The 72,089-nt window shown below is 31.5% G+C and overlaps 1 protein-coding gene and 1 long non-coding RNA gene across 4 annotated transcripts; one reads left to right on the top strand and one right to left on the bottom strand.

The window, feature by feature from the left end:
* Positions 1–20,008: 20,008 nt before the first annotated feature.
* On the top strand, positions 20,009–25,937 carry LOC132730747 (uncharacterized). Of its 3 annotated transcripts, XM_060716734.1 has the most exons (3): positions 20,009–20,100; positions 20,911–21,099; positions 21,586–25,937. In XM_060716734.1, the coding sequence occupies exons 1-3, from the start codon at positions 20,071–20,073 to the stop codon at positions 22,096–22,098; spliced, it is 732 nt and encodes a 243-aa protein (XP_060572717.1). In that variant the 5' UTR covers positions 20,009–20,070; the 3' UTR covers positions 22,099–25,937. The 3 variants fall into 3 exon arrangements, with proteins under 3 accessions (XP_060572717.1, XP_060572715.1, XP_060572716.1); XM_060716732.1 differs by having other exon boundaries at positions 20,911–25,937; XM_060716733.1 differs by lacking the exon at positions 20,009–20,100 and adding an exon at positions 20,121–20,274 and having other exon boundaries at positions 20,911–25,937.
* A 21,293-nt stretch (positions 25,938–47,230) lies between these two features.
* Positions 47,231–49,045, bottom strand: LOC132730748 (uncharacterized). The gene is made up of 2 exons (XR_009625790.1): positions 48,856–49,045; positions 47,231–48,695 (listed from the first exon to the last, which is right to left on the bottom strand). It is a non-coding gene; the product is annotated as an uncharacterized LOC132730748 (long non-coding RNA).
* Positions 49,046–72,089: the final 23,044 nt, after the last annotated feature.

Here is a 72,089-nt window from a genome sequence, read left to right as displayed (position 1 = left end):
GTTTATTTGCATGTTGATCATAAAGTCTTATATTTTATTTGGAACATTAAAAGAAAGCGTTTATTTCACCAAAATATACATTAAATGATATTCTTGATTTATCTAATTACAGGTGTGAGCGTAATGAATATGTTTTGAAGTTTGTATCAACTGTTGAAGTTTATTTTCATTTTTGTTTTAGTAGTTTGTTTGTTTGTTCTTTTTTATTTTTTATAGATTTTATTTGCAGAATATTGTTAAACTTGACGTTATACTTTTTGTTATTTTATTATGAACAGTATGCATGTACAAACATGTATATAAGGCAAACAAGCACATGGCAGTTATTTTCTAAGATCTTCCATCGACCGATTTTCAAGTTAAAAATATTTTTATCTTAAAAAAAAAATCGTCCGCGGTGGTATCGTGGAAAAAGCAAAACCCGCGGTGAGCGTACTGTATTTGTAAATGTCATAGTTTGTTTGTACCACCTGATACTCTGTAAACAAAGATATTGTACTGCACAGATTATGATGTTCGGGTATTTTCCCTCTTTATTCAGTAAAATGACCACTAGTCAAAAGACAGATGCAAATTGGTATAAACAGTCGCCTTTTACTACCGACAAATGATTATCTACTTATTATTTATGGGACAAATGACAGTAGTCAATATCTTTTATTATGGAAAATATGATTTCCTGAATTTCAGATGCACTCTTAATGTTAGAGAATTCACATTTTCACAAAATTTGTATTGCTTAGACAGTTTTAAAATATATTGCCATTCTTCTATATGATTAACTTATTATTAAATTGATAATATTATAAATTGAAATTCTAGGGCCACTTGAAGAGGAAAGCAATATTACACTATACAGTGAAGTACAGAAGGAGCCTTAAAATAGTGAAACTTACCTAAAAAGAAAGAGGTCCTTGTTCAAAATATTAACAAAAACGATATCACATCCAAAAACTTTAAATTGAGGAAGAATGTGTTACTGATGGCAGACAGCTGGGAACATTCCTTCACCTAGAAAAATTACCAGGAAAGTATGAAATTACAGAAGCACAAAAGAAGGAACCTATCCTCATGCTCAGGCCATGGACACAAAATACTGTATAAAAAACAAGAAATATCCATGAAAAGACAAAATGCCTTGATATTATGTTAATTAGCTATCTTACAGAAATGTTTTTAATGAAGGAAGTAATTTGTTGACTTTCTATTTTAAAGAAGTTTTGCATCATGCTTCTTTATCAGGTGAATGATCTGGAGCCATTTTCCCTCTTGTTTTATTTACGGAGAAGTTGTCTGTTATAATTTACATTTAAGTGTTAGTATTTCATGTATTTAAGACAATTCTTATATCATTATCGCATGGTGCAGCGATTTGTCTTTGAGGTTCCTCAGCTGTTATACGCCAGTAACATGCTTTATTTGTAATAAGGCACAGTGCAATATCTTAGATAAAGCATACTCCTTGAGAAAAAAGTGTGCGTTATTTCAAATAAACCAGTTATCTTATAAGTACACTTGGTTCAAGTATAACCATGACCGTAGATAAATACACAAGGGCCACTTGACCATACTAAAATTTAGACTGGAAAAACAAAAAACATCTGCTATCCCTTTTTTATTAAATATTTCTTTAAATAACAATTGCAACTGTTTGAATTCAATCAAATTTTATAGGACTGATAATTTTATAAGCATGTACAAAAGTTTTATAGATGCTTTAAGTCTGATAATTTTTTTTGTTCAATGTTATATTGTTTTATGCTGTGTAAAAGTTGTTAAATCAAACTGGATGTAATTTAGAACTGTTGTGAATTGTTTCATGCTGTAAACAATGTTTTTTAACTTTGATTTTAAGCCTATATATGATTGATATATTTATTATAGGAAACTTAAGAGTATTATCAGAGTTTTTGAGAGGTGTTTAAAGTAAACTGTTAACAGACTCCTCCTCATCTACATGCTTCATTTATTTAGTGATTGTATACTGTATGTAATGTTGTTAACCTTTCTCTGTATTTTCTTAAAACATGCAACTTGTCTTTTTATACCGTACTTTGCAGTAACCAAACCATTTAGAATTGTTCTCATGTCCAAAATTTTAATTAAAAATCAATGAAGTTTTTCACTCTTCAAAACATAATGAATTTTGGTTCTAAAAAAATCATGATGTCATTGATGAAAAATGTGCATTGTCTACATGTAGACAATATTTTTAAAAGGTAATCCGTACCGGAAGTATTCTCCGGCTTCTGTTTCGCATTCATTTACATAGAGCAGAACTGGGAACCACGCACCTGATGCGGAGAACACTTTCAATGAGGGACAGTAGTGAATAACCTCCCCTGAGTACTCCCTATAAATAAATAGGTCCTAAGCTATTGGATTACTCGGACTTTATCGCCTATTTCTTTGTAGCAGACTGAATTAATTAGGGCTAATTATGATCATTTGTAATATTCAGATTAGATGTTGCGATAAGATGTAGAATCTGTTGACATAAATTAAACATTTTTTTACATTTAAGGTTTACATATTTGTTGATGCATGTGTAAATAATTGATTAAGACATATCAACCTGTCTTATATAAAACTCAACGATAAAAGCAAAGGATTCCAAATATTTGGACCTACTTACATTTTGGTTAACCTCGGTTTTTATCAAGGGAAGATAATCCACTACTGTCCCCCATTAAGGAATTACCTTCTGCATGTAGAATCTTTCTTAAAATACAGGCACATAGGACTAAGTGCCACTCATGGAGCATAAAACAATTAAAAACATATGTAAGATCCAGTTATTTGCATATTTGTTAGACCCATTTGATCCCTCTGTTAATACATTTCAAGCGTAAATACCTGGCTACAATGTACATGTCATGACAGTGTTATCTTTCACCTGGGTGATTTTTTTCACTTTCAGGCCTAACTGCGTTAACTTTCGTGTAAATAATAATCTGTTCATAGTCAGTTTTGATAGAAAATATATATTGCATTGATTCCATGTGAAAAACTGACGATATTACCACCCGGGGAAATTTTTTACATCAAGAAAAGACATGCCCATAATTTTCATACTCAGATGTTGCGTACCTTGCCCATACCAATATAACAAAAATCTGTTTATACCCCCGCACAACGAAGTTTTAAGGAGGTATACTGGAATCAGCTTGTACGTCGGGCCGTCATCCCGCACTAGCCAATAGGGATAGGGGGTCATCTAACTGTAAACAGAACAAAAGAGAACAATATAATTAATTCCGTAACAATAGAACGAGGGGCCATGACCCTCTATTAAACAAAAGAAAATTACAATAGAAATGGCCCTGTATTTCTAAAAGGTCGAATGTCTGTCCGGCCATCCGTCGGTTTTTGCTTGTCCGCCCAATAAGATAAAATTCCTTTAACCCCTGGTCTTCATATTAGTAATTTAAATTGGTCATGATTAGTAGATGATCTCTTTTGATTTTGAGGCCACCAGGTCAAAGGTCAAGGTCACAGGAGGCCTTGAACAAAAAGAAACTTGCCGCTCAATTGCTTAAGAATGCTTTGGTCAACAGTCTTCATATCTGGTATTGAGGTTATTTATGACAAGTAGATGACTCCTTTTGATTTTAAGATGACTGTGTCAAAGGTCAAGGTCACATGGATTTTTTTTTACTTTAATAAGCCTGTCTGCTCAAATGCTTAAGAATGCCTGTCCACAGTGTATTGATATTGACATTTTCACATGTGAAGCGTGTATAACTTAACTTAGCAATGCACTGGCTTAGTAATTTCAGATTTGGCAGGGAGGTTGTCCTTGAGCTAAAAATGGCCACTGTTGATTCTGACAAAGTGGTATGCAGGGGTATTCACGCCATGACTGTGGCAGTTCTAGTTTCTTTCTATTTTTTTAATATATTGATATCATACTACATGAATTACAAGATTAAACATGTTTTAGGTCAGATCAATGCGACTAGCAACTTTGATTCCTTGAGCTAAGATATTCAGTGATTTTTTTCGCTGTGTTTTACAGCCGAATAAAGGCTGGTTCCCCTAGCCCAAAATAAGTATATATATTTTCCCCTAAAAATGCTAATATGTTTCCCTCAAATTCCTCGTGCTCTTCCTTACCAGAACCATGACTTAACAGCATCTGACTAATATATGCTAGAAGACGGAGAGCTATCTCTATAGATAGCCTCTGCTATGTACCATGCATGTTAAATTGAATTGATATTATTTTTTTTTTCATAAAATTGTAAAATGTGTGGGTAAATTTCATTTTAAGTTGATGCAATTTGATTTCAGGTTTTCCCCCTTTTTTGATTCATTGCACTTTATTGTCCCCTTCAGAAAGCCACAGGTTGTCTTGAAAATTGGGGAAAAATATCACTGATATTAATCATAAAACGTATTCTAGTGAGCTAGAGCTAGATCTTAGATATTTGATATGAAACATGTGTACCAAGTTTGTTCAAATATTATAAAAGCCTAGGGGTCAAAATTGGCCCGCCTATGTTGGCCATAGATTTTCCTATATGTATATATTAAAAACTTTAAAAACTTATTTTCAAAAAGCTAGAGCTAAGATATAAAGTATGACACATATTTTAGTCAGTGTTGAAATAAAAGCCCTTAGGTCAAAATTATAGGTCATTGATTTTCCCTACATGCACACATCTTTTGGAACTGTTGTTTTCCCTAATAGCAACAATAAATGCTTTAACACATGTATTATTTTAGATATAAATATGAGGTGTTTGTTTAGTGCCTTCTGGGTGCCCTATTTCGGGTTTTGTCATTGGGGGAAGGGGGGGGGGGTCCGCGTCCTGTAAATGTTGCCTTTCCTTTGTTGATCTTTATTCTTGTCATTTTTGTGATCAATGTAATATTTAATATCTCCTTTTGTTTATTGTTCACAATATAATATGATTACTTGTTCCTTGTATTTGAGAGTTTTTATATATTTAGCTGTGCGATTTTAGGGCAATCATTGCCCTCTTGTTAAAACTGGCCAGCATGTTTTTTTTTTTTTTATTTATTGTTTTTTTTTTAATAAAGGCTTATTTGGCCAGACATTCAAATTTAGCCTGGCAAAAATCCTGCTCTAGAGTAGACCTAGATAACCTGTTAGCTCATCTGTGCATTTTTGTTAAGCATGAGGGTTTGCTCTTTTCCGGTGAAGAGGGATTGAAGAGGTTCAGTAGTGAACCAGAAAATGTAGCGAGTTTCCTGTTTTTCTTTCGACACAAGGGACAAGAGTTTTGGTAAGTTTCTGCCGTTTACATATCCATGATCCAAAGTCCTATAACAAAGCATGTTTCCTTCTATAACAAAAGTCAATGTTCGGCCACTTCACAAATCCAAATTTCACTTTTTTCAACAAAGCGGCAGTAAAAAAAAGTTAAAAATAATTTCACGAAACATTAGGACTTTGTCTTCCAAACCCTTTTTTTACCTTCCAGTAAAACTTGATTTTCGCCAGTTGCAAACATGTAAATAGTTTTAATTGAATTAAATGTAAAATGATATTTGCGCATGATTATCGCGTTAAAGTACTGACTTCAAGCATATTTTATGCAGGCCAGAAATTTTAATCAATGTACATTGCACACTGTGTTATGTTTCAAAATGTCGCACATGGCAAAATAGTATGTCATATTAAGCTCGACTATTTTCAGATTAATCGAGCAAATACAGTCACCCATTTGTTGGCGTCCCTGTGGTTAAGTTATTTTGCGTGAAACACACTTGTGACAATTTTTTTGTATAGTCGGAGCGTCGCTGTCCTCCGACAGTTCTTGTTTCACAATTTGATGATATATCATGTTTTTTTCCCACAAAAGAAACAGACCCCTTTCATAATTTTGACAAAAAATATCCTGTATGGACACATTTTTAGTTTTAAAACACAAACCTTACCAAATTAGAATGGTCCTGGGATAAAATGCCCACTCTAGTACAAATCACAAAAGGTCAGTCATTTAAAGGTAGACATAATTTGTAGACATTAATCTTAAATTTGATAACAATTTTACTTTTTTCATTTATTTCACTTTTGCTATAATATTTATAACACATGTTTCAGTCATTCATGTTTAATACTTGTTGGAATTTTGAAGATTATTATACATCTGATTTCTTTACCTGACCTGCAGAACATTACAAGTATTTTACTAAGAAATTGTTTTCAATTAAATTAATGCACAAGTACTTCTTTAATAATTAATTCTGACCAAAATTCACTACTTGATCAACATTTTGGCCGCTTACATTTTTTTCCTTACATAGCAGGGGCCATTACTAAGGTTGCTTCCCCAAAGAAAATTATTCTTTGAATGCATACAGTTTTCCAAAAAATTGAATATACATCAAGTTTTTTTCTTCCCCAAAATTAAAGGGCTTGGCTGCTTCCCGAACATGTGTAAAAAGCCCTGTTGTTTAAAACTACTTCGTTGATGTCTTTGTTATTCAATTCACAATTACTGTGAAATTGCCAATATTTTCAACTAACTGCTAAATTTGGCTTATTTCTTAATTCAGGAATTACTGGGGAATAACACAAAGAAATCCCACCCTGTGAAATGCCATGCCAACTCTGTCAGCCAGCTGATTTCCTTTTCTTCTTACAGTATTGATGCAACTCACAGCGAGTGATATGGCAGACTGATAAACGATTCTTGCAAACCGAACTGTAAGGTGGTGGTCGAGCAGAAAGAATAAATTAAGCTGGCTTGTTATACCTTTAAAGACATCAAAAAGAGCAAGGAAGTTATATTTGATTATAATGGTAAAACTGTACATTGGCGCAAAGTAAGTACTTAAAATAAATTCATGAATGGTTAAAATACATTACAGGAATTTATTTGCTGATTTTATGGCCGGTATTAGGTCATTTTCTCGATTGGAAATAGTATATCAATTTCCTAATCCACAGGAAAAAAATCTTAATTGAAAGTAAACAAATCAAATTATTGAATAAAAAATTGTCAGTTAGACATTGATTTGAATTCATTGTTAGGATTTAGATATATATTTGTGTGGTCATGAACCAATACTTAGGTATGCTATAGTATATATACCATAGACCCAACAATAACATGTTTCATTTGTTAACCTCCCATTTACATACACTGAGAAAACTAGATATACACCATGGACCCAAAATGCTGTAGTATATACACCATGGACCCAAAAATAAAATGTTTTATTTGTTAACCTCCCATTATACAGACACGGAAAAAACTATAGATACCATGGACCCAACATTATAGTGTTTTATTTGTTAACCTCCCATTATACAGACACTGAGAAAACTGTCCGATTTTCCGATATGTTTGGCAAAAAATCAGTTTGTAAAATCCATTGGGTCAGACACACACCCTTGTATTTGTTTGAGGATGAAAACGATCATTATTGTCAAGCCCACTTGAGATGCATTAGACTTAGTTGCCACTTTGGCATATTGTTTTGTGTATGTGCGTCTTTGAGTCTGTCCGGATTCGTCCGCTCTATATCTTGCTCATTCCTTAAAGGATGACAGAACAAAATTGTTACAAATGTTTACAATAATAGGATAGTGTCTCCCACACAAAACCCAGGTCCGCCACTCAAAGGTCAAGGTCACACTTGTGGAGTCAGTGCTGCAATACTCATGTCTGAAGTGTAACGTCCACGTGCATGGAGGGATTGAAGTATTTTTAGGCTTATTTTATAGCCGTTATTTGGTCATATTACCAGTTGAAAATAGTATATTATTTTCCCAATCCACAGGAAAAAAATTCCCAATTGGAAGTGACAAAAAATAATATTGAATAAAAATTCTTAAATCTTTGAAAATAAAGGCTTTTTCACTGTATTATTGCTTAAATGTTTGAAGATGCCATCATAGACAGTAATATTTTGCATCCAATTAATCACTGCAAATTTGTAGTCATGATTTGTTTCCCAATTTTTAACAAAACACTGCTAAGATACCCAAACTCCATGGGTATAGGTCATGTTCCAAAAGCACTGGAAAAAATATGATTTTAATATAACTTGGGATATAGCAATTCGGGAATGTAGTGCTAAAAAATCATGTGTCTGTGTTAAAGTAAAGGTCACTTTTTGGCGTCAAAGGTGATGAAAAAACAAAATAAATCATTCATTTGAGAGTATAACTTCTATAATACATGAATGGATTTAAATATAAATTAGCACAAATATTCTCCACGTTGAGCTGAGTTGTCTCATTGTTAAATGAATTGGTCTTTCGGGCCTTTTGTGTTGCCTTTTCTCTTGAAACATGCCCCTGGGACGTCCATTATGAAAACCCAATACAACACATTGTTTCTAGGTCACAGTATTTATGTCTGTTGGGAAGGTGAAACGAACGTAATTTTATTTTGGCCCCATTTTCATTGCATATATTTGTCAAATTATTGTCAAAATTTGAAAAAAAAAAATCAGAATAGCTTAAATAGGTTACTAGGTACTAACTCAGATCGGAAAATATAGGGCCATTGTGGTCATCTTGTATAAGAGAAAATAATATGTATCCAAGTTGTAAGTTAGACAGATATTAAAAAACATTGCTAGGATTTTGATATACTTTTATTGGGATTTGTTGGGTCATGGCCAAATATTTAGGTGTGCTATCAGTGATCCAGATTGGGTTAGCCCAGGGCCAGTAAAAGTCACAGATAACCAGGACAATAAATTCAATATTGGTTTAATCATATTTTATTGCTAATATATTCAATACACACATCGAACCTAAACAATTACTGTAGCAACATTTTTTTGTAGTAAAATGTCATTATTCCATTGACTATTTTACTATCTGATGATAACTGACGCACTGCATACCAGCAGAAAACTTAAACGAGCTAAGAATTGTTGTTATTGCCAAAAAATGATAAATCCCAAGCAATTGTTGACAAGTGATGCCGTATTCACCCATATATAGGATTTAGAATGTCATTATCTAATCAGCATCCCTCTCATATAAGCACATGATCAGTCGACCGTCTGTCGTGGAATAAATTTTGTTTGTCTTTAACATAAATTGTTCTAATTGGTCGTTCTATATTTATAAAACCAATCAGAATCGTAATAAGAAATGCATTTCAGCCACTTTGCTTTGTTTGCAGTGTTATAAGATTCGCTGCCTTTGCAGAAAAATCTGGAAAAAAAGTGATCCCTTGGAAGCATTAATCACAACAAAATTACATAAGACTTGCAGACGAATCGGTTTGATTGAGTCTGTACATGAGGAATAATGGATAAATGCAACATCCCTTCCGCCCCCTAGCACTGGTCTGACAGTCTAAAGAATCGTGTCTGATATAATACTGACAGGTTAATAGCAGAAAAAGGTTAGCAGTGTCAGCAAAAGTTTTAGTATTGAATGGTTGTAAAAAACACTGACCATCTTAAATGTCATTGGGACACTTTGAGTCTTGTCTGGGAAGGTCTTATTTAAGCTTGTATAGAAGTTGGTGATTTGATTAAGCAAACTTAGTTTACTGTTGTCAGCTAGGTGGTTTCTGGATTTAAAGTATACATCATTTATTTGCAGAAAGGTGCTGTTAAAGAAAATCATTTATCAGGCCTCAGGTGAAACTGAAATGTTACTGTTTGTTGTTTTTATGCATCTGTTGAGACCCTAAGATAATCATGCTTATCTTTCAATATTAAAAAAGATTTTAAACAGATTTTAAAGCAGCACGCCTCCAGATTCATCTTAATTTTAATGAAAATTTTGAAAATGTATTTAAAAGTTAAATATTGTAAAGTGAACAAAGAAAGTAATTGACACATGACAGTCAGCATTTATAATCCATGTAAATTACAAAATATGCAAAATTAGCCCCTACTACATTAGTAACACAGTAGAAATATGGTGATAAATACTGCAAAAATCAGCCATAAATTGGTTGTACAGAAGATAAAATTTTCACTTGAATCTTTATTATTTCTACTTTTCTTAATATATTCCAAGTTTTTTTCCCTGCTCATCTGCAGCTTTAATCTTCTGTTTTTTCTTCTTTTTTTCTTTTTTTTATATGCCCGAAATAATCTATTTGGCCCATATTGTTGAAACGTCATTGGATGATTGTCCATTTTGGGTGGAATGCCCCTTTTGATTTTGTTTCACACGGTCAAAGTTCAAAGTCGCTATTACCTGAAAACAGTTTCCAGAGCATAACTTAAGTTCCATTTGGCCCACAATATCCAAACTTTATAGGAGGCTTACTTTTTGAAGGAGGTATTTTTTTTAATTTATGTAATGTCTTACAAATGCATCATCCTTACATAAAAACTCTTTCGGTCATATAATATTTCGCCTAGCGGTTCTCTTGTTTTTACAATAAATTATTCAAAAGTACATGTTAGAGGAGATTTTGCCCCATTGATGGTAATAGCCATGTTCTTCTATGTTCTTTATATTCGTTCAACAGTTCAGTATAGTTAATCTGCAGTTATCCGGGTGTACATTTTTAACCAGTTGTCATTTGAAATTGTCGATTTAAATCGTGTTTTTTGTTTGATTTCAAAAAAGTTTAGCCTAATTAAAAATTAGTAATATTTGTGTTACAGGTTTCATGACAAGGACTCCAGCCTAACCATGTGTTTTCTGATAATTGTTCATAGGAAATAGTGAACCAGACATTCTGAAAAGAGCCGGTCCCACCAGTAAAATTTAGCTCGGACACTTAACATCTAACGATTTAACATTCAGCTTTAACATTAAGTAACTATCTTCAAAGTAACATTTTAAATTAAAATGAATATAGTTTTTATCAGTATTATGCATTACAAATCAATAGTTTTCATAAAAAATATGCTGTTACAAACTAACTGGGATAAAAAAATTTTAGTTGTTATATTTCTATTATGGTTAGGCACTTCAACGAACACTTAATTCCGGTTGGAAATTATAAGTTTCTGTTTCTACAAGAAAGGAGTGTTTTACTTTATTTTGAAGGTACTCGGCTAGGTGCAAAATTTAACTAAAAAGAAATTTAAAACATTTACAGTGTCTTTATTCGGGGGTTTCAATTTGGTCTAGGGAAAGCTGGTTCAATCTAGTGATTCTTCAAAGGTTGCCGGACGGAATATCCAGTTATGTTAAAAAAATACTTCAGAATGTCTGAATGAACACCCTAAGTTATGTTTGTTGAAAATTATTTTTTATGACCCCAAAGGGCGACATATTAAAGCGTGTGTGTCCCCACTTTTTTCATGTCCAAAGACCACGTTCCAACCTCAGAGGTCAAGGTCTTACTAACATTTTGAAGTTTCACAGTTTTACAATTAGAGTTAAATAGGCATACACATTCGTGTCTGGACTGTAACTTTGTCATGCATTGACATATTTTAGAATAACAAAATATGTCGCTTCAAGAATCTAATCTTTACTGACATGATCAAATTATTAAATTTTGTTTAAGGTAGACCATGGGTAGTGGGCACTATAAGGAACTGTAAAATTGACAACATAGGACAGTTATATGTCTTCAAGGTCACCTGTATGCACAATTAAAGTAAAGTTATAAGTTAATGGGTTATGGATATGTTTCTGAACTAAGAACTTGCCATTAGAAAGGCTTTTTTTCAGAAATGAGGAAACTCTAAATAATCTATAACATCATTATGAAAAATGTTTTCCTATTGCTCATTGTTAAGAAACAAATAATAACATTCAGGTAACAAATGGCATGAGCAAATTTGGTGAAAGTTGACCATTGCCCTATATAAAAAATCTTATTTAAAATGTCCCTAAAATTTACGACAATGAGGGGTTGTTATCAAAGTTTGCCTAAATTTTCTTAAAGGTATATTGGTTAATCATGCGAAATATAAAATACTTTTACAGCGTAGTTTTTATTTCATTGCACATTGATGTCACAAAGTGAAAGTACGTTTGTAAAATCTTGCATTATATTTTCACGCCGAACCTCATTTTTACTCTATATTCATTGATGTGAGATTGCATCATCTTTTGTTCAATTTAGAGTTTTCGGGTGAAATTATTATTTAGAGTATTTTTATGGTTTGCATAAATTTCCATGTCTCAATTTAAACATATTGCCGTTTATTTCACAAAAATCCTTTCAGTAATAAGAAAGTTACATTTTTGTTTTATGAACCAGATATATGTATTATGTCTGTATTTGAAGGACGGGCCTTTATTTTACATAACTATTTTTCCCGCCGTCCCAGCTTTATTTCGTGCAAATCGATTTTTCATGTTTTGCCCGATCCGTTTTCCCGCTCAGTACTCAGTAGTTTGCTATATAAGGACTAAATTTTAAGTGATATATTGCAATGCACTGGACGTTATACAGGTCACTATGACGGTGACAGACAAATTATATTTGTCATAAAATTACAGCTTGTACAAGGTAAATTTAATTTTCTAGTGATTTTGTTTCATAAATTTTTGCTATTTCGTAAAATACTATTTTCTATTAGAATTATAGTTTATTTGATTCAGGTTTAGTTATTTGGCAGTAATTTATTGTTTTCTAAATTTTCTAAATTTTTGCAGATTAAATTTTAAAAGCTCTTTTTATTCTAGTGTTTCGCTGTTGCAAGTTTATACCGATACATGTTAATTGATGTATGCTAATTGAAGTTTTAATTATATTGTAATTGTATAGGAGCCATGAATATTTTATAGATATATATATATCTATTCATAAATAATTTATTATGGTTCTACCGTATTTGTGTAACTTTATGTAAAATGCTGCAGTATCGTAATGATTTGTTTCAATCAATTTAATTTACGTTATCATCTTACTTCATTTCATTTATCATCAGTTTTTGTTATAAGTAAATACAACGTATCAAAACTAACGTATCTCTAGAGAAGGATCTTCAGTGGCATGATTTTGGAAGACGTTTATTTATTGGTGGTTATTATGTGGCGTATATTTGAATATATTTGCAACGCAGTATTATGTTGATGTGATTGAATTTTTTTCCACGGAATGTATGGTGTACTATAGTGGACATTTTGTTTATTCAAAGAAGCACGTTATTTTATTGGAAACCGACAAAGGTCGAGTCTTTTCCAAGGGACTTTATTATACCCTTATGTTTGATTATCATGGAACTTACCATGTTTTATACTTTGTAGCTTCTTATTTGAGGACACACCCGAAGATGACACGGGCCCTCCACACGTATGTCCATTGCTAAAGGGTGACGCATGCCCTTGTTCAGGATCCTATCAACTGTGCCAACACTGTAGTAAGTACAGTTACGCTTGATAAGATTTTATACAAGACGCCCGCCATTGTGACGAATTTTGTTCAACAACGCCACCACTTTATTGATACATCATGACAGAAACTTTACGGGAGAAATAGACTGAGATACGTTGATAGTGTTTGGAGAAATAGACTGAGATACGTTGATAGTGTTTGTTTGCGCAGTGATTTTTCATATATAATCATTTTTCATTTGTAAATATTCGTTTCTTGTAAATAAATTTGTATATATTTTCTGTTCTGAGTTGTTGGTTGTTTTAGATAGCAATTGTGGTCGGCCTGGTATCCCATCGTAGACCCTATTGTGACAATTGAAAATATCATATTTGCTATACATTTTTAGCATTCTTTAGCAAATACATACCTACAATAATTATATAATTTAAATCAAACACTTTTTTCTTCCATAATGGATCAGAGAGATACATAAATAATGCTAAAAGGAAAAACAAAGAAAGGAAAATATAATGCCCCTTCTGGGGTTCGAACTCACACCTCTCAATTTCAATATAGTTGACAAATGATTCTAGCATATTTGAATACTTTCCAAAGGTGAGGTCATGTATTACCATGGTCTACCTTAAGTTGTCATATTTTTTTTTTATTTATGTACTTGATTTAAACTTGGACAAAACAAGATTTTCTGCCTAACAAACATATTGGGGACCTTGACCTTAAATTGACATTGACTGTTAAGGTCAAACTAATGAAATTATCTATTGTTTTGTTATTGGCTATAACTTCGTTATCTATTTATCAATTGATTAACTTAATTTTGAGATACAACATCTTAAAGGTCAGGACATTCATGTATATCATACTTAAATCGACCTTGACTCCTGTATCACCTTGACCTTGACGTTCAAATTGTTTTATTTTCACTGATTTTCGCTATGATGGGCTGTAACTTTGTATTAATCAATTGATTATTTTCAGGTGTAGGAAACCAAATGGAAAACGATGAGCGGAACCAGATGGAAGCTGGTGATGGAAATCAGATGAAGGCAATTGAGTGGAGTCAGATTGAGGCAGTTTTGGGGAACCAGATTGAGGCAAGTATGAAGATCCAAATAGAGGCAGGTGTGAGGAACCAGATATAGGCAGGTGAGAGGAAGATAGAAGATAAAACTTCCATCAAACAAGCACAAAGACAAGACAATATCTTATGATGCTAGGGTTCGACACTCTGTTTTTGATGTTTGAGACAGGGTCCTAATCAGTTTATGTGAACCCTAAAGGTAATTTAAATGGCAAGTTTGAGAAAGGGCCTAACGCCATATTAGGCAATTCCAATGAAGACATTCCTGTCTACAACTTGGAAAAGTGAACTGGCAAGGGACAAAAAAGTACCTATAGAGAAACCTCCTTCTTCCTCTGATATCTATACCGTACACTTCTAGAGACACAGATTGATGAGCTTGTTTCTAAGCCAAAGTCAGATCGGAGAATAGGGAATAGCCTATATATGCAGGAATTGTACCAGAGCAAGATTCTGACGCAGACTGCAGCACAGGCAGATACACTACTAGGTACATCCTTCCACATAGAAGACCATCATCTAAGCCCGTGTTCTAGACCGATGCAGCCAGCCAATAATTCACGTGTTGTTTGTGATCAATTTCCATCTACTGATTGAGAGATGTCACATAATTTAGGGAGTCAACATGTTTCTCCAAATTCACATTTTGGTGATATGTTAACAGTTTATAACATTAATTCTAATTTTATAGGTAGAAACCAATCACGTATTTCCCGTAATAATACTATTTTATCAAATAGTTATTCAAATGTTTCTAATGATAACATGTGTTCGGTTGATACATATGATCCAAGTATTGCTCGAAGGTAACCAAGGATTTGAAAACTACCATATTTATATGGTAAATAGGTTAGACCGATCACAGCAAATATTAATTCAAAAAAATATTGTGTTAATGTGTATTCTCATTTTTTTAGATCAAGGGAGAATGCCACATATAAGATATGACTTTTGTTTTTTCAAATAAATTATTTAAATATTATATTTCAGTTTTGACTTAAATTTTGTGTTTTACGTTACACAATAGTTATAAATAATCAGCTTAAACATGCAATCTATATCAAGAATAATTTTTATTTCTGTGTATGCAATTTGCATTTTATATTTTCGAAAGAAAAACAAATACACGAAAAGTAAATGTTTTTGTTTTAATAATTTATGCTAAATTCATTTTTTGTTTACATTTTATCTGACTATTTTGTGTTTCTGAAAATGTTATGCTTGAATATTTTTCCTTTAATGTTGACAAAAGTGCTGAACCTTTAACTTGCTAAATTCCGTTATGTGTCTTAACCATACCATTACTCCTGAAGTAAACTTTCAACTTCATGTAATTATTATATCTACTTCAGTATGCATAACTGGGATAGAGAATGTGTTTTAAAATGTGTTTTTGTAGGTATATGCTAATTGGAAAATTACTGTTGATATTTTCATTTTTAAAAAATGTATTGTGTTCGCAATTGTTAATTGATAGATAAAATTACGAATGTTCAGTATCTTAACTTCAGTAATTGTTTTGGAAAATTTTGTTTTTTAAATTTAAAATTTCTTTTCAGTTTTATTATTAAAAAACTGTTGCTGAAATCTATTTAAATAGCTAAGTTAGTATAAATTTAAATGTATTTTTAACATGCGATAGGATTTTGTTATTCAATTTGTAGGTATATGATAATTGGGAAATGACTGTTGATATTTTCATTTTTAGAAAATGTATTTTTTCGCAATTGTTAATTGATAGAAAATGTACAAATGTTCAGTATCTTAACTTCAGGAATTTTTTTGGAATATTTTGGTTTTTAAATTTGAAATTTCATTTCAGTTTAATTATTAAAAAACTATTGGTGAAATTTACTTAAATAGGTCAGTTATTCTAAATTTAAATGTATTTTTAACATGCGATAAGATTTCGGAAGGTAAGATAAGATGTAGCAAACTGTTATCTCCTAACAGGGGAGAATGTCACAGATTGAATTTATATATTAATGGCAGATGTGTTTTTCCATAGTTTTGTTTAGGCGGAAACATCGTGCACGCTCGTACATATTCGGTTGCGTTTAGTTTTAACCGTATATGTTTAACTTAAATCGGTGAATAAAGGACAATTTCCGTCACTGATGCACTTGTCGAGCTCACCCGTGCAATATCGTAAACACATGTCACTCTTTCTGTGTTGTACTTGGTCCAATTGTTTTGTTTGATGTGAGAAATATATCAATTGGTTATTTTGAATATCTTCAACTTTTGCGCACTGTTTGTTTTTCTGTCCCTCTCACTCTCAATTGTCATCTCTTACGAGTCGGACGTTCTTACGTTAAATATTATGTAATTGATCTATGTATACTACATTATAGTTTATTTAGCTTTTTTGGGGTTTACTTATTTCAATTTACATTAGAAGAATGTTTACTTTAACAGACGCGGTGGTAAGGAATCGTATTATTAAGATTTATTAACGGTTTTCTTGAGTTTAAATATATTGTTGTTTCATTGTATTTTGCTTTTTATGTATTGTATTTGTAAGATGTATAATCATTATATTATCCTTTCAGACAATTAACATGTATATTTGGATTATATTAAAACATCAAACATACACTCAGAATTTGTTTATATCCAGTGTAGAAAAATTATACCCTGCGACATATATTTTAAGTATAATCGCCACCAATCAACCGTAGTTTTCAATACAAAATCTAAATGCGTTTAATCCCAACAAACACATGTATAATACATTTTAAGGTATGATCCATCTAATGCATTGCTTCCACTTTGAAGAGTATTCAAATAAGCTAGAACAACTGCATTTTAACTCAGGGGCGCGGATTCAAGCCGCAGAAGAGGCAACTTTCTTTCTTTCTTTTTTTTTCTTTGAACAGTATTTGTGTCTTTCAGATAACTCTTGAGAGGAAAAAAGTTTTTCATTTCAATTATGAAATTATTATTGGTATTCATTGGCAAAATTGTGTCAAATTTATTATCAAATATAATACCTGATATTTCCAAAGTCTAATTAAATAAAATCTAGACGGTAAAGCATTTTATATATGACAAGCGCAACCAATATGCTTTTGAAAAAAAATGTATGCAAATTTTGAAAACAACCCCTGATTTGAGTAAATTTTAGGGATATTTTGAATAAGACTATCCCAGTAGAAGGAGTATCAAACAACTGCCTGAAATGGGTGGGTTAGGGTAACATTTATATACATATTTTAAAGATATTTGTTTCTTAAAAATGTTTTATAGTAAAACATTTTTTTCATAATGATTATACGAGGGTTGTCCCAAAAGTCCGTGACAAATTTTATAGACGATTCATTTTTAACGCCAATAGAAAATAATTCACACATATAACCGTTAAGTTTATTATTTAACATTACAACAAATCATTTACAAAATATTCACAATAGTTACATAGAAATTTTCAGTATGAAAGACATTAGGTTGAGTTGCCGGCGCACGTCAAATAAGTCAAATAATTTGCATTTTGTTATGAATAGGCTAAAATTAATTACGTATATTTCAAATATCTGTTGATGTGTCTGCACAATGTCACGTTGACTTCCTCTGCTGGTATGTTTACATCATCTCAGAAAATTTTAGTTAAATAAATTAAGAAATGAAAAAGATACGAATAAATGAAAATATCTCATATAAAATAGGAAGTTAAAATGACGACGTTCTAAGAATTTGCAGCGCAGTGAACAGGCACTCAGGTCTCGTGACTATTTCGAGATAACACATGTTACGATTTTTAACAAATATACCAAATAGAACAGTTGAGCAACATATCCTGAGCATTTGTTTACTAAAGGCATGAACGAAACCAGAGTTTTGCGCTACAAAAAGCGAAAATAAGGAAAACACGGATAGGAAGACTGATCTTCGTCGCTTATTTCGTATAGCTAAAAACAGGTGTAACGAGACCGGAAGTTCGCGTATAGCAAAAATTAATGTATGTCATTCAAACATGCAACAGACATTAACAACCACATAATTTAAGTCTGTAATGGACGATTTATGGGTATCATTATTGCGTTGAAAGCCATTGAGAGTATTTGAGAAAGGCGTCTGATATAGATTTAACGTCATCTTTGACGTTTGACGTGCGCCGCGATTCAGTTAGTTGCCATGGTGTTTATGGCATATTTTTGTTGTTTGTTGATAATTTTCTATGTAAATTTGTGAAAATTTGAAATTATATGGTTTTATAACATATTAAAATATCAAATTCGTACCTATATTATTTAGCTTTAAAACAATCTTGTCACAGAATATTGGGACAACCCTCGTAAAAGAGAATATCTAGAGTTTCTCATTTCTGAAAAAGACACTTTTTACTTAAGAAAACTTTCCATAACCCATAATCAATACGGTAAACTTTGTTTAAATTTTTCATTTTTATGTCTTTTAAGGTATATAACTGACCTATATTTTCAATTTTATAGTCTCTTATAGTGCCCATTAGGGGGCTCAAACCTCCAATGCAAATTATCATTTGTGTGAGTATAGTATGGGGATATAAAAAAACACAAGTTTTATGTAACAAATCCAAACATTTTTATTATCTTAAGGTTATGAAATACCTCTAAGTTTAAGACAGGTTTGTTTTGGTAAACAAACACTGTAAATATTATTATAAATTTGCTTAAAAATGTCATATACGATAAAATAAAATATGGCAAAATACACACGTTTTTGAAAACATAATGTCACTTTTCTCTTAAAGGATTAAAATTGAAAATAAAAAAATATCATAACAAGAAAATTTATACAATTTTGAAGAAAATGGTCAAATTAAAAAAAAAACTTATTTTTTACAGACCCGAAAAAACACAACCTTTAGATGTTTAATTGTTTTTCCCTTCAATTCATTTCTCGTATATAATTTACTAAAGATTAGCTTTGGAAATATCATTATAAATTAAATACTATCTCTAATGACTCACCCGAAGCTTTTCTTTCTTTTTGGATTTTTTCGTCTCTCATTCTTCATTTTTTTCCTTTTTCATGCATTTCTTTTCTCTCTCTTTCATACTTATTTGGCAGTGTATTGTACTATAAGCATTTCTTAACACTCTTTGTCTTCTTTGAAACTTGTTTAAAAGATATTAACCCTTTCACTGCCATAAGGACGGCATATTTCGGCGTATTTGCCATATAGACGGACGGCTTTTGCCGTTTCTATAATAATAATAATAATAATAATAATAATAATAATAATAATAATAATAATAATAATAATAATACTAAATATAAAGATAATTATACCATCGACAATAATTATTATTATACTAGCAGATTTCGAAGAATATATAATTATTATAATACTAATAATAAATAATAATAATTATATTAATTAATAATAAAGTAATGACTTAGAAAACATTCTGGCAAATAAGTGATCAATAAATAAATAAAACTCTGGCAGCGAAAGGTTTAAAATACACACACTGTTGTCATTATTTTATTCCATTAGTCTGAAATGTTCCTTTTATATATTTAATTACATTGCTTTTAATTTTTGTAAATTACGATTGAAGAATAACAGACAGAGAGAAAATATATCGTTTACAAACGTGAATTTAGGAAGATGCACTGGGGAATACATGAACATCGGTATTATACTAAGTCTGCGTTGCCCTTATCATTTGCTGGCAAATTAGCATTCCTTTTCGATAATTTTATATTTCATACTTCAGTGACTATGGCTCGTGACATATGCATATAGTAAACATAGCATATAACTGAATATAGAAAATACTTTTCACACACGCAATGGTTCTCAAAGCGAGGAGATATACATTAGTAAGCTAAGTATTGAACTGATCTCTATTTTCTTTTTTTTAGACAGGCGCATATCCTCAATGAAACATTTGCCGTTTTGGACTTTCTTAAGGGATCCTATTGTTGTTGTTTTTTAAATGTTCTAAAACATACGGTGAATTAAGGAATTTATATCAAAAGAAATTTGTTCAAAAGGTAATATTCAGTGTTTTTGTTTTTCTGTTGTTCATTTTTGTGGGTTTTTTTCTGGGTTTCTTTTTATCTGTTCATTCTTCTTGTTAATAAACTGATATTGTTATTATCATATTTTTTTTTGATGCATTTATATTCATTTATCTATATATTTATTGAAATTGCCGAATATCCTCATATATTCGATTAATATTATGACGAACGAAAATATTTTTCGTAAGCGTATACAAATAGAATACAAATATATAAATGTCTCTATTTAGCATATGTTTTGTTTATATTTGAACAACAAGAGCAATAAAAAAGATAGGACATTCGATTTTGAAGAAACCTTCAATGTAGTTCTTGCAGATTTAAAAACAAAATGATTTTTATATGTCAGTGTAACTTAAAGCAAATATTAAATTTAAGTAGACACTATTCAAATTATTAATTCATAAAGCATTTATTTGTATTTCATTTTCTTCATATTTTGTTTTTATACTTTCTTTTTTATTCCATGGTGACTAATATCAAATTTATAATGGCAAATATAAATAAAATGTTAAATTATGTTATATTTAGAAATGTTTCGACAACAAACAGAAATGTTTGCATGTATCGTTATGTTTTTGTTTTGTTTCAATATTCCCATTTCAGGTTGTTTTGTTGGTCATTTGTTCAGTATGGCTGGGACTGATGTATTATCAACCCCATAACATAAAGCACGGCAAGGAATTTTTGCAACCGTCTATAGATTTTGATGACAACAAAAGGACATCATATCTTAATTACACATACCGTCTCCGCAATATTAGAACGCGTTCGTCATCTATCTACACTGAACAAGTGAGTAAAATTCGCATGTCAAATACGTTTGTGACAGACCCAAGCAAATGTGCTGAACATACGTTTCTGGTATACAGCTGTGATTACTCGCGGTCGTGTGGTGGAATGGGCGATAGGCAGCGCGGGATTGTTTCATCATTTATACTCGCATTAATCACTGCTAGAGTATTTATTATTGATTTTGAGAAACCGTGTGAGCTTGATAACTTTCTTAAACCCACTGTCTATGATTGGACTATTTGTAAAAGGTTCATTAAAAATGAAAAAAACGCCCTTACAATTGATATGATGAATAAATCTTCGATGGGTATTGATATGAATAATCTTCGTTTCAACCTTTGGCATTGGAAAGTGGTATTTGTTAAGATTAATTCCAACTTAATATATCAACTCAGAAAAATTAAAGATATAAGAACAAATTACGGGTGGTTGTTAAACATGTCAATACCCAGTGCCTACAATATGATTCTGAATTTATTATTTCAGCCAAAAGATACTTTGATGAGTTTCCTCGATAATCTTATTGACCAGAATGTGAAAGAAAAATATCTTGTATGTTGTCATATAAGGGTAGGGAAAAACCCAAGCATTCCACAGGATAATGCCTTTGGTGAGTTTGAGAAGCCAAATGAAACAATCGTTTTTAAATATCTAAAAAGATATACTGACCCTGATAAGTATGTTATTTACCTAGCATCAGATTCATTGTATGTCCGTAGTGAATTTTGGAAAATTTTCAAAAATGGCATACATATTGATGTCCCTATTATTCATGTGGATCGGCTTGGTACACACAAACATAATGAGAAAGAAGCATGCGATGGACTGAAATATGTACTTATTGAGCAATACCTTCTTTCAACTTGTGACATTCTTATTCTGACAGCTGATAGTGGATTTGGTAAATATGCTGCTTATTTGCGAGGATCATCCGACAATTTATTTTTGATACAACTAAATGATAGCCAGGTTATAACTACAAAATTAAGATATATATAATATTTCAATTACAATGTATGTTTGCATAAGTGTTTGCGTGTGTGTGAATATTCCTATCGATAAAGAAAAACATTCTTCGTTATGGACACATTTGACAATGTGGACAGACCCCTTAACATGGTTAACTTTTAACAAAGAGAAAACGCATACATCTAACAAGTTATAAAATGGTTTACTTCCCTTTAAATGCGTTGTGAGCCAATAAAATACACACATTGTGTTAGATTAGCACATTTTGTTAAATTCAAATAATGCATTTCAAAGTTCAAATTGTAATATACAAACAAAAATTGAATTTTTTGTAATGCTACTCATAAGTACTACTGCTACTGCTGCTGCTGCTGCTACTACTACTACTACTACTACAATAAAGGGGGCGTCCGTGGCCGAGTGGTTAAGGTCGTTGACTTCAAACCACTTGCCCCTCACCTCTGTGGGTTCGAATCCCGACAGGGACTTTGGATTCTTTCATGTGAGGAAAAGCTATCCAGCTAGCTTACGGAACGTCGGTGGTTCTACTCAGGTACCCGTTCGTGCCTGAAATAATACACGGAAGGGCACCTGAGGTCTTCCTCCACCAGTAAAGCTGGAACGTCGCGATATGACCTATACTGTGTCGATGTGACGTAAAACCCAAAAAAACAAACGAACAATACTACAATAAATATGCATGTAGTTATTTTGTATCAAACATAAACATACAGTCATTGATAATTTAAAGGTATTTATTGATCATCAACACAGTCGCGTCACAAATATCATGTCAGGATGTTGAATTTGAGAAATGTTGTTTCATTTATATTTGCAAGTATTTAATACTTTTCAATACGCTTTATTACATGTATTAAGCGAGAATTGTTGTCAATGAACAATATTATTTCTTTCCTCGCAGCAATCATTCCATCTGCGCTGTGTACTATTTCTTAGTTAATATCTATTAAAATAACAGTATGACTGAAGCTTTTATAATGTTTTAATGGACTTTTAAACAATATTAATAAAACCAAATAGTTTATAAATACCTTATTATGGAGACCGACAGTTAAGAGTAACTGTTTAGCGAATAAAAACAACAATGATATAATTACTTAATAATTATGTTGATTGATAACTCCATCCAGCAATCAATACGGGGAACTAAAACTCAAGAGTTGAGTTAGATTCTAAGAGGTTTACATTAATTTAAGAATCCACATCGAAATCGTATATAAATATGTTTTCTTTGATTTTTATAAATTATTGTCTCACATCTCTCCTCTGTAAAGTAAACAGTATATAAAAGTTGATATACGTACAGTCCACTCTGCATAAATCGAGGACAACTGGATTTCGTGATGTTCCTCGTTCTGTGCTGTTATGACCGGGACAGATCAAATTGAGAAATGTGACACCGTCGGGATACAGATACATTTAGTTCACGTACATTCTACCTTGTGAAGAGAACATTAAGAGATGCAACTCATTTATCTTTATTATCACTACACGTTTGTGTTTTGATTATATATAACAGCTATCAAGCTATCATAGAATTTAAACAAAACATTTAAAGAACACAAACTTCTTCCTACCGCTGTGGTTTTTTTGTTTGTTTTTTTTTTGGTTTTTATTTATTTGTACATCCATCATAAATCTAATTAACACAATCTATGCAGGACATTTTTATGAACACCGAACAACATTGTAAATCACTCAAAAAATCACTTAATTATAGCAATGATCCAGAATTATTGTTAAATTCCATGGATTTTTTTTTCAAAATAATAAAATCACTGATGACCAATTACAAATTTAAAATTTAATATTTTTTTTTATTTTACACAGACTGATTAAATTTTTACAGTCAACTTTATCATTTTCCATTACAAGATTTTATTTTTGTACATATTTTTGTAAAATGATCTTTGAATATAATTTGTCTTTTTATAAGTAATAAACAATTATTTCAAACATTGTTTGCATGTTTTAAATGTAATGATAACATTATTTTCATCAGAAATATTTCGACTATATAAAAGTTTTACACAATTTATTTTCCGTGTATGTATAACACTTCACTTATTTCAAATGTTACTTATCAGAAATGTTACTTATCATTAATCTATGATTTTATTTAGACGGTTTAAACATACAAAAAAGAAAGAACAAAAAGATCTCCCAAAAGAAACATAAATATGTCCCCCTATTCTATTTCGTCATCATTTTAGAGCCGATACAAAAAGGATGTGAGCATTTGTACCGGAAGGTCATCGTCGACAATGCGATATCGCGATTGCAGTATCGTACTGTCGCAATCGCGATATCGCACAGTCGTCACTGATTAATCGCACTGTTTCATTGTCGTCATCACATTTTCTCACTGTCGCCGTCGCGATGTCGCACTGTCGTCATCGCATTATCGCATCGCACCGTCATCATTGAGTCATCGCATAGGTGCCATGCATTGTTACCATCGCTGTATCGCATTGTTACATTATCGTTATGTCGTCATCACGTTATCGCATTGTCGCCATCGCACTATCGCCGTTACGGAATTCCGTACATTACTGTATTTGTTTATACGAGTATATCAGCATGTGGATAATTGTTATTTTTTATTCTTAAGATGAAATATAGCTCCACGAAAAGTGGATATATTCTCTTATACTCGGCTTCATCTCAGGTATTTCTGGATTATTCATAACTACAAGGCAATTGAAACAATTCAATATTATCCGCAACTATCAGTTCATTTTCGTTATTGAAGTTTTGATGACTACTTATTGGAGATAGTGCAGATAGCAGTCGTACGTTATAATTATCCAGGACACCTAACTGCGTAATTGAGATTGTGGGAGATAATTGTAGGTACGACTTTGTATCAAAGCTGTTGTGGGAATTGGTGACATATATTTGCTAGTTTTGTCAAAGATAATTCTTATTGACGTTCCATTTCCACAATCTAATTTGGAGGTGGTCGCTTTCTTGGCAAACCCTGACGCGATTAACCAATCTGCCAATAATAAATAATAAATAAACATGATGTTTAACATATTATATTTAAAAACTTCCCTTATAGAATTTTCTGTGGGTTTTCGATTACAAATGTGTAGTAGAATAAAAGGTCACAAACAATTATTGCAACATCTGAAGTCATTTTGACTTCTATCGGTACACACATTATTAACAATTTGAATGTGTATGAAATTACATAAAGACCAAGATAAATGAATGATATCCTTACCAGTAGTTTACAGATGTCAAAATTGCACGTTCAATTTATACAAAACGGTTTTTCATAATCAAAATAGTTAAACTTTAGATAGAAGGCTTTTATATTTATTTTCATTCTCACTCTCAGGATAATCTCTTTAGGAAAAAGTCATTTCAGTTTGAAGCCAAACAAGTAATTATTTTATATTTTTTGATGTGTTCGAGTATATAACATTACGCTAATGTGCTAATAAAGGTAGTTGTTAGTTTTGGAACAATAAATTAATGGGAGGTTCTTTCGCGTTAGAAACACAATTAAACGATTTCTCAAAAATGTGTTCCCTTAGCAGCTAGTCAGTACTTTATCGTTTCACCACGTAATAAATGAACAACATTCGAATATTTTAACAGAAAATTGTTAAATCAATGGTACATTTAAGATGATGATGGAAATAAAGATGATGATTATTATTTTTGTTTGGATGATAATGATAATGACAAAAATTACGAGAGTAAAAGTCTATGTGTATTGAGATAGTAGCCATAATGGTGATTATGATGTCTATTGAGTCTTCATATTTATTCTATATATTAATGATATAAGTATGATGGAAATTGCAGAATACAGATAATTGTGCAATGATTTTGGATATGATTATAGTTTGTTTGTTTTCTTTCTTCACCATTTTTTAACACATTTTTGGTCTGTTCACCAGAGCGATTTTCGTAACTCGATAACCAGTATTACAAAATGCTGCACACCTGATTGATTACAAATTCAAAATAATTTCTGAATCAGCAAGTGATGAGTATTATAGTGATGATGGTGATGATAACGTCGACGACCTAATAAATATGATAGTTTTGGTCATAATGATAAAGTTGTGGACTTGGGTGATTAAAATGGCTTTTAGTTTAAAAAGTTGTGCAATTGTGTGTGTTTTCCCTATAGATTGCCATGGGAAATGTTTGAAATGTACTTGCCAGGGCCACCACTGGGTGTTAATACTATAATGATTTAAAATGCACATTCACATGATAAGAATGTTCAGTATGCGGAACATGCAAGTAATGTGCACAAAAGGGAATGGTATTGATCACTCCTGCAAAGTTTGGTTGAACTCCCGCCAGTGATTTGACCTGTAAAGATCGGACGAGATTTTTCTATTTTTAGCTCTTGCGGCCATGGTACTGATCACTACTGTAAAGTTTTGTTGAAATCACACCAGTAGTTTTTTTACACATGAATGCCGAACAATATTGTTCTTTTTTAGCTTTGGTTCCATTTTATGCAGCGAAGCGGAACTTGCAAGTGATTTCCACAACTAGGGATGGTATTGATCACTCCTGTAAAGTTTTGTTGAAATCCCTTAATAAGTAGTGTGACTTGTAAAGGCCGGACACAATTTTTATATTTTTAGCTCTAGTGGCCATTTTGTGCCGCAAAGTGGAACGTGCCTTTATTGTGTAATACAACTTATGGTACTTATCACTCCCTTAAAAGTGTGTTTGAAATCCCAACAGTAGTTTAACCTGTGAATATCAGACATATTTTTCTATTTTTAGCTCTGGTGGCCAGTTTGTGCAGCGAAACGAAGCGTGGCGGTAACGCGCACAACAAGGGATGGTACTGATTACTCCTGTAAAGATTGGTTGAAATCCCACTTAATAGTTGAAATTTCATCAGTTGTTTAACTTGTTAAGGACGGACAAACGGAATGCGTCCCAAAATTTTAAAGAGATATAGCAATAGTAGTATTGCATGTTTATACATAATTATGTTATAATAGGTCTTTTCTGATATAACTTTTCATGAAATGGCACTAACATTCATTATAGAATATTACATTTCTGATCCTTAAAGTTGTTTTCTTTCTTTTTGGCTATTTTTTGTTGGGTGGTTACAGTAATACTGTTGAATCACCCTTAGGATATATGTCATGCCTTTTAAATTGTGTGTTGACGTCATATTTGTGGATATACAGACTACATAACCTCTGATACCTCTGATACCCTTTCAAAATTCCACTTTATTTAGTTCCCAGTTTAGCATAAATAGTTATATTTGATCCTTGATCTAATATTTGTTGTCATTTTCAATTATTTTTTATTAATATGACCTGTGGTTGGAAAGAAAAGAAAATATATTCCTTGTGTAAACTATAAAACCTTAAAATATTCTTTTGTAATATGTCTTCTGACATGTAATAAATAATGAAACTTACTTAAAAGACAGAAACATCCTACATTTCAATGCATTATTTTTGTATTTATGATTAAATGCCATGGAGAACTTTTATGTAATTGCAATGGCAAATTTATGCTGAAAAAAAATCGAGATTGCAATACAAAGATAACAATAGCACAACTAACATATAAAATGATAAGTTGAAGAATGTTTCGAGATTTTTAAACAAACAATTGCCATGGCAAGATTTTTCTACGTTTGCCATGGCAATTTTTTGCCATGGGGAATTGCCGAAATGACATGGCAAAAACACACTTTGCAATGGCAAATGCTAACTTTAAATGCATTTTTATAAAAAAAAGTAGTAACGATAGGAAAACAAAGTATATAAATTTTTAAAACTTTTAGAATATATATCAATTAAAGATTTTAATGTAGATATGTTAGTACAGTTTATCAATCATTTTGAAACTCGAATTTTACGTTGAATAAACATATTGGGCTTTTATACGAGGATTAGCTGACCGATTTTGCAAACCTGTTTAAGAAGCTCATTAATTAATCAAAAATGTAGTTCTTTAGTTTTATTTTATTTTATTCATGAGCATTAAGTCATTTCTTACGATATCTACTTTTATTTAGCTGTGACAAGATATGGTGTGGATGAAATATTGTCCAAATCATTGGCAGTCTTTCGACATCCCTCGTTCCTGATGTCAAGTTGAATATCGAAGAGATTTGATCTAGGTAATGTTGTTTTAATATTTTATATTAGAATCTTATAGTCCCACGCATTGTTGAAATTATGTTAGTTTTTATGAATGCTTACATGTGCTGAACATGTCAGTCTTTTTAAGAAATGGGAGGTTACATTGTAGCTCAATGTATCGTTTCTTTACTTTAACCAACCAGCCTGTTTTCTGTTCATTAATAAAACAGTTGGAAACAAAGAGGTATGGCCCCTTTTAGTTTACTGATATATTGTCTGATAAAATGTATTTATATTAGCATAATATAGTGGTAGTGAACTGATTATGAAGTTATTAAAGGGAGCAAGGGATATATCCGAATGATTGCCCCGGTCAAATCTATAAACTCAGACATGGTGTTTTGAAGGTACTGGAAACTTTTGATATTTCTCTCTCGTTGTATTTTTTCCTGTTTGTGTGTAGGAAATTAGCAGTATTTTCGATTTTTACCTGAATCTAAGCATAATTTGGTAGCTAAACTGTATGTATTTGTGACTCTTTGAATGGAGGTGAAAAAGTTTGACAGTTGGTGCCAATCAAGTAAGAAATTTTGGATAACTTTTGTGAAAAATCTAAACGTATGACAGACACTTTATTGGTCATTTTCGAAAATTCAATAGCTTGCAATGCGTGTTAGTGATACTTTTAACGGAACAGACAAATTCTGGAGTATGCTAACCTTCATAAAATTTCCCAAAATTTTAAATTTTTTAGGGGGATTTTTTTGGGGTAAATAAAATTGCTGCGGTCTTTTATTTTAGGATAGATGCAAAAATTTTTTTTTTTCCCAAAAACTGTAATACTTTTGCCCTATATATTTGAATAATGCGTGAACTAGTTTCTGCCTGTGAAAAGATTTGAAATATTTGAATTGGTTTCGGCCACTTTTGAAAATACAAACTTTTTCATTTTAGGCCGCTGCCCCCAAGCACACTTTTTTGGAAACCTACCCCCAAAAAGGGATTGTAGAGAGAACACAAATAAAAAATATGCAGCAGTTTTTTAAAAATTTAAGCAACAAGGGTTGAATCGGTTCCACTTACTTATTTTTTTTTCATGAATAAAAGCTCTTTTCTGTAGCGCCTAGGCTAACAGACATAGATTATAATTATTATTGCTATTTGAAGTATATCCCTTTAAAAAAGAAGTTATGTTTAGAGTAAAAGATATATAGAATACTAAGGTTAAGGGGAGATAAATCTAGAAATATTGATGCTAGAGTCTAACTGGATTTTTCTTTGAAATAATGCGGTTTTCCTTATACCAGCTGTTTTTGTAACCAAATTGGAAAATTTAGCGATAATTTTCACCTTAATCTATGGTCCCTTTCAGATTAATTGAGAATAATTATTGGAGTCCAATATTATGTGAGTGATGATACGGAACATACATTTGAAGTAAATGTTAATACTTAAAGAAATGAAAAATCAAAGTAAAAATTATATTACTACAACTAAACTGAACAGAACTGATGCCAACGGATGGGTGAGTAGCACAGCTGTGCATATATTCGAACTAAAAATAAATTTTGAATTCAACAGCATGCAGCCCTTGTTAAGCCGGTTTGGCCCGGCCAGATAAATATGGCCCACTGTTATTTTGCTTAAAGTACACTATTGGCCCTTCCAGCTTTATGCCACAAGTTCAAGGAAATCAAACTTGATATAATTGTAGAAAAAAAGTTAAACAATTATGTACAAGTACATATAATAATTTACATGTTATGATTAAGGACGACTGATTTTGCAGTAGTGCCAGTATTTACTATCATATCTCTACTCTGCTATTTAAAGGCAGTGTTAAAGGTCCTAGGTCTATTTTTTGCTTATTTTGATCTGAGACCTATTTGGTAATTTATGTGGAATATAAGTACTGTTTATAATGCAAATTTTATAAATTATATTTTTTGTTCACTTCACAATATATTGCAGTTAAATTCATTTTTAGGATTTTCATAAAAATTAGCATAAGTTTGTATTTTGAGGGATGCTGTTTAACCTGCTTTGATAAACTTATTAAAAACTATTTATTCACAAGTATGCACACTTGACTTAAAAAAATACATGTATTTGCAAGCATTAAAGTTTATTTAGTGTTCATGTAAGCGGTTATTTAATTAAGTGTTTGGTATTTCTTTTTATTTTATAAAATGTGTAATTTTAATGCAAAACAGGGGCTCTCAGCCAAGTTGTTTAGCTTGTTGACCCCTCACAGCTGTGGATTTGAATCATTATGAGGGATATTTCAGTTACATTGGACCAGTGAACCATGCAGATTTTTTTACATAATGTACATGACAGAACTGATCCAGATTTTCATTTGCATATAAATTATGGAATTGGGAAATAGAGGATGTTCATTTTTTTTCTTTAAAATCAGTATTTATTTTCATTGAGTGGTATGAAAATAAATATTTCATTAGTGGCGGTAGCCACAAGTGAAATATGATAAGTTTCATTCAACATCCCGTTAGCGTCAAACTGAACCCTTTATTAGGGGGGCAGCACAAAATACCCAAATATACCTAAATATTGTCCAAATATGCCCAAATATTGCTCAAATATACTCAAAATTAATGTTTAATACTTAAAAGTGTTGTTTTTATTATGAATAATTATAATATACACTTTCACTATGATTGATCAAACATACCCAAATATACATTTCCTATCATTGTGTTTTTAACCAAAATATGCACCCAAATTCTGTGCAGTACAGTACACTCCATTAAAGCTATATTAAATATTCTAAAAAATAATACGATGGACACCTGTAAGAAATTTCTACAAAATTATACCATAAAAAATTAAATGTAGACAACCAATATTTTCGTCTCTTTATTCTAATGTTCAAGTATATTCAGTAATGAACCTATATTATGCCAATTCCTCACAGATAATATTTGATCATGTTACGAAAGAATCTTGCAAAAATGACAAAATATTGAAGAACCAGTGAGAATTGTAAGCCGCGTTGGGGATTCTTTAGGGATTCTTATTTCACTCTATTATATTTTGTGTGTATTTTCTGAAATGTTGAGAATTTTTTTAGTGAATAATTTATAAAAAATAGAAACACACAAATTCACAACTAAGTAGGAAATATTTCTGCTATTGAGAAATATCTTCGAGATTTTGCATGTATTCCATGTATTCTTTGAATATTGCCTTTGAAACTTAATCGAGGTTTAGCTGTGAGAAATGTAAAAACTGTCAAAAAAATCCCATCTTAAAAACTTTAAACTATCATTTTTTCTGTATAAATATGTGCTTGTCATCTATAGCTGATTCTTGATTGGTGAATATTGTACCTTAATGCAGATTTTTTTAAATTTTTGATAAAGCACATTTATTAGACAAGGGGCTTTCGAAAAGCAACATATTGGGGGTTATAATACCTCTTTTTAACTTGGACTTTTATACAAAATTGCTCATTAAGTTGAATTATTTGAAAACTAGGAAAAATATTCGAACACTTGATGATCACAACAAGGGACAGTTGTAAGAAAGGAGCATTATCTTGAAAGTACATTATACAATCATTAGAGTTATATCTAACTTTTTGTTCTTCAAAATTGTCTATTTAGTAGTATAAAATATATCAATCAACATAAATCTTGAATTACTTGTTTATCGATGGCAGGCACTTTGTCAACATTACTTATAATATGTAGAATTTTTTGTATGATGATTTCAAAACTATTAAAGCTATCAACTTGAATTATTAATTATCTTGTCATTAGGCTTAGTTAAAGGGCATTAATAATCACTTATGCTTCATATTAAGTTGTTTTATATAAAATTGTTATTGAGACTAAATGTCCTTTACAAATGACTGTTGTTAAATTTATTTTTTTCTCTAATTTTACAGAAACAGCAGTTTATATTAAAAAAAAGCTATTTCTAGATATTTCGCAGAATATGGTAAGCCACACAGAACACACAGCTTATACAGTTGGTAACCTGTGTAAACGTACATACATATTCATAGTGAAAGCCAAACCAACCGTGTGTTTCTTATATATGATACATGTATATAGGAATGCTATGTGCTAATTAAGGTGTTTCTTTGATATGATATGTGTGATGTATGTTGTAAATTGTCATGAAATATCTTAGACGAATGAAGTGGGAAAAAAATAGCAAACTAGATTTCTAGTTTAATAGAAATTTGAAGTGCATTTATCCCATGCATTGTTTGTAACATGTAGTGTTGGGTTCTGCTTTAAATGGAATTGACAAGTTAATTTTCAAAATGATAAAAAAGTAAGGTGTGGAGTAAAGTTGAAATTTTCATTTTGATACACAAAGACCTGCAATAATTAAAAAATAAATAAGAAGTTTTATGTATAGGATCACTTATATTGAGTACATTAATTACATGCCCTAATAAATTTGCTTATATTATGTTATACCCCTGGCGTCTTTCCGTCCATCTGTCGGAGCATTTTTACTTACAAAATAACAACTTGATGGTGGTGCTTTTGAAACAGCAACTATATATGTATATATACAAAAAATGACAATAAGTGCCGGAAAAAAGTCACATACAAATAAAAAAAACACAGTGCATGAGTTAACTTATTTAATAATTATGATCATAAGAGAAACCGGTTGGCAAATTATTAAATAAGTTAAATCGTGGACTGTGTTTTTTGTTTTATATATATATATATAATATATATATATATATATATATATATATATATATATATATATATATATATATATATATATATATATATATAAGTTTCTTCAGTGCTTTTTGAAGGAGGTTATAGTTTGTTTAATTCCCATGTCTTACAAATGCTTCATCCTTACTAATAAAAAACACTTTCGGGCCTATATTATGCTCCGCCTAGGGGTGCTCTTGTTTGTATATAGTAAAAATCTTCTTTAGAAAAACTCAAATAGCTAGAGCTTAGAGCATGAAACATCACCTAATGGGTGTCTACCAAGTTAGTTCAAATAAATGCCCTGGGATAAAAATTGGCCCTGCCCCAGGGGGTCATTGATTTTCCTTATTTGTATAAAGTAAAAATTTAAAAAAAATCAAAAATAGCTAGATCTTAGATATTAAGCATGAAACATCTTCTAGTGGGTGTATACCAAGTTTGATCAAATAAAAAATTTTAACAGTGTTAATTGTTTTAATTATATTTCTTGCTCCATTAAAACAAATCGCCAGGAAACAATCTTTAAAGATTTTTCTAATTATTAAAATCTTTAAAATGATTTAGTGTTTGAAAATATTTTTTGTCCAATGAGATTGCAGTATTTCAAATGAATTGTAACACAGTTTCTTTTGTAAATCGACAAATTGTTATTCAATCTAGTAAATCGACTGTTAAAAAATATAATTTAAATCGCTAAGATGGTTAAAATTTATTAGTACATATTAACAAAATTAATTTGATCATGTGGCTGTGCCGCACCAGACCAATTTAATTTTGTAAACATACCTATAACTTTTAACCTATATGTGGAGACTCTAAAGTTTTTTTTAGCTCACCTGTCACAAAGAGACAGGGTGAGCTTTTGTGATCGCTCTTCGTCCGGCGTCCTTCCGTCTGTCCGTCGTCCGTCCGTCGTCCGTGAACTTTTACTTTAAATGACATCTACTCATAAACCACTTAGCCAATTTCATCCAAACTTCACAGGAATGTTCCTTTGGTGGTCACCTTTGAAAAAAACTCAAATAGCTAGAGCTTAGATATTTAGCACGAAGCATCTTCTAGTGAGTGTCTAAACAGTTTTTTTTTCAAGTAAAAGCCCTGGGGTCAAAATTGACCCCGCCCCGGGGGACATCAATTTTCCTTATATGTGAATAGCAAAAACTTAAAATTCTTCTTTGCAAAAAAACCTGAATAGCTAGAGTTTAGATATTAAGCATAAAATATTTTATAGTAAGTGTCTACACAGATTGTTCAAATAAAAGCCCTGGGGTCAAAACTGGCCCTGCCCCAGGTGTGTCATTGTTTTTAACTTTATGTGTAAAGAAAAAACTTGAAAATATCTTCATTTAAAAAACCCAACGAGCTAGACCTTAGATTTTTAGCATGAACCATCTTCTAATGGGTTGCTACCAAGTTTGTTCAAATAAAAGCCATAGGGTTTAAACTGGCCCCGCTCCGGGGGCCTTTATACAGGTGAGCGACTTCAGGGCCTTCATGGCCCTCTTCTTTTGATAAACATGTTTATTAATGGATAAACAAATATTGTATTTCATTAAAATTTACATTGTCACCACTCTGTAGTATTATATATGTTAGTATAATTATGTTAGTCACATTTTGCTGCGAAATAAAAACAATAACTCTTTGCCTAGGAAAGTTTTGTTTTCCAAACATGCATTACGGTTTAAGTTTTTTTTAGCTCATGGCGAGCTATTAGTATCAAATGCGGATGCTCCGGCGTCCGTCGTCCGTCGTCATGCGTCAACAATAGTCTTCTTCTCTGAAACTGCAAGACATAATTATTTACTTTAAATTTGGTCTGTAGCATCCTTGTGACAGTCACACTTGAATTTGCTCATGTCATTCCAATTGGCCCCTTTAAGGGGTCAGCAGAGCTAAAAATAGAAAAACCTTTTAGCATCTTCTTCTACGGAACTAATGATCACCAAACTTTGTTTGTAGCATTCTTGGGTAGTCTTTTATCAAGTTTGCTCATATTAATTTGATTGGTCTTTTTTAGGGCCTCTAGGGCTAAAATAGCAAAACCTGTAAACATCTTATTCTACAGAACTAATGGTTGGATGATCACCAAACTTTGTCTGTAGCATTCTTGGGTAGACTTTCATCAAGTTTGCTCATATGAATTTGATTGGCCCCTTATAGGGGCCGCAAAAGCTAAAAATAGAAAAACCTTTAAACGTCTATTTCTACAGAACTAATTGAAGGGATCACCAAACTTTATCTGTAGCATTCTTAGGTAGTCTTTTATCAACTTTGCTGATATTATTTTGCCCTTTTAGGGGTATCTAGGACTAAAAATAGAAAAACCTTTAAACATCTTCTCCTACAGAACTAATTGTTGAATGATCACCAAACTTTGTCTGTAGCATTCTTGGATAGTGTTTTATCAAGTTTGCCCATATTTATTTGATTGGCCCCTTTTAGGGGCCGTTAAAGCTAAAAATAGAAATAGCGTAAAATGTCTATTTCTAGACACCGGTGTGGCGTGAATTTTGTCAGACCCGTGAGAAACGTAAGACTTTACGTTCTGCGCATGCGCAGGTAGTTGTCGATCGAGGCCGTGCGAAATGTGAGACTTTCTGGTCGAATTGTGCGTACACCTCGTTTAGAAGCTCATTAATTAATCCAAGTGTAGTTATTCCTTTCATTCATGAGCATAGAGCTATTTTCTACGATATCTACTTTTATGTATCTGTGACAACGTATCGTGTGGATGAAATATTGTCCAAATCAGTGGCAGTCGTTCCCGATGTCGAGTTGATTGAATATCCTGGAAAATCGAAGAGCTTTGGTCGAAGTAAGCTTGTTTTGATATTTCATATTAGAATGTGGTAGTTCCAAGCATCGATGAAAGTATGTTTTATGAATGCTTGTACAAGTACTGTAGGCCTTGTCGGTCTGTTTTAAGAGATGGGTGGTATGTAGCTCATCCTATCGTTTCTCAGCCGAAAGTTGTAGATCTAGGGGTATGGCACTTCAGTTTACTGATATATTTTCTAATTATATGTATGTGATTTGAATAAGTGTCAGCTCGGGCGTAACATACTCGGCCCCGAATCAGCTCGGCCCTATTCCAACTCTGCATGGGTCAACTATAGTCTGACAACTCGGCCCACTTAAAAAAATATTAATCTGATTATCAGTATTAATATATTGGTTTGTTTTATCACTCTCTATTGTTGGAACCATATTATTGATATATGGACTAATGTCTAATATATTGGACTATCACAAACGTTGAAAGACATTTTCTTAAATTATTATTACATTTTTGGTAATAGAGTTTTCAATGATTTGGGATATATAAATTCATTACAATCCATCCATGTGGCATTGCAAAATACATTGCATGTTAATAAATGCATTACATGTTGTTTTATGTATATAAGATAAATACAAATAAAAATTTTAATTATAAATATTTAAGACAAACATTTAAAAGTATTTTATATAATAAATGAACAAGTTTATATTTCATTTTTTATTGAAGATCACTTTACAAACAAAAAGCATCATTTTGAAGGGAACACATTTGTATTATATTTGTACTGTACTGAGTTAAAATATCAGAAAAATAGATGTTTAAGAAATTATAGGAGGAATAAAACTGAAGTATTATTAAATGAATTTAAACTTTCTAGGAACAGACTTAAGAATATATGTGAACAAAAAAACAGGAATATAATGAAAATCAGTTAAATGAGTTGATCGAAAAATGTAAAAATCCCAAAGCTTTTTGGAGAAAGGTTAAATCTATGAGTTCAAATAGAGAAAATGTTGAAAATAAATAACTACAGATTCGTGGAAAATCTATTTTGAAAATTTATTTAATGGTGATTGTGAAACCATTCAAGGTGATAATGACAGTATTTATGACGCGTTTTTAGAACTATTGATAATGATATAGAAGATTCCATTTTAATGCAGAAATTACTGATGAAGAAATTTTGTATGCCGTTAAATCATTAAGAAGTGGGAAAAGCCCAGGGGAGGATAATATTATTCCTGAAATTTTCATAACAGGAGTTTATATTCTTTTACCTTTTTTGAATAAAATTTTTAACCAGTTATATGATACTGGTGAATTTCCAATCTCATGGGGAAAATCAGTTATAGTAACTATCTATAAAAAGGGGGATTACAATACACCAAGTAATTATAGAGGTATATCACTTCAAAATGTATTAGGAAAAATTTATACTTGTATCATAACTAAAAGAATAACATTTTATGTAAATATATTTGATAAAATAAGAGAGCCTCTAGCAGGGTCTCGTGAGGGCTATTCTACGACAGGTAATGCTTTTGTTCTTTAAGCTATTGTAAATATACAACTGTCAAAAAAGGTCGGTAAACTGTATGTGGCCTTTGTGGATTTTATGAAGTGTTTTGATTAAATAAACAGAAACGAGCTTTGGGAAATATGTCGACGGAACGGTTTTAAAGGGAAGTTGTATTCAGCAATGGTTAGTTTATATAGTTCTGTACAAGTTTGTGTTAGAACAAATAATGGTTTAACAGAGTATTTTGATTGTCATATAGGATTAAAACAGGGTTGCTTAGCTTCCCAAATACTTTTTGTCATTTTTATTAATGAATTTGTAAAGGAAATAGAAAATTGTCAGCTAAAAGGTATTCAGTTGTTTCCAGATGTTACAGAAATATTGACATTATTATTTGCAGATGATTTAGCTCTGACTTCAGACACTGTTAATGGACTCCAGAAATTGCTTGATTTGTTAAAACAATTTTGTGATCAACACTTTGTCAAGGTTAATCCTAGCAAAACTAAGGTTATGGTTTTTAAAAGGGGGGGGGGGGAACTAAGTATGCATGAAAGTGGTTTTTTGATGATAACAGATTAGAGACTGTATCAAAGTTTTCTTATGTAGGCAACACTTTCACAAGCAAACTGTATTTTCCTTTTATGGCACAGGACCAAAGTATCAAAGCTAAACGAGTTCTTATATCTATTATAAATAAATTGTATGAGTATGGACAACTTCCTAAACATGTATTTTTCGAAATATTTGATACAAAAATCAGTCCAAATTTGTTATATTGGAGCGAGATTTGGGGTGCTAGTGAGCAAAATATCACTGATTCCATTCAAAATTATGCATGTAAAGTAAGATATATGTGCCTTAGTCAAAAAACAATTAATATAGCATTTTTGGGGATTGTGGCAGATATCCAATGTTTATTACAACTTGCTAAAAGAGTTATTAAATATTGGTTGTAGAATCTTAAAAAATGATGACAAAATATGTAAAAAAAACATACAATATGATGAAATGTTTTTTGATAACTATGGACCAAAATAATTGGGTTACATATGTTAAAAAATGTAACTTATGAGAAAAAATGGATTTGGGGCAAATTTTCGGTTTGATCAAGAGTGTACCTAATGAAAAGTTATTCCTTCATCAATTTACTCTTAGACTTAAGGATCAGTATCTTGAAACTTGTCATTCTGATGTGGGAAATAGTTTCTAAACTGTCATTGTATGCAAATTATAAGTTAATTTTGAACATGATAATATTGGATTGTGCAACAAATTAAAAAATTTAGAAATGCATTGGGTAAATTAAGGACCTCTTCACATGACTTAGAAATAGAAAGAGGGAGGTATTCCAACACTGAAAGAAATTCAAAGAATATGCAAACTTTGTAATACTGAAATTGAAACTGAATTTCATTTTGTTTTAAAATGTCCCAGATTAACCTCTTTAGAGAGAAATATATCCCCATCAAAAATTCTATCTGTCCCCTAATATTAATAAGTTCAATATTTTATGTCATCGAAAAATGTAGATATTATAATGAGGATTGGCTGTGTTTGCATATTGTGCTTTTTTTCAAGAACGTAAAATGTTGCTAAATGATATTGTTTAAATATGTAATTATTTATGTATCTACACATTCTGGTGGGTAAATACTATACATATATGTTAAAAAAGTTTATTTCTGTCACTTTATATACATTTATATTAGTAGTTATAAATTGTAAATTAATTGATCTATATTGTACACTGGCACTACATCATGTCATGCTTGTAATGTATATGTTTTGTTGATATATGCCGGAGGCCAAAATCAAATAAATTTTTTGTCATTGTCATTGTCATTGTCATATTAATTTTTATCATGCAACTGTGATGATAACTGCCCGATAACACTTGACTGATAGTTGTTTTTGATATCAGGTTAGTAACCTGATATAAAAAATAAGCTCCCCCCATTTTAACAGACTTGTTTCAATAGCTTATTAGCCTCTGAATTCAACAATTTTATCTTATATCCTGACAAGTCTATTTATTATTTTTTTTTTGTTTTCAATTACGAACAGATTAGATAGCGAATAGTTAAGTTTTAAGCACCAACTTAATGAAGTGACGTCATAATTTTAATTAAATAGGTAAATACAGAATCCCTAAAGAAAGCCCAACACGGCAAAATTGAAAATGTTGCAGGCTCGGTTTGATTGAGCCTGTTCATGGACGATACTGGAATGTGCAAGGTCCTAGGACTATTTTTGCTTATTTTGATCTCCTATTTGGTAATTTATGTAGATTATCGATTGCAAGCAAATTTTGTTATTAAAAAAATGTTCACTTCACAATATTTCACATTTAAAATTTAAATACATTTTAGAGTTTTCATTAAAATTAGCATGAATTTGCCAGCTGTTTTAACTTGTTTTGCTTTTGATATTAAACTTATCCAAAACTATTTATTGTCAACTTTCAATCACAAGTATATACAGGACTTAAAAAATACATATGTTTGCAAGCATTAAAGAGAGTTTATCAAGTGATCATATATAAGAGGTTTTGGTATTTCTTTTTCATACATGTGTAATTTTAATGCAAAACAGGGACTCTGACTGCAACCGATTGGTTTAGCTTGCTGACCCCTCAAGGTTGTGGATTCGAATCATATGAGGGATATTTGAGGAAGCTATCCAGCTTACATTGGACCGGTTAACCATGTAAAATTTGTACATTGTACATGAAAGAGCTGATCCTGGTTTTTCTTTTGCATATATGAATTATGCAAGGAAACAAAATTGTTATTTATTATTTCTTAATATTGCTTAAATAGTGGATTCTATGATCTTCTGTTGGATCTTCTGTATGTTCATTTAGCTAATATAAATTGTGCACACACATAACAATGCTTGATCTGCTTTAAAGATCAGCTTATTACTTTGGTATAAATCCACATATTAAATAATCTCAAGAATAGTACAAGATTATAAAATTATGTTACTTTAGATTTTGTGAAACCTGACCTAACTTAAGCTTAACAAGCTAAAAAGGATAGACTTTCTTAGCCTAAATTTGAATTTGATTCCCTAAAAGAAAGGTGCATAGTTCTCACAGTATAGTGAACACTGTAAATATTTCCGCACGTGAATTTTGATAGTGCATTAATTATAACAGATGATATGATTTTTAAATAGTAGGACATAACAAAGGAACAATCCTTATTAAACAAATGACATGTGGTTTTGATACATGGTAAGAACTGTTCGGGAAAAGTGGCCGAATAGCTGAATTAGTTGAGCTGAGGTACAATATTTTAAGGGTCCTGGGTTTGAGTCCCATCATTTTGCAGTATCTGTGACATAATTATGGTTCCCTTTCAGGCGACACGATATCATGGTTTATAGCTCAGAGTCAATTTAAATCCTCTTCTGTTGAACAAATTTCAATACTGTATAGTTTGGCTGAATGTCACATTCACTCAGTAGTACAGACAGCTGTACAGTACTGACTGTTCACAAATTAGGGGAGATAAATGTTTAAGCGGTTAGATAGCTCAGTATAGCTATGGTAGTTGTGAAACTGTGCAAATAATCATGAAGCCAAATTGTTATAGATTTCTTTAGACAAATTAATAAAGTTTAAGCAAATGGTATGATGTAGGCAAAGAGTAGGACCTGTGTCTAAATGAGGCTCTCAGATTGTCATTCTTGAGCAATTAAAGCATAGTAAAGTTCTGTTAGATCTCAATTAATTCCAAGCAAAAATTTACCAGTAAGCAGATGTCTGGATATGAAGGTCTTATTGGCGCAATTGAACACAATAAATAAAAATAGCGCATTATTATGTTATTATTACGTTCTTTGATTTTTGCATAATTATTACATTAAGTGATTTTTCTAAGATAATTTAGGTTGCTTCATGCTACATGTATTTTTTTGTTTGCAGAATTATACCCCCTTTCCAGATCAGATCTTTTGGTTAGCAGTGTGTCTGTCTTTCGTCATCTGTCGTTTGTTGTTTTCCTCAATTTTTAAAAAAAAGAAATAGCTACTAAAGACCACATGATGAATTTTGACCAAATTTTAGGAATGATACTTAGATGGTCCTCTAATAAAGTTATATAAATATGTCACAGGAGCTAATAATAGACTTTATAAATGAAATCTTTAATAATCTTCTTTTCAGAAACGAAATATTTTGCATGTAGCATAGCCTAGTGGACCTCTACAAAGGTTATAGAAGTCATATCCAATTAGGTAAAAAGTGGCACGTCTGGGAGGAGAGGGCTAAGTCTAATTTAACTAAGACTTGTATCGAAAAATGTCAAAACAAATCTTCTTCTTTAAAATTACAAGGAATCTTGCATGAAGTATCTCCTTGTGGGTCTCTACAAACGTTCTGTAAGTCTGACATACACAATGGTCCACCCTGGGCTCACTTAGTTTATATAGACTAAAATACTTCAGTAAAACAATTAATTAAGTTTTGTGTAAAATTATAATGCCAAAAGCTAAGATGTTTGTTATGAAGACTTTTGTACCAAACAGTGAGACACATGAACAAATATTTGGAAATAATGCAGTCTGGAGAAAGAAACCTTACATGACTTCATTATTGTTGTAATAATTACACATAGTTACTCCCCTTTGATAAATGATCCTCATTGACCATGCTAATTATTTAGTTGTATAACAGTTAAATTAAATTAAATAGAACATCAGGTAAAGGGGTTTAATACTTATAAATTTAGTTCCATTTAATTTGAATTTGAATAATTAAAATAATTGTTGTCATTTGTTAATGTGTACACAAATATTATAAATTTTCTTATTTACACTCATTGTCAGGGGCGTAGCTGGGTCAATTTTAAATATAAGCACACATGTTAACACAGGAGGTCAAGGGGCCCCCTTGCAGGTCCAGGACAGGGGTTAGGGTTCAGGGGGCGCAGCCCCTGAAAGCTCCATGGATTTTGAAATTTAAGGATGATTCGATTATACAATTTCATGTCCATTTAATATCACATAAATGTGGTTTATATCATAAAAAAGCAATTTTATTAAAGGCAAATAACATCCAGGGATCTACTAAATGCTGCCTCTTCTAACACTGTGTCAATTGGTCGCATTTGAATAAGTGATAGTATTTTATTTTTAATCAAGCACTGTGAAATACGTTATGTGTAACAGTGTTGTGCCAAAGGGGAGTTTATGATCATGTTCCATGCACAATAAATTTGGCAGATGTTTACAGTAAAGAAATCACTAATCTCAACGTAAAAGAAAACACACAAGTTAATATTTGGTTAAAGTTTTAGCAACGTAATTTTGGGTTTTACCATAATTACTATTGTCGGTTGTTTTTTTTGTTTTCATATTGTTAAGAAATGTGTAATTTCAATTTAATGATGTTTGCAAGAATATTATAATTCTACCAAAATTCGTTGATGTTATATAAGCAGAAAATCACTGGAAAATTTACTGGTTATAAACTTATATGCACGTCCCAATCCATAACAGTTACTGTCTGTTGGAACATGCACACATATTTTGTTATATTAATAATCACATTTATATTTAGTCAAATAAATTTGTTTTAATATTAAGAATGTGCCATATTCCGCTCAAAATAAAACTTAGGTAACATATTTATAATACCACAAAGAAATTTCGTTTTGACATATTGTCTTACATAATGTTTTTTTGTGATATCTATGACATGTTGTTATTATCAACATGTCTGCATTATCTTCTTTTATTTATAAACTTAAAAAGAATTACAGCTTTTCAAAAACACTGCCAGAAAGGGAGGGTAAAATTTGAAATTGGAGAGGTCACTTGGTTAAGGTAAATTTATACATATACTGAAACTTTGTTGTTAGAACTTGCTAGGAGATCCCTTCCTGTATTCTCAGTGAAATTGTTTAATTTAAGAGGGAATAGATAAGAGGTAATTCAAGTGGAAACTTGGTTGCATTAATGAGTGTGATGGAGATTTATTAATGATGAAGATAAAGGGAACTGACGGATCAGATATAGAATATTTTACAGCTTATTTAATTAAGAAGACTGATGGATCAGCTAACCTTTTTGTGCCTCCACTTTAGCGGGGGATGGGGCAATTAGATTTACTCTTGTCTGTCCGTCCATCCGTACGTCCTTCTATCAGTCTGTTCTCTTTTGTGTTGCACGTAACTCAAAAATTATTTGACCTAGAGTCATGACACTTTATTGATCAGCATGTGCAGCTGGGTATTTTCTTGTGGATTTATTTAGTATTTTTAGAGTTATTGCCATTGACTTAGTAAAAATTTGCAATTTTCAACTTGTGTCGCATGTTCCTCAAAAAGTATTTAACCTAGGGTCATGAAACTTTACAGGAATGTTTATTAGCATGTGTAGTTGTGCGCCATGGGTTTTGCTTGTTGATTTATCCAGTGTTTGTATAGTTATTGCCCTTGACTTAGTAAAAACCGTTTCATTATGTTGTATTATTTGTTCTTTGAATGCTTGAGTTAGAATCAACCAACTTTACAGGAATAATGATCAACATCACTGTGAAGCTTTGCACTTGAACTTTGAATGTGGATTTTTTTTAGTTTTGTAAGAGTTATTGCCCTTGACTTACAGTTGTATAGATTTATAATTTTTTTAACTTCTTCATGCATAGCTCAAAAAGTATTTGACTTGTAGGGAAGACGGACTTGTAGACCTGAATGTTTACAAGAACGTTGGTCAGCATGTGTACTTATGCACCTTGGGGTTTGCTTGTGGATTTATTCAGTATTTGTAAAGTTCTTGCCCTTTACTTAGTAAAAGATTTTTTAGTTTTCAACTTGTGGCATATGTAGTCCAAAATGTATTTTACCTAGAGTCATAAGGTTGACAGAACGGTGGAGTGTGGGGGAGCCCTTTGTCCTTCGGACACATTTCTAGTCAAAGCTAGTTATTGATATTTTTGATATCTTTAATTTCAAATATAATTAAATAAATGCTACAGAATGTTCAGTACTATAAGTTTAGTTTTGCATATCTTCGATGTTTTCTGGTTCAATGAATTGTGTCAATAGTTATGTCCCTAAAAAAATATTTATAAAATTTGTGGACACTACTCATTTTAAACCAGTATGAAACTTTGCAAGATTACAAGATTGAACTTAAGGCAAGTACTTTCACATATTGTACCGGGTTAATGTTTTTTTTTAGCTCCACTATACGAAGTTTTGGTGCAGTTAAATATTTTTCAACATAACTTTTTCATGTCTTAAGGTATCAACTTCAAACTTCAAATATATGTACCTTATCATTAACTACATGTTATATGACAAGGTTCATAACTCTAGCACGAATATTGCAAGAATTATCTCCCCATGAAGTTAGATTTTTTTCCCTTAAAATATGTTATTTTTTAATAAAACTTTTTAAGTTTTAAAGGTATCTACCTCAAACTTCAAATACTTATTCCTTATCATCAATTACATCTTATGTGACAAGGTATATAACTCTTGAAGCAATATTCTCAGATTTATCTGTCTTTGAACTTAGGATTTTCTTTAAGAAATATTATAACTTCTTTGATTTTAATGTATCTATTTCAAACTTCAAATATATATTTCTAATCATTACACACATGTTGTGTGACAAGGTTCATAACTCTAGCGTGACTATTTCCTGAATTATTCCCCTTGAACACGAATTTATGTTAACACATGTTATTTTTTTACTATAACTTAATACATAATTATACATAATTGTTTTTTCTTTCAAAGTTTGCTTCCTTACTGCGTCCAGTAAGAAAATGTAAAAATTTAGTTGTTCACAATTATTTCGGATTATAAAAGGAATGCATTTTATATTACTATAAATAGAACATAATCCAGTTTTTTTTTCTATAAAAATGATGAAAACAGGATTTATTTTCAACAAGTGGTATGAAAAGAAAATTCATGAGTGGAGGTAGCTATGTGTGAAATATGATAATTTTCATACCACAAGATGAAAATAAATAGAGGATATTTGTTTAGTTCAGTGTAAGATCGGAATATATTTCACCGAGTGAGCACCAAAAGGTATATTTCACGAGTGGCGCAGCCACGAGTGAAATATGAACTTTTGGTGTTCACAAGATGAAATATATTTCGATCTTACACTAAACTAAACAAATTTTCTTTTTATTATATGCAAAGAAACGTTTTAAAAAGACATTAAACCTAATACTGAATGAAAAGCGCGCCAAATAATAATACAACGTGACGTCATTTACGACGTCACGTCATTAAGTTGGTACCCAGTACTGTGCACGCTGGTATTTCACTGAAACAACGTAAGGGGCTTAAATTCAAAACAGTGAAATTATCAAAGTGATAATTTCACTGTTTCAAACAGTGAAATTACCAGTTTTATATCACTGATATATTTCTATAAATCACCGAAAAGCATGTAATAAATTCTTTACTTATGGAAAACTTTTCTCTTTATTATATACTTTTTTCTCTTTTTTGATTTGTGTACTGGCAGAATTTAAAAAAGTATAATCCAGCAGGATACCAGTGAAAATACGGAAAAGAAAATATGCTTTTTTATTTCATCAATATTTCTCATTATTTCATTTATAAGTATATAATAAAAATATTTAATAATTTCAGTTAGAACAATCCAGCGTTACAAAAAATGGGTCATTTTCGGATAGCTGAGATTACAATTAACAAATATTTAACTTCCAGATAAATGTAGTGACATCAATACAGGTAATATACATGTTATTTATGAACCTCTCCCTGGGGCATAATTGGGGGAAGCAATACATACCAAACACAGGAAGTGTCATTATGAGTTGACAGGAAATAATGTCTAATACTAGTGACTTTGAAAAATGTTTAATTTTCTCTTATATCCTGTGTATATTGTATAATATCCTTTGTATATTCTAAAAAAAATGTTTGATCATGAAATTTGCCAAATTAATGAATGATAGGTCATTCAAATATGGTTATCCTCAGGATATTTCTTTTAAAAATAAAACTCTGGTAGCATTATAAAAAAATCTAACCTGTTTTTCGACCCATGAGAAATGTAAGACTTATATTTTCGTACATTTGCTGAAAATGTCAAGATTTTTTTTACAGAGTTTATTAAATATCATGAAAACAAGCAGAATTACAAATGAATAGGGTATGTATATGCTATAATGAAAACTGTATTTGAGATTTTATGTGTATTCTTTGAAAATAAGCCTGAAACCAATGAAATCGAGCCGTGAGAAATGTAAGACTATCAAAAAATGCCCATCTTAGAAAGTTTTAAAAAGGCAGTTGCCTCTTTTTTTTCTTTTTAAATATGGGCTTGTCATCTATTGCCAATTCCTGACTGATGAATATTAACCTTAATGCAGATCTAGAAAAAAAAGAGAGACAAATTATTGATGAAATACCAGTTTCTTGACCCGTGAGAAATGAAAGACTTTTATATTTTTGTACATTTTCTGAAATGCTGAGAATTTTTTCTTGCTGAATGCATTAAACATGATGAAAACAATCAAAACCACAACTGTATAGGATATGTGTCTGCTTTTGACAAATATTTTTGTATTTTATATGTATTCTTTGATATTACCCTTGAAACTAATGAAATCTAGCCGTGAGAAATGTAAGACTATAAAAAAATGCCAATCTTAGAAAGTTTTGAATAGGCAATTAGCCTCTTTATACTATTTTCGGTTAAATATGGACTTGTCATCTATTGCCAATTCCTGACTGATGAATATTTACCTTATAATGCAGATTTATAAAAAAAGAGACAAATTATTGAAGAAATACCAGTTTTTCGACCCGTGAGAAATGTAAGACTTTTATATTTTTGTACATTTTCTGAAATGTTGAGAATATTTTTCTTTCTGAATACATTAAATATGATGAAAACAACCAAACTCAACACTGAATAGGATATGTGCCACCTATTGAGAAATATTTTTGAAATTGTATCTGTATTTTTTGATAATACCCTTGAAACTAATGAAATCTAGCCGTTAGAAATGAAAAACTATAAAAACTAGAAATGTGTCATCATGCCACGGATGCCCCCGCATGCAGCCAAAATTTCAAATGTTATAATATTTAGTTCCAAATTTGTTTGCACAAATTATTTTTTTCATTCTAAGTTCAAAGCCCTTAAAACTTTTCAATGTTAACACAAACCATTTTTATACAATGTTCAAGGCACTGAAATTATTCAGTCTTAACCATTTTTATACAATGTTCAAGGCACTGAAATTAATCAGTCTTAACCTTTTAAAAATAGCATATTGCATATTTGTAGCCAACATAATGGCTATATACATTTCCACAAAAGTATGAGTGCTGAAACTGAAAGTTCAAAATTTTTCCAACATTCAGGAAAGATAAGTTTGTCTAAAATCATTGAACCACGACCAAATTCAAACTTAAACTGCTTATTCCTAAGATGTATCTATATTATTTTCAAATGAAAGGGACATAACTCTGCCAAAAAATCATCGAACCATGACCAAATCCTAACTTGACCTGCGTATTCCTTTGACATATCCATATGTCAATTTTGAGTTGAATATGTAACACTGTTGGGTTGATAATGAACAGAAACTGTAAATTTCATATCATTTTCAAAGTGAAAGGGGCATTACTCTGCCAAAAATCATTGCACCATGACCAGATTCGAACTTGGTCTGCGCATTCCAAAAACATATCCATATGTCAAATTTGAGTTGAATGTGTAATATTGTTGGGGAGATAATAAACGGAAACTGAAAATTTCATATTATTTTTAAAGTGAAAGGGGCATAACTCTGCCAAAAATCATCGAACCATGACCAAATTTGAAATTCACCTGCGCATTCCTTTGACGTATCAATATGTCAAATTTGAGTTGAATGTTTAATACTGTTGGGGAGATAATAAACAGAAACTGAAATTTTCATATTATTTTCAAAGTAAAAGGGGCATAACTCTGCCAAAAATCATCGAACCATGACCAAATTTAAACTTGGCCTGCGCATTCCTTTGACGTATCGATATGTCAAGTTTGAGCTAAATGTGTTGTACGATTGGGGAGATAATGAACGGAAACTGAAAATTTCATATCATTTTCAAAGTGAAAGGGGCATAACTCTGCCAAAAATCATTGAACCATGACCAAATTTGAACTTGACCTGCGCATTCCTTTGATGTATCCATATGTCAAGTTTGAGTTGAATGTGTTGTACCATTAGGGAGTTAATGAATGGAAACTAGAAATTTCATATTATTTTCAAAGTAAAAGGGGCATAACTCTGCCAAAAATCATCGAACCATGACCAAATTTGAACTTGACCTGTATTTTCTCATGACATATCAATATGTCAAGTTTGAGTTGGATGTGTTGTACCGTTGGGGAGATAATGAACGGAAACTGAAAATTTCATATTATTTTCAAAGTAAAAGGGGCATAACTCTGCCAAAAATCATCGAACCATGACCAATTTCGAACTTGACCTGTTTTTTCTCATGACATATCCATATGTCAATTTTGAATTGAATGTTTTGAACCGTTTGGGAGATAATGAACGGAAACTGAAAATTTCATATTATTTTCAATGTAAAAGGGGCATAACTCTGCCAAAATCATCGAACCATGACCAATTTCGAACTTGACCTGTATTTTCTCATGACATATCCATATGTCAAATTTGAGTTCAATATGTGCAAGGGTTATTAAGATAATGAACGGAAACTGATGATGACGGAAGGACGGAAGGACGGAATGACGGAATGACGGAATGACGGAATGACGGAACAGGGTAACACTATATGCCCCTGCCATTATATGGCGGGGGCATAAAAATGCCAATCTTAGAAAGCTTGAATAGGCAATTTGCCTCTTTATACTTTTTTCTGTTAAATATGGGCTTGTTATCTATTGCCAATAACTGACTGATGAATATTTACCTTAATGCAGATTTTTTTTTTTCAAAAACAGACAAATTATTGAAGAAATACCAGTTTTTTCCTGACTGATGAATGTTTACCTTAATGCAGATTTTTTTTTTTTCAAAAACAGACAACTTTTTGAAGAAATACCAGTTTTTTGACCTGTGAGAAATGTAAGACTTTTATATTTTTTGTACATTTTCTGAAATGTTGAGAATTTTTTTCTTTCTGAATACATTAAATATGATGATAACAACCAATATCACAACTGAATAGGATATGTGTCTGCTATTGAGATATATTTTTGAGATTTTATATGTATTCTTTGAAAATTACCCTTTGCCAATGAAATCTAGACATGAGAAATGTAAAACTATCAAAAAATCTTAGAAAGTTTTGTATTGGCAATTTGCCTCTTTACACTTTTTTCTGTTAAATATGTGCTTGTCATCAATTGCCAATTCCTAATTGATGAATATTTACCTTATAATGCAGGTTTAATAAAAAAACAAATTATTGAAGAAATACCAGTTTTTTGACCTGTGAGAAATGTAAGACTTTTATATTTTTGTACATTTTCTGAAAAATTGACATTTTTTTCTTGCTGAATGCATTAAATATGATGAAAACAATCAAAATCACAATTGAATAGGGTATGCGTCTGCTATTGAGAAATATTTTTGAAATTTTATATGTATTCTTTGATATTACCCTTGAAACTAATGAAATCTAGCCGTGAGAAATGTAAGACTATAAAAAATGTAAATCTTAGAAAGTTTTGAATAGGCAATTTGTCTTTTTACATTTTTTCTGTTAAATATGTGCTTCTTATCTATTGCCAATTCCTGACTGATGCATATTTACCTTAATGCAGATTTTTTTTTTCAAAAACAGACAAATTATTGAAGAAATACCAGTTTTTTGACCCGTGGAAAATATAAGACTTTTATATTTTTGTACATTTTCTGAAATGTTGAGAATTTTTTCTTGCTGAATGCATAAAATATGATGAAAACAATCAAAATCACAACTGAATAGGATTTGTCTCTGCTCGAGGAATATTTTTGAAATTTTGTATGTGTTCTTTGATATTACCCTTGAAACTAATGAAATCTAGCCGTGAGAAATGTAAGACTATAAAAAATGCCAATCTTAGAAAGTTTTGAATAGGCAATTTGCCTCTTTATACTTTTTTCTGTTTAATATGTGCTTGTTATCTATTGCCAATTCCTGATTGATGAATATTTACCTTATAATGCAGATTTTAAGAAAAAAGAGACAAATTATTGAAGAAATACCAGTTTTTTGACCCGTGAGAAATGTAAGACTTTTATATTTTTGTACACTTTCTGAAATGTTGAGATTTTTTTCTTTCTGAATACATTAAATATGATGAAAACAACCAATATCACAACTGAATAGGATATGTGTCTGCTATTGAGAAATATTTTTGAGATTTAATATGTTTTCTTTGAAAATTACCCTTTGCCAATGAAATCTAGCCGTGAGAAATGTAAGACTATCAAAAAATGCCCATCCTAGAAAGTTTTAAATATGCAGTTTGCCTCTATATACTTTTTTCTGTTAAATATGTGTTTTTCATATATTGCCAATTCCTGATTGATGAATATTTACCTTAATGCAGATGTTTTTTTCTAAATGACAAATTATTGAAAAACTATAAGTTTTTTGACCCGTGAGAAATGTGATACTTATATTTTTGTACATTTTCTGAAATGTTGAGAATTCTTATGCCGGGCATATAGTAATTGAACCGTCCGTCCGTCTATCCGTCCGGCCGTACCAATGGCTTCTTAGTTAACACACTTACTAATCAATACAAAGAACATGATCTGGTCAAGTTACATAACTATGGCTTCCATATTTACCAATTTTGCCCTTTTCAGCACTTAGAAAATGAATAATGGTTAACCTAAAACGGCAAGTTGGAAATATCTTAAGTTCTATCTATACTAATGGCTTGATAATTCCCACACTTAGTACATGATACTGCCAAGTTATATATAACTGTGTCATCCATATTTCCCAGTTATTTCCCTTTTTCACTTTGAAAATAGGGCCTTGTCTGGTTAACCTATTCCGGCAAGTTGGATTTATCGTAAATTTCTCTTAATTGCTTAATTTATTTAATGATATCTTGCATATTTGGTAGGTGGATACCTTTGATGGTCCTCTAATTTTTTGTGGAGTAAGTGGTCTCTAGGGACAAGGTCAACGTCACTGGTTAAGAAAATAAATTTAGATATTTTTGCTCATACAGCCTTTATTTTTGGTTGATGTCTTTCATGTTTAAAACAAACATGCCAAAGGAGGTCATCCTTCTTTGGGTATAGTAAGGGGTCATTTGGGTCAAGGTCAATGTCACCAATGTCAAGGTCACCAATGTTGAAAATAGATTTTTACATTTGTACAGGTGTATTAACCATATTCTATAGACAGATGTCATTTATAATTGATAGGAACATAAAATTTGATGAAGTTAGTGGTCAGTTGGGTCAAGGTCACCAGTGCCAGTAATAGATTTTTACACTTTTGCTCATACAGCCTTTATTTATTGACAGATATATTTCATATTTGGTAGGAAGATAACTTGCATGGTATTCATCCGTTTGATTGAGGTAGGGATCAGTAAGTTAAGGTCACTTGTGCTAAAAATTGATTTTTACACTTTTGCCCATACATGTACAGGCTTTATTTATTGACAGGTGTATTTCATATTTGGTAGGAAGATAACTTGCATGGTATTTTTTTTTTTTTGATTGAGTTAGGGATCAGTTTGTCAAGGTCACTAGTGCTAAAAATAGAGTTTTACACTTTTGCCCATACAGCCTTTATTTATTGACATAAATATTTCATATTTGGTAGGAAGATAACTTGCATGTTATTCTTACTTTGGATTGAGTTAGGTGTCAATTGGGTCAAGGTCACAAGTGCTAAAAATAGATTTTTACACTTTAGCCCATACAGCCTTTATTTATTGACATATTTATTTCATATTTGGTTGGAAGATAACTTGCATGGTATTCTTCCTTTGGATGGAGTTAGGGGTCAGTTTGATCAAGGTCATCAATGCTCAAAATAGATTTTAAGATTTTGCCCATACAACCTTTATTTATTGACAGGTGTATTTCATATTTGGTAGGAGGATAACTTATATGTGTCAGTGGGTCAAGGTCAAGGGTGCCAAGTATAGATTTCTTACATTTATATATATTTAATAAAGTTGAATATTTAACACTTCAGAAGTCATAGCAATGACTTGGCAACTTATATATTTCATAATTACAAAATGTCATGACTCTGTCAAGCTATATAACTTGTGTTTACAATTTTTTGGCAATGTTTCTGTCCATAACTGAGTGAATGGGTAAACATTTTTTGAAATATTGCTACTGACAAGAATCGGAACCGGGGGCATTTGTGTTTAACAAACACGTTCTTGTTTTTTACTGAATCATCCATAGCGAAAAAAGCAAAATCACAACTGAATATGATATGTGTCTGCTATAGAGAAATATCTTTCAGATTTTACATGTATCCTTTGAATATTGCCTTTTAAACCATCAAAGTGTAGCCTTGAGAAATTTAAGACTTTTTTGTGGAAATGTTGAGAAAATTGTTTTACTGAATACTTTAAATAAAATGAAAACAAGCAAAATCAGAACTGAATATGACATGTGAATGCTATAGAGAAATATTTTGGAGATTTTACATGAATTCTTTGAATATTGCCTTTGAAACCATCAAAGTGTAGCTGTAAGACTATCATAAAAGTGTCCATCTTTAAAACTTTAAACAGTTAACTATCATTATTAGCTCGACTTTTTTTTGAATAGATTGTCTTCGAACTTGAACATAATGATCTTCAAGGATATCAAAAATAACAAGACAGACCTTGACCTTCACTCATAACTGACCTTGACTTTGAAGGTCAAATTTTTGAAATTTTCATTTTTTTGGCTATTATTGGCTGAAACTTTGTTATTTTTGAATGGACTGTCTTCAAACTTGAACGTAATAATCTTCAAGGATAACCCTTAAAATTAACCAGACAGACCTGACCTCCACTCATTATGTCCTTGACTTTGAAGTTCCAATTATTGAATTTTTCATTGTTTTGGCTGTAACTGGCTGTAACTTTGCTATTATTGAAGGGATCAACTTCATATTATTACAGCACATACTTAAGCACAATTCCTTGTTGTTTATCAAACACTTGGGCTCTTTCGTGACCTTGACCTTAAAGGTTAAATTACTGAATTTTCTCAGATTTGTGCATTAAATGACCATATGAGCCGTGTCACAACAAAACCAACATAGTGCGTTTGCGACCAGCATGGATCCAGACCAGCCTGCGCATCCGCGCAGTCTGATCAGGATCCATGCTGTTCGCTATCAGTTTCTGTACTTGTTATAGGGTCTGTAAGCGAACAGCATGGATCCTGATCAGACTGCGCGGATGCGCAGGCTGGTCTGGATCCATGCTGGTCGCAAACCCATTATGTTGGTTTTGTCATGACGCGGCTCATATATATTTATTGGTGTGTGTGTGTGTGTGTGAGAGTGTGTATATATTGAGGCTCCCACGTTTACAATTTAAACGGTGGTACCTCTATGTACTATATACACCATATATATGTCGCCAAATGATGACTTACTTTCTGTTTTTAATACATGTACAAATTAAGAATGTCGAGGGCTCATCACGATTGAGTCAGCACATATTTTCTGTATTGTATCTTCATTTTTTACCAAAAATGTATTATGTCACGAGTATTGCACGGAAATGCTGTGTGGAGAGTTGTAAACATCCATTTTTTGTTTTTATGCCACCGAAGAATCTGCGATGCGGTGGCATATAGCGATTCACCTGTGCGTGTATGTGTGTGTGTGTTTGTTTGTTTGTGTGTTATATAGATTATATAGTGAAGTTCAAAAATCTTCTAGTGAAAAACCACTAGTCCAATTTCAACCAAACTTGGCAGGATTGATCCTTGGATAAAGGGCTTCCAAAGTTGTTCAAAGAATTTCATTCCATGCAGAAATCTGGTTGCCATGGCAACCAAAAGGAATTATAAGAATAAATTTAAAAAAATCTTTTTGTAAAGACCCAAAAGGCCTAGAGCTTAGATATTTTGCATAAGGCATTGCCTGGTAGACCCATTTCAAGATTGTTTTAATGATAGCCCTGGGGTCAAAATCGTCCCCGCCCAGGGGTCATTGATTTTCACTATATGTACATATAGTAAAAACTTAAAATACCTCCATGTAAAGACTCAAAAGGCCTAGAGCTTAGATATTTTGCATAAGGCATTGTCTGGTAGACCCTTTTCAAGATTGTTTAATGATAGCCCGGGGGTCAAAATCGGGCCCGCTCCGGGGGCCATTGATTTTCACTATAGGTACATATAGTAAAAACTTAAAATACCTTCTCGTAAAGACCCAAAAGGCCTAGAGCTTAGATATTTTGCATAATGCATTGTCTAGTAAACTTCTACCCAGATTGTTCAAATTATAGCCCTAGGGTCACAATCGGCTCCGCCCCGGGGGTCATTGGTTTTTCTTATATGTATATAGTAAAAACTTTTTTCTAGCATTGACAATTGCTAGATTTTAGATATTTTGCATGAAACATTGTGAAGTGAACCTCTAGCAAGATTGTTCAAATTATAGCCCTGGGGTCAAATTGCCCCCGCCCCGGGGGTCATTGATTTTCAATGTATACATATAGTAAAACATCTTATTGTCTGAAGGTACAAGGCTTAGAGTTTTAATATTTGTTAAATGATATCATCTATAAGTACTCTACCTAAGTTGTTCAAATTTTGCCTCTAGTGTCAAAATAAGCCCCACCCCGAGGGCCATAGGTTTTCCTAATATGTATATAGTAAAAACTTAAAAAATCATCTTCTCTAAATTTACAAAGGCTAGCGTTAAGATATTTTGCATGAAACATTGTGTTGTGAACCTCTAGCAAAATTGTACAAATTAAAGCTCTGGGGTCAAAATTGGCACACGGGTCATTGATTTTCACTATGTACATATAGTAAAAAAAAACTTTTTACAAGGCTTAGAGCTTTGATATTTGGTATATAACAATATTATCATCTATGCGTCCTCTACTTAAGTTGTTTTAATTATGCCCCTAGTGTTAAAATTGCCCTGCCCCAGAGGCGATAGTTTTCCTTATATGTATAAAGTAAAAACTTGAAAACATCTTCTCTAAATTGACAAAGGCTAGCTAGAGGTTACATATATGGCATGTGACTTTATGAGGCTTTAGCCCCTACCAAGATTGTTCAAATTATAGCACTGGGGTCAAAATTGGTTCCACCCCAGGGGTCATTGATTTTCATTATGTACATATAGTAAAAAAAAATAGTTTTGTCTGAAGGTAAAAGGCATAGAGCTTTGATGTTTGCTATATAATATAATATATAGGTCCTCTACCAAAGTTGTTCAAATTTTCCCTTGGTGTCAAAATTGGCCCTGCCAGGGAGCAGTGATTCTCATTATGTACACATTGTAAAAACAGAAAATAAAACAAATGTTTTCTGAATGGGAGATAGCTACAGCTTAGATGTTTGACTTGAAATGTTGTTTGGTGGACCTGTATCAAGATTGTTTTGAATTAAACCCTTGGGTCAAAATTTTGCCTTGCCCAAGGGGAAAGTGACCAGCTTTCTTGTCCTTTGATGTAAAGCAATGGAATTTTGACCATGTGCACAGTTTAAGTTGTAAAGTGAACTTTGATATCAGCTGACCTAGATTTTGACAAAGTGTCTTACTGTGTTGTCCTTTGATGTAGTCGTGATAGTTAGGCTGTGTGAAATATGACCTTCACCACCAAATTCACCAGACTCAAGTGCATTGATATATTCCTCTGATTATATTACTCTGATTTTTTATTGGATTAACAATAGATTTAACCCCTAATCTGATAATAAGAATAAGATAGGTCAGGGATCTATGCATTATGACAATCTTCAATTGTATAGAAACAAAAAAAAATTGTTCCTACACTACTATTTAGTGTTGTATTAATGCGGTGGCATAGCATTTTTCTCAAATGCAATCTTGTTTTTACTTTTGAATAAACCACTAGAATTGATAAAATCAATGATAATAGGCAATGATTAAGAAAGTTTGTAAGACAATATGGTCATTTCGAATAAACGGTAGAAAATATCTTAAACGTTTACGAATGAAAATCGAAATGAATCCGTTTAAACGTGTAATCCTGGGGGCCTTAGTATATATATATATATATAAATATATCATCATCATCTACAACAACAACAACATGTGTCTCCACCACCTGTCAATAACACCACGTGACACCACCACGTGACACTGCCACCACGTGACTCCACCATGTGACACCACCACATGCCGCCACAATTTGACACCACAACATGACACCACCATGTGACAACACCATGTGACACCACAACATGACACCATGTGTCAACCACTTGACACCACCACGTGTCACCACGTGACTCCACATGTTTATATTTATAAAATTTTCTATTTATAGAATTGCGTGTTTCTATTTATAGAATGTTCTATTTATAGAATTGCGTGTTTCTATTTAAAATATTTAGACAAAACTTGAATGTGACAAGACAGACAGATTAATTTTATAAAAAGGAAACGATTTTGTTCAAACATTTCTTTGTTTGCTTTTAGAGAAAGTAAAAAGTCGAGCGTTGCCCAGCTTGGCGGTGGCTCTTGTTTTTTGTTTTTATTTAATATGATTGTGCTTGTCATCTAATGCTGATTCCTGATTGATGAATATTTTATCTTTATGCATAATTTTGATAAAGCACATTTGTTTAACAATGGATATTTGAAAAGCAACATATTTGGAGTTTGGGACTTTTATTCAAAATTGCTTATTAAGTTGAATTATTTCAAAACTGAAAGGTATCAATGTGAAACTTGGAACACTTGATGATCATGGCATTAAAGAGAAAGTTGTATAAACAAGGACCATTTTCTTGAAAGTATATAATACAATCTACATGTATTTTCAATCATTACAGATATGTTTAACTTTATTTTTATCAAAAGTATAAAAGATATCATTCAAAATTAATCTTGAAATACTTGTTTGTATGATGACAAGCAATTTGTCAAAATTGCTATTAAAGCTATCAACTTGAATTATTGATTATCTTGCCAGGGCTTAGTTATAAAGCATTGTATAATGGATGCTATTATCCTAAAAGCAATATATATATATATACTTAAAACTGTTATGCTCCTTATAAAGTTGTTTTGTAAAAAAATGTTATTGATAGTGATGCCCTTTACTGATGACTGTTGTTAAATTTATTTTCTCTCTAATTTTACAGAAACAGCAGTTCATGGTCAAAGGAAGCTATTTCTGGATCTTTTGCAAAATACATGATGTACAAATATTCTGCAAGAGACATCAACCTGACAAAAAGGAAGTGGTGTAGATCTGTTGGGATATCTGTATATTGTTGGTGATACAAAATGTGTAATATGAAAGCAGATTTTGAAGAAAAACTTGACAAATGCAAAATATGTGATGCAAGAATTCAGTATAAGTAAAATTGCCTGATTTTCATTTCAAATGAAAAGGAATTGTAGCCCACAGGATCAGTCCTCATCTTTAGTTAGTAGTCAGTCTTAAAAATTATTTTTTCCAGAAGACACAAGTGCAAGTAAAAAAGGCGCATTTCACTTTTTCCACATGAGTTATGTTTATGTTGGATTTAATTAAGACTGAAGCTATAAAACAGAGTTATCAAAAAGTATTGAAAATATAGTTAATTCGGGCAATTAATGTTTAAGAGTGCCAACGTGACAGCAAAATGTATCTTTTCCTGATTTTGTCAATATTGAATTTTATGATACTTTGGATGAAATTACAATAAAACTGTCAGTGAAAGTAAATTAAGTGAATTATGATAATAAAAAGACCAACTAAAGTGAACTAAAAGTGGTAAAGAAGACATCATGGAGTAACAAGGAGATACCAAAGGTGTAAATGAATGTAACAATGAATTACATCTTTATTATTTCATAGACTCTGTGAAAGGATTATAGTCAGAACTTGATTAGAATCATAAGATTGTCACATGTTATAACTGAAAGAAAGCTGAGAAACACCCATCATGGGGAAAAGTGTATTTATCATTTACATTCATATTATCAATTGTACTTTATAAAAGGGTTAGAAAAGCTCAAGTATTGACAAGTAACACCTAAGTAGGTAATCTTCTATTTAACTTGGTTAACCTGGGAATACTAGATCAATTCATACAACCTTCAGTCCTTTATCTTCATGATTTATCATGAGAGGGGATCGGCAGATAATTCAGTGATAGACCATAGCTTCATTATTTGTTTCCAATTTTGTAAATATCTATTCCATAATATTGAAATACAACAATAAAAAAATAATTATAGGACCTTATTTGTTGCATTGTAAACTCTTTATTGTATTTAAACAATTATGCTTCATTCAGTTTTACATAAGAAACAATTATAGTTGTAAACCTGATAAAGCATATTTGAAAATATGTAAAGATAACCAATTGAAGCTATTGTAGCTGTCATCAAACTGCCTAAACAGTTGCGACAAACCATAAATTCATCTGATATTGCTGTGTTTTACCCTTAACACCTATGTCTAGGGTTAGGACACACTTTGTTTGACTTAATTGGAGTACATATGTATCATTTGTTATTTGAAGCATAATCATAAGCACTACGACTAGCATTATTTCTGGTCCAGACGGGAACCCGAGTAGAGCCACCGACATTCCGTAAGCTAGCTAATATAGCTTCATTACATGAAAGAATCTAAAGTCCCTGCCAGGATTCGTATCCACAGTGGTAAGGGGCTAGTGGTTTGAAGTCAACAACCATAACCACTCTGGCAGAGATGTCCCCTGATTAAAACTTCACACATTGATAGAGACCATTTCGAAGAATTACAGTGCCAGAGAATCACTACTTTACCTTGTTTTAATGTTTTAGCTTGAATATTTTTTAGGAAAAAAAATAGGGGTATTCACTATTGTTGCAGTCATGGCAGCGTTCCCGTTGTTGTTCACAAACTTAACAATCATAACAATACTAAGATCGTGCTGTATTGTCTTCATACTTTGCCTCAAAATATCTTTGGGCAGGACCTTGAAGTAGACTAGATAAAACTTGACCTTCATTCATAAATGACCCTGACCTTCAAAGTCCAATGTCCAAATTTTGATTGCTTTTTGCTATTAGTGGCTATAACTTTGATAATTTTTAATGGATTGTCTTCAAACTTGAAAACAACAATCTTTTAGTAGAGACACTCAAGCTAATCAGACACACCTTGACCTTCACTCATATTTGAACTTGAAGGTAAGTTATTGCCCTGACCGTCAAGGTCAAACTAATGCAATCCATATAAACGGCTATATCTTTAAATGCCCTTGACCATCCTGGTCAGATGATTGAATTTCGCTTACATTTTCTTAACTTAGTCATTCATTTATGGAAATGATTCATAACTTAGTCATTTATTTATGGAAATGATTTATACTTAGACAAAACAAGTGTGACTAGACAGTTCAGTTAAACTACAAAAATGTGCATATTACTAACATATAATTTTATTACTATTATTATTGAAATATTCAAAGTGCTTGATAGCTTAAAAGGATTTTTATCCTGCTACTGTCAATATCATCAGCTGGATTAAGCCTTGCCGGATAAACTTATCTATCTCCAATCATTACGTCATATGATGGCGTCATATGGTTAGCAGCAAAACAAAACTATATAGAGATGCTATTTTATCGGGTAAAAGTAAGAATGAAACCATTTAATTATTCTTAAAACATGATTAAGCTTAAGCATAATTGTTTTCGGCAATATGCTCTGCAGAGTTTTCTGTAAACAGTTACCCAAGAGCTAGAAATTCCCTTTTAAGCCAAGGGTGTAAGCAAGGTTTTTTAGCTCCCGCGTAAACATTACATTTTCCTGTCTGATATGCAAGAAATTATTGTTGTCACATGTTTACCAATACCTCTAGCATGGATAATTCAGATCTGATAAGGAAAAAAATACTCTAATATGAGACTATCTAGCAAACAGTTAGCATCTAGGACAAATACTGATAAAAATAAAGTATGTAAAATGTCTAAGTTACATGTATACTTATATTATAAGTTTTATTCTGGTGCAAGCCAGAAATGACATCTAAGTGTATCTTCCTTCTTCACTCCAGTTCAGGTTGAAACTTGCCTTATGACTTCTCCAGTGTCAGTTTCATTATAAACCCACTATATCCCTCCATAAAGATAGTAAACAGTAAAGTTACTTACTTATGATTAATAAATTAATTATTGATTAAAATTAATTGTTGTACAACTGTTTTGCTGATTTGGTATTCGACTGGTATGTAAGTACCCGGCAGAAACGAATATAAAAGAACAGTTCGAAGAGAAGGTTTGCACCCCTTTCCAAGCTGGAAATATGGTATTTCCAGGTTATGTTTCTTTATTATATACTTATAAATAAAATGATGAAAAATATTGATGAAATTAAATGCTTATTTTCATTTTCCTTATTTTCACTGCAAAAAAAAATATTTTTCACTGCAGTGAAACATATTTTCACCGGTGTCTTGCCAGACTACTTTCTGCTATATTCAGCAGAGTTAGTCTTTCATATTGTGATGTCAAAAAAGAGAAATGTTTATAATAAACAAGTAAATTTAAGTATTTTCTATAAATAGTTTGTAGTATGAAAATTATCATGTTTCACTTGTGGCAACCACCACTCATGAAATATTTATGCTCATACCACGCAATGAAATAAATATTGTATTTATAGAAAAAATCTTGGCTGTCCTCTATTTCTTCAGTAATAATTAATGTTGATTACCTGACTGTAATGACTTGACAAGTGAAAATTTGATTTCAAGTGTATAGAACTTACTTGACCTAATTATGGTTGTGTTTGAACTTGCCAGAAACTTTGATTTATTGGGGTAGCATTGCTGTTAGATTATAGTTTTGTGCTTAAATAAATTTCGTACCCACTCATTCCTGCAGTAGTGTATTCTGCAATCAGTGATGCTTGAAAGAATCTGTAGGGACCCTGTCTATTGACTGACACGAAATATCCTCTGCTAAAATGAAAGATCTTCTAGCATGTAAGTTTATAGGACAGCACAGTGCAGGTAAAAGGCACAGACACTTGGGATGTGGAGCTCTTGTGTGTGTATTGTTATAGACCTTGATAAATGATTTGTTTTCAAAACGGCTTATATTAAATTTTTTTAACTTATATGATCAGTACATGTGCTGGGATTGACAAAGATATATTTTATTTGGATTTTAAAGGCACCCCAAGTGTCTGTAGTAAAAGGTATCTATAGGTTTAAAGCACCAGCCTAAGAAAGGTGAGGGTTCAATTAATACCCTATGTGAAATTAATTAATACCCGCTGGTGTTATTATTTATTTTAAAACTTCTGTTGATAATTTCTTAACAGATCATAAGGGTTATTTGAACGGATACAGATCCTGGCCGAGATGATCGACTCGGTCGAGTTTATTTAGGGCCGAACAAGATGATTTCAATTTACTACCCGGCAGTTGTGTAATTCACTCATAGATGGACAGCAACATTCACTACTGTATTTTTTCAATTTTAAAAACATAAGGAGTGGTCCATTAGTTACTTCATATTTACTTCATAGTATGCAAAATATATAAATCCAAATAAATTTGTAGAAAATCATGAACATCCGAGCGGCTATTTCAAAGCCGAACATTTATCAAAATAGTTATTTTTTACTCGTAAAAAACAGACAAACTCATTCGCTTTTACTTTATTGATGCAATGAAATATTGACAGTATGTAAATTAATTGCAACAGGAAATGTTCTCCACTAAAATAGTCTTACGTTTGTCACGTCTGACATTTTACACGACCCTCCCGTGAGATTTGTAAGATCTTACATTTTACACGGGTCTGACGGATCTCACGCTACACCGGTACGCTGGCCCAATATACACTTTGAGTCCATTTAAAATTTATAAGATGTAGTTTAAAATAAAGAAATTTAGCTTATAGATTTTTTATAAGTTTTTAATTGGAGCCGTGATTCCTTTCCGGAATAAATTAAACAATTTTCCATGCTGAGCCGGTCCAAATTGAAAAGAAAAGTTACAGGCTGTCAACTGATTCCTATATTCCTATAAAACTCCTAAATTTTGGGTTCGAATCCTATATTTAAAAAAAAAAAAACTCCTATTTTTTTCTATATTGTCCTATATTTTGAATATTTTTCCTATATTTTTTTTTAAATATATTGCCGATAAATTCAAAGAGATTTGGTACTGCTTCTGGCCTATTGTATTTTACAGGTAAGAGAATGCCTGCATCAGCATTACTATGCTCAAGGCTGCTGTGCTCCTCATAGCCATCTGCATGGTCACCATGTAAAGCAGTGCATCAGTATGTCAACTTTATTTTAGGAAAGACAATATCTTGTTCATTTTTTAGCTCACCAGAGCCGAAGGCTCAGGGTGAGCTATTAGTATCAAAGTATCAAAGTGTAGCAATGACACACTGAATATTTATTTCAATACACTGTAACACACACAGACATCGACGACATGTATATAAAAAATACTTATAATGATTTAAGTATATGTGTCCCTGCACTTAACATTTAATTATGTGTAAAATAAATGTAATGTCCCGTGTCGCCGATCCACTCACTCCAATTCACATATACACATATGTGGTTCCATGAATCACTATCCATTCCTCTTGGATACATCGTCTTAACACAAATAATAAACAAGGTTAAAAACCATTTTTGTCAGAACCACTTCACTCATACTCCTTATCCATGATATTTGTTAAGACAATAACAATATTTGTCAACTCTGAAAAATACAAAACAAAATAAGAATCTCATTACATATTTCTATTTTAACAAACAAGGCTGTGATAATGGGTGGGTGGGTGGGAAGATAGATTAGAATAAACGTGTCGTTCTATCAGTGTGTCAAGAGCTTCGATAGTGATAACACGCCGTTACTGACTATTTATACTAATCTAGTTCCTAATCTCTACCCGTATGTAAAATATTTCCGCCAAAACTGGCGTATTAATATATTTTACATCCTGTATTATCTTAAACATAGTTTAATATCTTAAAGCATTAAGAATAACCTTAACGTAACGTAAATATATTTATGGTTTCTTTCATTTCATTCAGCCAAACATAAATTATTTATTATCTTATCATTAATGTTATAATAAATAACAAACACTTTATAGGAGTAGCAATAACACACTGAATATTTATTTCGACAAGAAAAGTTCGGGAAACTAAATTCCAAGATTTAATGAAACTGATCTTTTCATAATATCATCTTCCCACACATAACCATCTTTAGCATGTTCTGATCGCCAACGACCATGTCTCTTAAATAATCTATCTGAAACTCCATTACGGGCTGAACTAGTATCACCACCTGATCTTAATGAATGCAAACCGAATTGCAATTTGTCTAAACCGATGGATTCTAAATTTTTCAACATAACTTCAATAGCTGTTGTATATAATATAAGCTGGCCTTTTCTTAATATATGACAATTGCTCTTTTTACAAAAAGAAATACGTCTGAATAAGAATTCTTCACTTTCTTATGAAATACTACATTTCAATAAATATGTTTCTAAATATTTCACTGGACAAGTGGAATCATTAGTTCTGCCTATAGAAACCGAATTTCCTTTTTTATATTTGTCTGTTTTACAAGAATCAATGAAAAGTCTAGTCTGATTTTCGTCTATATCGACGTTCTAACTACTTCATCAAAACGATGAAAACTTGCATATGAAAGAAGACACATTGTTATAAATATTTAATTATACAGATTTTCGTCCATTCCAAATTTTGTCACTTACTTTCTCATATGACCGAAGAAAAAAGGTATTTTTTGTTCAGACGGCCTACCGCACTTGCGCATTAGTGACTCTTTTGTAAGTTTCACAATACTCGACTTACAAGGATCATTAAAACTTGCAATTTCATGTGCCCATGCTGTACTGTATAACATGGCATTTATTTTTGACAAAGACGTAAATTTGTTCATTGTAGAGGAAATAAAAACAGCAATGTGATGATCTTTTGCTGGTACGGGTAAAGAATTGTGTTTATTGCACCATTTACAAAAAAACTTTAAAATAACCATTATATGATTTAAAAGTATTATTTGATTTTGATTCCAAAATCTTTGCTTCTAGTTTTTTGTAGTTATCTTTCAAAACGTCTGGTATATCTTCATTTAAAATATTCTTCCAGATACCTATCTTGAATAAATATGTAAATTGTGGAAAAACGAAAAAATAAAAAAAAAATATAATGTTTAATCAAAAATCTATATAATCGCATAATTAATAACCTTGTTGAGAAACAAATACATGTATAAAACATTTACTTTATCCATTCTTTTTAAACACTTAGAAAAGAATATCAAACAATTATATAACATATGAATATAGTAAAAACGCTTTATATTCATATATGTGAAAAATTAAGCAGCAATTATATATATCCTTCAAAAAATATTCCCTATTAAGCAGGGATAACAAATGTCCTTCACAAAATAATTCCCTATTAAGCAGGGATAACAAATGTCCTTGAAAAAATCTTCCCTATTAAGCAGGGATAACAAATGTCCTGCACAAAATAATTCCCTTTTAAGCAGGGATAACAAATGTCCTTCACAAAATGCTTCCCTATTAAGCAGGGATAACATGAGTCCTTCACAAAATCTTCCCTATTAAGCAGGGATAACATGTGTCCTTTTCAAAATCTACCCTATTAAGCAGGGATAACATGTGTCCTTCACAAAGTCACACTTATTAAGCAGGGATAACATATGTCCTTCACAAAATCTTCCCTATTAAGCAGAGATAACAAATGTCCTTCAAAAATCTTCCCTATTAACCAGGGATAACACATGTCCTTCACACAATTTTCCTTATTAAGCTGAAATAGCATTTGTCCTTCGCAAATTCTTCCCTATTAAGCAGGAATAATATATCCTTCACAAAATACTTCCCTATTAAGCAGAGATAACATATGCACTTCACAAATTTTCCCTATTAAACATATTCCTTATACACAACAATATTTGATAATATGCTATCATTAAAAGCTTAATTGCTTAAACTTTGCTTTTAAACTTTTCAGAACCAAAAATACACTTTGCATTAACCCATTTAACAAAAAAAAGTCCTGTCCTTCATTAAACGCTAAAATATCCAAAATAAATTATCGTTTAAACCCGTTTCTATTAAATAAGACTGGCCAAAAGGCAGCGTTTTTCCATTTAGGAACTATTAGAGTGCCATGCGCACCACAAGATAGAAGATGAAAAATTGTTTTATTAACCAAATAAATTGGTGGTACTATCCAATTTAGGACACCCGCCCAATCGTGGGTAAAAGCATCTACAGGCATTTTTTGTCTATAAACTAGAAAAAATATGAAGTCACTTTCCAACTATCTGTATCTGAAATTTTGCTAATATTGTCTGCAATACAATTTTCTTCTCTGGGTACCCATTGAATGCATAAATCAATATTCAATTTTAAACATAATTCAAATACTTCAAGTGCCATTTCCTGTAATTCTCACATCGAACAACCTGCCTGTATTATAGACACACAACTCTGCGAATCAGAGTGCCATTTAACCGATTTATTTGCTATAATTGGACCATATGCTTTCATTGCTAAAGGAATAGCTTTTACCTCCCTAAAAGTTGAACTTTTAAGTCTATCATAGTTTGACCAAACATTGTGAAAAACTATATTTGTAGATTTTACTATACATGCACCTGCTGCACTGGCACTTGCATCTGAATAAACCAAAGTTTGAGCTCTACTTTAGGGTTTTAATAACCAATAATTTATCATATCAACATTCTGTAACCAAAACTTTAATTCTAATAAGCATTCCTGGTCCGAGTTAATGCTTAAAGGACAATCTCATGAATTTCTATTATAAATTACCAGATAAATTCTTCTAATCATTTAACGTGACACATTCCCAACTACAGGCATCATAGAAATATATTTCCCCGGCGCATATTGCTAATAATCCGGCAGAAATTTTAGATCTACCTAAAACAAAACCTTGTGTTTCTTTAAGATCTTGAATTCTTCTTTCCGGTATAGCTAACTTAAAATCTATACTATTCCACAATAAACCTATCCATTCAATATGTTGAACAGGATCTAAAATGGATTTTTCAATATTTATTACAAAACCAGCCTCAATTAGACTGCTTTCAACAAATTGTACATCCTTTTTTGTCAAATCGTAAGTATGTACCCCAACCGTCGTCAAGAAACATTGTCTATTTTCTAGAATCATCGACATATATAAGACATAAAGTCAAATTAAGTAAACGATTAGTTTATATATTCAATCCAATATAAGATGAATAAACATACTTTCATTTAAGCGTTTTATTCTCGGACTCTTTAATAAATATAATTTTCTTCGAATATTCATTATGCACAGTTTATGCTGTAGAAAATGACAACTTATGTTTGTAAATACTAAAATGTGTACATTCGTTTTCTAAAAAAAAAAAAAAAATAAATTCGCAAGTTATATGCTGCACTCATCTTTATGTCAGAGCTAAAGAATTTCAACCAATAAAACATATTCAAAATTTGTCTTCAAGACTATTTTTATTATGTTTCTAATCCTTATCGAAATTTCGACTTTCTGTCTGTAATGTTTGCGATATATCTAAGATAAATTCCTATCTGCGAAATACGGAAATTTCAATATGAATCACTTAATTAATCATACAAAGTTTATTTTGCCTTACATAGAAAACTGATGATCTTTACATAAGTCCTTAGATATGTTTCAAATACCTTTTCTCCTTTTGAATGCCTGAATCAATGATTATTGAAATCGTTCTGATAATTGTCAAATAGTCTGCAACAATACCGAATAATTTTGTATATGGCTAAAACATTATATGATAACAAATAAGACAATATACCAAGGTAAGTCTATACGCAATCATTGAAGTAAGTAGCAGTATTATTCAAAATCTGATGTTGTAGCACATCTGTACGAGTAATAATTTCAACCTTGTACATGTTTTAATTGAAGAAATGTATCAAGAAAATTGCATTATAATCATTCATAAATATTACACGATAATCTTCCTGTACTTAGCAATTGAAATTATCATCTATATCGCATGTTTGACTGACATTAACTGACCAAACTTTGTAAAATTCGACTTTTCTTCTATTTTTTCTCTGAACAAACATAACAATTACGAAATGCATATGTATACTTTTTAGAAATAAGCTTTCTTCAAAACACGATTGATTTCATTTCCGAAATTATTTAAATATGTTTCAAATACCTTTTCTCTTTTTGAATTCCTGAATCAATGATAAATGCAATCAGTGTGATAATTGTCCAAAGGTATTGTATGTTGATTATCAATTAATGTATACATCCTATATTTTATCTCTAAGAAAACCATCACTTACAAAATTTAATAAATATTTTATGTAGCATTTCATGAACATAAAAATAGTTGTCTGCTTTTAATCAGAGAGACAACACGTCTAGGTAACGTCTATTGACAGCATGTAAACGCATATATTAGAGTTGTTATTGATAGAACACCTTAACCTACGTCAGCTTACATATAATTTATAATAAAAGGCTAAAACACATCCTATGACTAAAAATACGTCCAAATGGAGGTAAACAGATATGCTAGGATACATTGAATATTTATTTCATCGTCTCCAATGCTCTCCCTACCCCTCTTATATTCAGCAGCCCATTTTTTCACAGTGTTATAGGAAGGGGACTCCTCCCAAAGTGTATCCATCCTCGTATGTATACTACCAAATGTCTTCACTCATGAAGAGGCTTCTTTTTTATTTGCTTTAATTAATTCTTAAAAAAAACAATATATTGTGCCAAATCTTAGACTGACTTCAATGATTTAATGTTTGTGCCATGAACAGTTAGAAACAGTGATTCTGGTTAATGAAATCAACTTCATATTACACTACAAGTTTTGATTTATCAAATTAAAACTTGTCGCTGTAACAAAGTCAATTTACGTTTAAAATGTAAACGACAGCTAATAAGACGTAGGACATAATAAAATAATAATGCATTTAATAAAAATATTAATCACACACCCATGCCGATTTTGCGGCTCCGTGAATATGGTATTGCACGGCCGTGCATATATGTGACAAGCTCAGCGATTTTTGGACCAAATGTGATATTTGGGCGAAAATGAGTTATAACTAGTTTGAGGCAGAATAACATCTGCTGAATAGCTGGAAACAATTATTGTTTAAATACTAGATATTTCATGAAATATTCTAATTTGTATGACTTCACCATAACAACAAATAAATACATTTTAAACCTTTATTGGTATATATAAACTAGAAATAAATACATAGTTTTACATAATAAAATAATAAAGATATAGAGTTATTACTCATCTTGGTGATATATAATAATATAATATATTGATATAAAAACTATCATTTGCTTTCAATAATCGGTAGCCATGGAAAAAAATAAAGAAAGTTGTCAAATGCAATAGTTTTACACATAATTAACTCATCACCAAATTAATAAATATATTATATTAAAAGACAGCAATATTTAAGAATTGTCAGGAAAAAAAATCATTTTCTTCATTATTTTTTATTGATAAAAAATATTAACATAAAGGATTAAATTCTCAGAATTTCAATTACATCTCTATGATAAACGCGAATATCAAAACATAAGTTAGTCCACTTTAAAACGCATAGCTGTAACATGATAGCATATACATAATTAATCCAATGCAAAATAAATATTCTTTAATGTACTGATTACAAATATTGTGTAATTTTGTTCCCATGATATTAAAAAATATGAAAAAAAAAACTGAATAATTTAAAATAAAGACATTTTCTATAAAAAAAGTCCATATAAGATAATTGTATTCTAAATAACTTCAAAGGTCTTTCAGAAATTTAACCAAAAATTAGTAAGAGCTTGTACTAGTTATTTTCCCGACTGTTACTATTACATATATTGATACTGTAATCATATTCTGATCAGTGTATTTTAAAGTGTATAATATGAATTACATATTAGTATTTCTTTAAATAGAAATGATGTCAATAACTTGAAACAATTACAATAACAGATTCTTGCAAACACATGGGAAGTCAAAAATAACAGCTCTGATTTCAATAATTTGAAACAATTACAATAACAGATTCTTGTAAACACATGGGACGTAAAAAATAACAACTCTGATTTCAATAATTTGAAACAATTACAATAACAGATTCTTGCAAACACATAGGAAGTAAAAAATAACAGCTCACTTATGTCCTTGAATGTAGTTTTGCAACCCCAGGTTGAAGGTTTGATCCATACAGGGAAACAACAATCAGGTCTCCTCATTTGTCTTTAGAGTTGGAAGCAGAAAGTGAAGCATATATAAAACTCATGTTTGATTAGTATGATTAGTGTGGTCATGATCCGCAGACCAATTCAGTTGTGGTCAGAAGTTGTCAATGTTGGTCTAAGAGCTTCAATTTTAAATTATTGCCTAACCAGACTCACTTCGCACGTGGTCAGTTTTCTTTGAGGCAGGAAAGTTCCATATAGTAATGCTGAAGAGGCTTTCTTACGTAAAACATTCAAGTTCAACATTAGTGGAACTAAAATAAGTGTGCATACCACTGACAATGTCTGACATTATAATGGCGCAAAACACCTGTAGTGAGTTAGCACCGATAACATTGGTTTACATAAAATCTAAGTTAAATAACATGCAATAAGGTAAATCTAAGTAGCAATACCATTTCTTCATAGACATATGTATTTTTAGTAAACAGTTCTATTTACTGCTTGAAGATTTAACACATTCCTGTGGACAAGCTTGAAATTAGTGGGTGAATGAGGGTCAAAATGGAACTCTTGTGTCAATTTTTGTGCAAAATTTATTCAATCTGAAAAGTGTTTGAAAAATGGATGAAATAAGTGCTAGAAAACAAAAATAAAAATATTGCTTTAAAGTGTTGTTAGGGTAACATGCTCTTCAAGAATATGTAGGTTAGGCCGAATTGTTTAAGTGCTCATAAATATTTAATAGTAGTGTTTGATTTCTGTCGTGAGTTGCCTGTTCACCTTTACCTTGTTTTCACACTAGAGGCCACAATTTTCAAGAAACTTATCGTCAGACTAATTTATTTGATTAGGTCTATGTGGGTGTTGACAGGTCAAAATCAAAATCACTACATCAAATTCATTAAAAATATTGTTTTTATATTTAGGGCAACATTTGAATCTAGTCAATATAAGTCTTTGTCAGAATGAATGTTTTTGAGTATAAGATTTCATTTGGGTCATGAAGGGTCATAAACTAGGTCAATAAGTCATTGGAATACTTCAACACATGGGCTTCTTTTATATCTTACCATTAATTTAGTATACATCTATTTCCTGCTTTGTCTGATCTGATAAGCTCTAGATAACTTTCTATACCCCCTTCTGGAGCTTGCTGGCGGTCGGTGGTCTAGTTGCTTGTCTGGGATATAACCCAACATGTTCAAGAGATATCAACTTTTAATTTTGCCATCATGGCTCATTTCATCAACTATGTAACTTACTCTCTATGTATCTTTAGAATTGAATTTGTATTATTTTGAATACATAATGTATTGTTGTTCATCTATCTGCCTTGCTAGGCATTTCCTTAAACTTATTAGTGTATTTACTTCATTGTATTGAATTTAGTTTTTGTTTTTTAGCTCACCTGTCGCAAAGTGACATGATGAGCTTTTGTAATCGCTTTTTGTCTGGCATCAGTCCATAAACTTTTATTTTAAAAGACATCATCTCGTAAACTGCAAACCCAATTTCATTTAAACTTTACAAGGATGTTCCTTTTGTGGTCACCTTTAAAATTTGAACAAAGAATTTAATTCTATGCAAAACTGGTCGCCATGGCAACCAAAAGAAAAAAAACTTAAAATATCTTCTTTTAATATATCCAAAGAGCTGGAGCTTATATATTAGGCATGAAACATTTTCTAGTAAGTGTCTACCAAGTTTGTTGGGTCAAGCCCTTGGGTCAATTGACCCAGCCCTAGGGGTGGTCATTCATTTTCCTAATATGTATGTAGCAAAAACTTTAAATGTCTTCTTTAAAAAAAACTCAAATAGCTAGAGCTTTGAGATTAAGCATGAAACATCTTCTACTGAGTGACTACCACATGTGTTCCAATATAAGCCTTGGGGTCAAAATTGGCCCCACCCAGTGGGTCATTGTTTTGTCTTATATGTATGAGTAAAAACTTAAAAAAATATTTTAAAAAACTCTAATAGCTAAAGCTTAGATATTAAGCATGAAACATCTCTTTATGTCTACCAAGTTTTGTTTTAAGGGAAAAAACTCTTGTTCAAAATTAGCAGTGTCCTAGGGGTCATTGATTTTCCTTATATGTATATAGTAAAAACTAAAAAAAAGTAAACTCAAACAGGTAGAGCTTAGATATTAAGCATGAAACATCTTCTTATGTGTATTTACCAAATTTGTTCAAATAAAAGGCATGGGAACTGGTTCTACCCAGGGAGGGATCATTGATTTTCCTTATATGCATATAGTTAACAGAATCTTCTTTTAAAAGACCCAAATAAACAGATATTCTGACTCAGTTGAGCAATTTAGGGCAATCATGGCCCTCTTGTTGGTCTATTTACTGTGTTGTTGTGTTTTGGTCTAATTACTGATATTTTTGAATTATTATTGTGCTGACTTGATGTTACCTTTTTAGCTCGACTATTTGATAAGAATAA

The sequence above is a fragment of the Ruditapes philippinarum genome, unplaced genomic scaffold (genome assembly GCF_026571515.1).
Source record: "Ruditapes philippinarum isolate M1 unplaced genomic scaffold, ASM2657151v2 ctg3772_1_1_1_1, whole genome shotgun sequence".
NCBI lineage: Eukaryota > Metazoa > Mollusca > Bivalvia > Venerida > Veneridae > Ruditapes > Ruditapes philippinarum.
This window is presented reverse-complemented; position numbering and strand designations above follow the sequence as displayed.

Coding starts and splice junctions, on each gene's coding strand:
- LOC132730747 (XM_060716732.1), top strand. CDS start 20,071: ATGGTTCTCAAAGCGAGGAGATATACATTA. Junction 20,101..20,910: donor AAGCGAGGAGATATACATTA/GTAAGCTAAGTA, acceptor TTCCCATTTCAG/GTTGTTTTGTTGGTCATTTG.